At 54.3% G+C, this 60,948-nt stretch overlaps 5 protein-coding genes across 6 annotated transcripts; 1 reads left to right on the top strand and 4 right to left on the bottom strand.

Moving 5' to 3' along the window:
* Positions 1–13,734: 13,734 nt before the first annotated feature.
* RPS19BP1 (ribosomal protein S19 binding protein 1) lies at positions 13,735–17,361 on the top strand. Its single transcript, XM_069490134.1, has 4 exons — positions 13,735–13,786; positions 13,946–14,074; positions 16,496–16,593; positions 16,819–17,361. Exons 1-4 carry the CDS (start codon positions 13,735–13,737, stop codon positions 16,951–16,953), a joined length of 414 nt encoding a protein of 137 aa, XP_069346235.1. The 3' UTR covers positions 16,954–17,361.
* A 4,078-nt stretch (positions 17,362–21,439) lies between these two features.
* On the bottom strand, positions 21,440–23,607 carry ATF4 (activating transcription factor 4). The gene is made up of 3 exons (XM_069489678.1): positions 23,419–23,607; positions 22,464–22,787; positions 21,440–22,362 (listed from the first exon to the last, which is right to left on the bottom strand). The coding sequence occupies exons 2-3, from the start codon at positions 22,687–22,689 to the stop codon at positions 21,533–21,535; spliced, it is 1,056 nt and encodes a 351-aa protein (XP_069345779.1). The 5' UTR covers positions 22,690–22,787; positions 23,419–23,607; the 3' UTR covers positions 21,440–21,532.
* Positions 23,608–28,636: 5,029 nt separating this feature from the next.
* Positions 28,637–38,740, bottom strand: MIEF1 (mitochondrial elongation factor 1). 2 transcript variants are annotated; one of them, XM_069489752.1, is made up of 6 exons: positions 38,677–38,740; positions 32,956–33,106; positions 31,703–31,880; positions 31,233–31,495; positions 30,119–30,826; positions 28,637–29,112 (listed from the first exon to the last, which is right to left on the bottom strand). In XM_069489752.1, the coding sequence occupies exons 2-6, from the start codon at positions 33,097–33,099 to the stop codon at positions 29,083–29,085; spliced, it is 1,323 nt and encodes a 440-aa protein (XP_069345853.1). In that variant the 5' UTR covers positions 33,100–33,106; positions 38,677–38,740; the 3' UTR covers positions 28,637–29,082. The 2 variants fall into 2 exon arrangements, with proteins under 2 accessions (XP_069345853.1, XP_069345852.1); XM_069489751.1 differs by having other exon boundaries at positions 28,637–30,826.
* Positions 38,741–38,787: 47 nt separating this feature from the next.
* On the bottom strand, positions 38,788–40,729 carry MIURF (mitochondrial elongation factor 1 upstream open reading frame). Its single transcript, XM_069489753.1, has 2 exons — positions 40,595–40,729; positions 38,788–39,029 (listed from the first exon to the last, which is right to left on the bottom strand). The coding sequence occupies exon 2, from the start codon at positions 38,999–39,001 to the stop codon at positions 38,789–38,791; it is 213 nt and encodes a 70-aa protein (XP_069345854.1). The 5' UTR covers positions 39,002–39,029; positions 40,595–40,729; the 3' UTR covers position 38,788.
* An 18,140-nt stretch (positions 40,730–58,869) lies between these two features.
* MGAT3 (beta-1,4-mannosyl-glycoprotein 4-beta-N-acetylglucosaminyltransferase) lies at positions 58,870–60,471 on the bottom strand. The gene has a single exon (XM_069491197.1). The coding sequence runs from the start codon at positions 60,469–60,471 to the stop codon at positions 58,870–58,872; it is 1,602 nt and encodes a 533-aa protein (XP_069347298.1).
* Between the last annotated feature and the right edge of the window lie 477 nt (positions 60,472–60,948).

Genomic DNA, 60,948 nt, shown 5'->3' with positions numbered 1-60,948 from the left:
GCTCTCCCTGCCACTCCTGCCGCGTGGAGAGAGGATGATAGAGCAGGCGACTCTCCCGTCCATCCTTGGCTGGACAAAGGCCGGCAGTCGGGCCCCCAGGAAGCCACCTTCAATGTCACCATCAAGGAGAGGTGAGGAGGGCTGTGCAGGTGGGAGCGGGCTTTGGGCCCGAGGGGCCTGCAGGATTGGCCTGGTGGCCCGTTGCTGTCCCTGGAAGCCTGGGCCGCTGCCCCGCAGCCTTTGGAGCTCTGATGGCTCAGGAAAGCGTTAGAGGGAGAGGCGGGTGAGTGAGCATCTCCTCAGCCTCCCAGCGCCTGGAACTCCACCCTCAGGGCTCGGTGCTTTCTTGCGAGCTTTTGATCTTTGTTAAAACTGGAACCCCAGGAGAGGATTATTCAGTCCAGTTCCCCAGCTCTGAAACCGGCTCTGTGCCTACGCTCACTCTGGGCTTTGGAGAATAATGCCCAGCCCTGCCCGCTGCTTGGCTGTGGTCTTATCGGGAAGAAAAGGCCCTAATCAAATGTTTCCACCTAGAGAGTGCCTTGGCATCCCTCGAGCCCAGCTCAGGAGCCACCTCCTCCAGGGTCACTCAGGGTCCCTCATCCACACCCCCACCCTGCCTCTCTGCCCTGCCCCTGCTGGACCCGGAGCCCTATGAAGCAGGGCCCATCTGTATAGAGCAGCGCTGGGCCCAGTGGGTGCGGGAGGGTTTGCTGAATGAATGAGTGTTCCTCACTCACAGGGGTGACGGGGCAGCTCTGTCTTCAGCTCCTCCCTGAGCCCCTAGTGTGTGTCAGGCACAATTCTAGGCCCTGGAGGTAGAGCAGTGAGCAAAATGAGGTCCTTGCTTGCCCTCGGGGAGCTTATATTTTAGTGGGAGAGTCAGAAAATACGTGAAATAAATAAGTAAAATATCTAGTACGTCAGATGATGATCAGCCTATAGAGAAAAATAAAGCCGAGGAGATGGTTGGGAAGCGAGGACAGTGGGGCTTGTCATTTTAAGTGAGGTGGTCAGGGACATGATCTGACTCAAATCCCAGCAAGCTCGCCCTGGCTGCTGTATGGAACAGCCTGGGAGGGGCGGTGTCCCCCAGTGTCCACCCACACTAGGGCGGGAGGACTTGGAGGCTCCTCGGTGACCGAGGCAGAGGGCCCCGACAGCGGGCCCACCTACCCCCTGAGGGCCCATTCTCCATTGCAGGTAAGCGGAGCCCTTCTCTCATCCTCTCCTGTCCACCTCTCCTCTCTCACTCGTCCGCCAGCTCCGGCGCACGCTCACACACGCTCACACGCTCCCTTTCATGAAACCTTTCCAGGAATCCTGTCTCGAGGGCAGGCTCAGACCGGGAGTGATGTCAGAGGCCGTGGAGTGGGGGGGGGGGGAGGTGCACACCCTCAGCAGGGGTCTCGGGAGGCTTCCTGCAGAGAGTGGCTTTCAAGACGTGCCTTGAAGGTAGGAGTGGCTGTCCACAGAGAAGATGGGGGGGCACTTCTAGTGGGGGGGCCTGGCCTCCCGTTTATTTGAAAGCATAAATTATAAATAAACAGTTGGGGAAGCAGCATGAGCCACCCCCATTGAGGTACCCTGGGAGGCCTGAGGGTGTTCTAGTGATTAGCATGTCCTCACTCACATCCACCTGCGCCCCACACCCCTGAATTCCCTGACCCCCACCAGGCCCCAGCCTGGAGAGCTGAGCAGGGTCATTATCACACTCCTCTGGTGGATGCAGAGGCAGAGACCAGAGAGGCCAAGAAACTGGCCCAAGGTCACACAGCAGCACGTAGCAGAGCAGGGCCTGAAAGCCAAGCCTCTGTCCATTCCACTGTCCCCAGCCCGGCTAGGTCCAGACACCTGTGGAGTGGTCTGGGGGTCCCCCTGCACACTGACCCTCCAGAGAAAACTGAGGGGGGGAGGTCTCTGACGCTTAACTAAAGCATTCACTTCCCAGGCACAGAGCTGCCCTGCCCCCCAAATGGCAGAAGCAACACACAGAGACACTGACACACAATCCTCACACTCCCACGTGTGCACGCACCCAGACACACAAACTGACACATTCACACAGACCCACAAATGCCACAAACACCCTCACACAGACACCCAAACAGATACCATTTTTATTAAATACGCTCTCACACCAAGACACAAATTCACGCAGATGCGTTCACACTCCCTCTCAAGTACACACAGACACATGCATGTTATTATTATTAAGTTCACACTCACACAAACACAGGCGCAAATATACCCTTTCCCAAATGCTCTCAGAAGGGGGAAGATGTCAGGGACAGAGGGAAGGAAAGAGAGTAGGAAGAGCGGAAACCAGGGGAGAGAGACAGAGGGAATCCACTGATGGGGAGCGAGTTTGGAGCATCAAAGGAGAGAGATTTGGGGAGAAAGACGGGAGAGGAGAGGGAAAGAGGAGGAGAAACAGATAAGGCGATAGGAGGCAATAGGGGACTGGGAGAGATGAAGAGGAGGGAGAGAGCGGAGGGAGCCTGTGATTGGAGCCTAACTTTAGCTGCAGCAGCAGTGATGACTCACACTTCAGGGGGGGAGCGTTGAGCCGGCTCCAGGTTTCTGTTTATATTCCTCGATGAGCTAAATATACAGGCAAGGGGTTCTTCTGTTCTGGTCCAGCAGCTCCTGTGTGTTCTTCCTCCCGCCCTCGACTCCCCTCCCCCCCACGCTCAGGGCCCCTGCCGCCCCCACCGCTCCCAGCCACACAGGGCGCTGCGGGGGCCCTCCTGTGGCCGGCAGCACACGGCGCGTCCTTGCTCACCGCTCTCCCTCCGCGTCTGTGCCAGGACCTGACCACGGGCTTGCTTCAGGCCCAGAAATAACATGGCTCACACTGCCCCTTTCTGAAGCCAGGAGCTCGGGTGGGAGGGGGGATGCTTGCCCAAGGTCACCAGCATTCGAGTAGGTGATCCACACCATCGCCTGCGGTGGCTGGGGGGCCAAAACCTTCACCAGGAGCAGGGCCTGAGGGCCTGGGGCAGCGAGGCCAGGGCTGGAGAAGGGACAGTAGAGGAGAGCCTAGGCCTGCAGACCAAGGAAGGAGTGGAACGTGTGTGTGTGTGTGTGCACACATGTGCGTGCAAACATGTGGGGGGGGAGGTGGGGGTGGTGATTAGGGGTCTTGAAAAAAAAAGAAGAGAGAGGATTTCATTGGCAAATTATCCCCGGACCCACAGGGAGCTCCTCTGACAGCATCACACACCCGACCTCTGACCTAGCTCCCTGCACACGGACCTCTTCAGTCGGCATTCAAGGCCCTTTGCTGCCCAACCAGCGGGCCACCAGAGCCGACCCCTCGCCCACGCTGCGCTGTCGCTGTCCGTGGTGCTGAACCTCCGCGTCGCTTCTCCCCGCCTGGAAAGGAGGCAATTTCCGCCCTGACCTCTCCGGGGGACTCGGTAATCCAGGGAAGAGGCTGCAGCGGGAAGGAAGGGACAGGGACTGCGAGAAAGTCAGCCCCGTCCAGAGTTTTTCAGGGAGAGAGAGTGACTTCTTCTTTGACGTGGTGTTCAATAGCCACAGTGACCAAGGGAAACACCGCAAGCGAAGGTGGCTGAGAAATCAAGGCGCGGGGAGGCGTCTGTGTGCCCGGCCCTGCGAAGCCGCGGGTGTCCACACTCGGGCGGGTCCAGGCCCCAGGCCGGAACGTCTTCAGCCGGGTTGAAGCAAAGCACTCCTAGTTTTCTCATGTTTTTGTTCCTCATCTTGATGAAAAGGTTGTGAGTTTTCACACTGTCACAGAACAAACAGAGCCGTGACTTCTGTTTCCCAGGGTACCTGGTTGTTTCATGTACACCAGACAGCTCCGTCACATTTCTGACAGTTTGGAAATTTTTGTTTTCCTCTGGGAAAGTGGAGGAGCCCTATCCCCCCTTCCTCTGTCACACTCAGGGCCCAGGGGCCTCCTTCCCTGGCACACACCTGCCCCAACAATGGTCCAGTTACACCCTCCCACCCCCATGCTGTCTCGTGCCTCAGGCCTTTGCACATGCTGTTCCCCCCTCCCCCCCAGTGCCTTCCCTCCTCCCTCTTTCTCCCCTGTCTCCCGCGCTGGGCAGGGACCTGCTGCAGGAAATACCGTAACTCGTGTCAGTACCCCCAGCAGCTAGCTCAGAGCCTGCCACGCCCACTCACTTATTTTCCTTTCCTTCTACAGGAGAAAAATACTAGGCTAAATGGCCTGGCATTGGGGCTGGGGTGCAAATTGACTTCTCAAGCAAGAAGGGCATTGCAAGTCTTCTGGGGAAAGAGGTCTTCACGTCTTTAGATAGGAACTTTCTGCATAAAACGACCTCACAGTCAATTTAATAGAATCTTCCTTCCCCCTTTGTCTCATTTTGCAGATGAGAAAACCGAGGCCAGAGGAAGGGCCTTGTGCAAGATCGTCCCAGGCGACAGGGGGCACCTGAGACTGCGGCAAGGGTCCTCTGGGTGGGAGGAGGAGAGGTGGGCCCGCTCTCTCTCCTAGACCCCTGGGCTCCTGCCAGGCCACATGCACCCCTCAGAGGAGAATCGTGAGCCCCGGCAGGAGGATGGCCCCACCTCGCCTCTCCTCCACCCCACCTGCCACAGGCCTGCAGCCTTCAAATAATGAACAATTCCTGATTTAATTACATCTTTAATTCATTGGGTCTCTGAGGAGCAGTGAGCTGGAGTCTGAGGGAAGGCTCACAGTTCCCGAGGGGCGGGGAGGGTTTCCTTTCCTGTCTCAGAGAGGGGAGCAGGAGAGGCTAAAGGGTCCGCTCTTCCCTGGGCCGTGTGGACCGCCTGCCTTCCCACGAGAAACCCCTCTGCAGACCGGGACTTTGGGCCGGAGGCGGCCATGGGGGCAGCCGGGGACCGAGGGGAAGCCCCCGGGTGGTGTGTGAAAGGCTCGGCGCTCGCACACGCAGCCGGGAAGGGGTCGTGGAGCGCCACAGCCACTGTGATCATTTCTTAAGGGTCTTCTCCTGGCAGGCCCTTTATCCAACTTAACTTGAAACCTCACAGTGTCACCATCTACACATGCAAAGCCCGAGACTCAAAGGAGAGGTTTGCCCAAGGCCACGGGCAGGTAAGAGGCATGACCAGGACCCCAGAGCACGCTTCTCGGCCCCCAAGCTCCACTTCCACAGGGGCCTGTCACACCCAGCGCATGGCACCTCTAACGTGGAGTCCCAGGGGACATCTGATCCAGGAATGGAGACACTCCGGGGATGAGCATCAACAGGCCCATGAACCTCCTGGAAGTGCCTGGAAAATTTTGCTCATATGTGCAAATTGCACCAAATTAATAATAGTAATAATAATAATAGCAAACACATGGTATTTGTTGTGTTGCAGGCACCGTGCTAGCACTGTCAGGTATTAACTCACTTCATCATCACAGCAGCCCTAGGAGTAGGACAGCTGTTACCAACCCATTGTACAGATGAGGAGCCTGAAGACCAGGGGGTGAGTGACCTGGGTAAACGTCCCACCCCCAGGATGGGCGGGCTTCTCAGAATGCTGCCAGGTGAGGCTTGTAATCCTGCATCTGAGATCAGGACCCCGGCTGGGACAGCGGGGGCATCCCCCCGCAGGCGCACGGGAAATGGCCCGGGGTAACTCACACCACGTCTGACTCCCAGATCTCGGCCCCTCCCCTGCACCGCGCAGGTGTGCGCCTCAATCTTCGCGTCTGCCACGTGGGTCTGACGCAGTGCCGCAGATCACGTGTGAGGACGAGACCTTAACTGAGGCAGCACTTTGCAGGTGGATGGGCACTTACAAAAACAGGGTGGGTCCATTCATACAGCACTTAGAATGTGCTCATTTAATCCCCACCGCAACCTCCAGGGTAGGTATAACTGTTAAGCACAATTTATAGATGAGGAAACTAAGGCACAGAAATTTAAATCATTTGTGCCAGGTCACACAGTGCATGGATGGTGGAGTCAGCAACCAGGCCTGGAAGGCCACAGGAGGAGGTCGTCTGGCAGAGAACAAGGGAGGCCCGAGGCAGAGGAGGGGGCGATTCTGGAACCAGGCTTGGGACGGGGACACAGCTGAGCCCTCGGCACCCCGAGACTGATGGGTCCTGTCGGCCTGTCTGTGCCGAAGCTGTGGAGCCCCAGGCACAAATGATTTGCATGGGGAGGGTGGGGTGTTGCCAACCCAGGGGAAGGTAGATAAGACAGCACAGACCCCAAAGGCCACATGGGCCACCAGCTGGGCAGGCAAAAGCTGCCAACCACTGCCTGCCCCCAGCTGGGCCTCCCAGAAACTCCTGCCCCAAGGAGGCATCTGAAGGGGTGTCCCTGGGGGCCGAGGGCAGGGGCTGTCCAGGAGCGGGGCGCTGGCCCCGGCTGGGGGTGGAGAGAAGGGGAGAGTCTGAAGGTTGGATCAACAGGCCCGGCTGAGTCCCCACATGTCGGGTTGGGGAGGAGGGGAGGATGGCACCCCGATTCCTGGCTGGGGTGAGACAGGAGAAGAGGGTCAGGTTTCAGGGAGGAGAATAAGCTCCCTTCGGGACAAGGTGAGGCTGAGAGGTCCGTGGGACACTCAGGAGGATGCAGCCAGGAGGCCATGGAGATGTGACTCTGGGGGCCCAGGGAGAGGTCTGAGCTTGCACGGACACCAAGGCCCTGAGCCCTGCTCGTGTCCACTTCTCAGGAGGCGAGTTGAGCAAAGCTGCTCAGGACCCTCTGGGGACATCTCCTGCCAGTGTCCACCATGCCAGGGCCCCAGCAAGGGTTGGCCACCCCAGGACTCCCTCCTGGGCTTTGGCCTCCCCTCTGGGCAATTCCAGGGACGTGACCTCACTGAGCACAGAACTTGGCAGACACTGTGGGCACCAGGAGCTGACCTCATCCCACCTTCGGGGAGAACATCCCAAGTCTCAGGGCCATCCTGCCAGGGAACAGGCTGCCCACAAAGGGGTGACCTCCCCACAACCACAGCCACACCACTGATGACTCTCCCGCCCCCCACCCAGCCTTCCCTCCACCTGCGCCTCCGTCTGCTGGCACTGCCTGTACGCAGCCCCTCGCCTGGCGCACGCTTCATCCCCAGCGCTCCATGCAGCCCCTGGCACACAGTAGGCGCCGCATCTACCAGGCCCTACTAGGGGCTCTGCGGCTCCAGCAGGAGGACAAGACAGATGGGAGCGCTGCGGAGCTCATGTGCCCACTGGGGCAGACAATGAGCAAGGCTGAGCGGGGTGGTAATTGCAAGAACCACAGACCCACAGCCTGGGAAGGGGCCTGGGGACTGGGGGAGGGGAAGGGGGTGTCAAAGGCACTTTAGACAGCTGTCACCTGGGGAGTGATCCCTGCTGCAGGCCGGGCTAGAGGCTCTGCATCACCTGACCCTTGGGACAACGCTTTGAGTTGCGTGTTATTATTCTTGTCATTGTGCAGATGAGGAAACTGAGGCACAGGCAGGTAAGTTTCTGGCCCCTGCTCACAGACAGGTTCTGAACCAGGCCATATGGCTGCAGAGTCCTTGCTGGAAGACACCATGCTAATGGGATGGGGCGTGGGGTGTCTTAGAAAATGCCCAAGCTGAACCCCTCCAGAAGCCCCCATGTGCTCCTGGGCAGGCGACTTCTCAGTTGCTCAGGGCCCTGCCTCAGGGGGCTCACACTTGGTTTCATGCTCTGCTCTTGCCACCTCTGGGAAATGTTTAATAATTTTTGAACAAGGGGCCCTGCATTTTTAGTGTGCAGTGGGCTCTGCAGATTATGTAGCCAGTCCCGCCCTCGGGGCAACAGCGCTTTGCCTGGTGTCCAGGCGTCCAGCTGATTTCCCTCTCTACCTCCCCTCCCCTCCAGCCCTGTCCCCACTATCCTTATCACACCAGGTCAGGAGTCCCTGCCAGCCCTGTCTCCCCCAGACCCCTTAGCAGCAGGGACACATAGTTCTTCTCTGCGTCTCCAAAGCCCAGCACAGATGGGCACAAAGCAGAGACTCAGGGAGTACAGGCCACCTCGGATCAGATGGGGTGAGATGGGACAAACGGGCCCCTAGCGGGGGCCCTTGGTGGAGCTGGTTGGTCCGATCTGCACCTCTCCTTTCTCTTTTGAGATTCTCTGCTTCCCCTCTGGCCTCATCCCGAGTCCTGGTCCAGGCCTCCTCGCGCAGATGCACTCTCAGGACACACCCAGCCTGGAGCCCTGGGGTCCGCGGACGTCTCCACCACCCACCCAGCCCTTGTCCCCTGCACCCTTAGCTCCACCTGTGTGGGGTGAACAGACTCACAACTTTCTGCACCTTCTCTGGCTGGCAGAGGGCACGGGGTGGCTGCCCTCCTGGCCACATGACAGCCCCAGCCCCTGACTCTTGTTCCTCTCTAAGTCCCCCCTCTAAGCCACCTCAGGACCCTCAGGTTTCCTCCTCTATGATTAAGGAAGCCCCCGGAGGCCTGGCCGAGGGCTCAGGACACCCATGAGGCCTCAAGCTCCAGTTCCTGGCCAGGGAGTGCAGGGCCAAGACACGAGCTTCTTAGCCTTTTGCGTTCCTGAAGGCTGAGCCTCTGGCAGGACTCCGGAACAGTGACAAAGCCCTTCCTCCTTGTTCTGCCTCTGCACAGGCAACACAGGTCATCCCGGAGCCCCCACCTGCCTCCCTGAGGGGCTCCAGTGGGACTGTCGGGGGGAACCAGGAGGTGTTGAGTCCGTATATGTAAAGCTATGCTGCTACAACAGATAGGCCCTAAAATCTCAGTGCTTTATGCAATAATGGTTTATTGTATATATGTGTCACAGTCCAGCTGGGACGGGCAGCTCCCTGCCACCTACAGCACATGGCTCCAAGGCCATGGTAGCAAGGAAAATGAGCTGGCTGTTACAAGGGATGCTTTTAGGGACCAGAGCAGGCCTAGGATGGCGCCGTTCCCTCCACCAGTATTCCATTAGCCAGAACTCAATCCGAGCCCCTCCTCATTGCAGAGGAAGCCGGGTGGAGGTAGAGGAGCAGCGTCCTGCCGTGACTGGTGAGGGAGCGAGATGCACACTCACTCTCAGAAACTGAGACCCCATCTTGTCCAATAACAAGCTCCTCGGAGACCAGCCCCTTCAGCCCTCCCCTTGTTCCCGACGGAATGCATGCTCACCGGCTCAGCACCAAGAGCCAGAATCAATCATCAGACGCATTTGCAGCCCTCATTCCCCCTCCACACCCCTCCTCCCCTCCCAGCACTTCGTATAAGATCACAATCATGGAGGCTTAGGGGCTGAAAGGTTTGCACAGAGCAGCCATGCTCACTTCCTCTCTGTGTCGTAATTGCTAATTTATAATTTATACTGTCAGCTATCTCTAAAGGGGATTGCTCTAAAACTAAAAGATTGGAAACCATTTAGGGATTAAGGGTGCACTAGATGTACTAGAAAATCGAAACGAACATTTATTATAGTGGAATAATATAGTAATTTTAATACAATCATATATAAATTACACTTATGACAGCTGAATAATAAATTTCAATCTGAGCTTCCTAGCTGCAGAGGCAAAAAGGGAAACAACTACTTCCTCCATTCTTTCCCACACAAAGACCACCCTCATTTTTTAGATATCCATATACCCCTTACAAGGAAAGAACAGCATAAAGTTAAATGGCTACAGGGTTAGTACGAGGGAAGCTTCAGCCTAAAGAATTGAGCCTACACAGGCCTTGAAGGCCACTCCTACATCATCTTTTGGCTCCTTGTTCACAGATGGAGCAGAGGCTAGAACTCCAAGGCAGAAGACAGTCTTGATCCCATACAGGGAGAGGTCAAGGCTGTGGCTTCAGTGAGTACCCCAGAACTGCATCTGGAAGGCAGACTCCCTTTCCCGATGGCTCCTACATTAATTCAATGAATCCCCAGGACGACCCTGCAAGGGAGGCCTTGCTGTCTCCAATCTGCAGGTGGGGAAACTGAGGCCAAGAAGGGGAAATGGTTTGTGCAAGGTTGCCCAGCTCCCTTTCCCTGAAGATCCAACCTCAGGGCAGGAGCTCCCCAAGCTGTGGGTGAGATGCTCAGAGCTCTGAGTCAGGGAGGAGATGGGCTTCCAGGCAGGCCCCAGCTTGGTCCGGAAGGATCAGAAGATGGAGACTAGCTTTCCGCCCCCTCCAGTTGCCATGACAACAAGGCTTCCATTCTGGGGCGTTTGTTGGATATTTGCATTTTAATGGAGATGTAATTAGAATGAAAGGGCTGAGGCTGGACGGGACAGAACTCTCCCCATTCCCACTTCTGGGAGCCAGAACCCCCCACTACAGAGCCCACTGAGGCCCCAGAACCAACCCACTCCCGGCTCCCTCCCCACCAAAGTCCTACAGTGACACCTGCTCCACCACAACACTCCAACCCCACCTGCATGATAGTGTCTGTCCCCACTGCCCAGATGGAAATACTGAGGCCCAGAGCAGAGAGGAGACTTATTCAGGATCTCATGATGAGAGGCCGGGCATGGGCTCACGCCTGTAGTCTCAGCTACTGGGGAGGCTGAGGCAGGAAGATTGCTTGAGCCCAGGGGTTTGTTTGAGGTTGCTGTGAGCTATGAAGATGCCATTCACTCCAGCCCAGGAAACAGAGGAGACCCTATTGCAAAAAATAAATAAATAAATAAATAAATCTCACGATGAGGGCAAGTCCCCAGAGCCTGGGCTCCCTCCACTCTGCCTAAGGACCTGCCACCTGCCACCATCCCTACTGGTGAATTCATCAGGTACAAGTTGGCTTGGGAGCAGGGTGTCTGCTTACCGGGTGTCCCGCCAAGATCTCCCCCAAGTCTTCCAAGCTCCCTCCTTCCTCTCCCTGTAACTTCTCAACATCTCTGTGGCCCTGAGGGCCTGGCAGGACTGGGGACCTCCCCCATCTTACCCCAGAGAGGGGAAGGGATGTGCCCAAGGTCACACAGGAACTCAGTGGCAGAGCTGTGTCTTTGGCTGCTCAGGGTTGAGGCATTAAAAAGATCCCACCTTTGACCCCCACCCAAGGTCACTGTCTGACCCCAGATCTCCATGGAGAATTTCTAGCAACTTCTACTTGTGTCTTTATTATGGAGAGAAGGAGGACACAGAGAGAAGGATGAGGAGATGAGGAGCCACGGAGACGGAAAGAAAGACGGAGAGAGAAAAGCAAAAGCAAATGACCACTCCAGGTACCCCCAACACACGATTCAGAAAGACCACTCACACCCTCGCACGCGCTCACACCTGCTCACACTTCCTCATGCTCACACTCACTCACACACACACACTCACACTCTTGCTCAGGCCCCGGAGACCTGGGCTCTAGCGTGGACTCTGCCCTCAAATCGTGGCGCGATCTTGCAGAAGGCCCCTCCCTCCCAGCTGGTGGGGAGGCTGGGAGCAGACAGGGCTGGTGTGGGAGGCGGTGGTTCCTCTAAGTGGCCAAAGGCTGCAGCTGAGGGGCCAGGGGCAGGAGGGACCCATGCAGAAGCTGAGGCTCAGAGCAGCCCACGGTCATGCAACCAGGACAGGAAGCAGCCTGTGAGACCTCCTCACTCGCTCTCTCCCCAGGGACACAGGAGGAAGCTGCCCTCTTGGAGCCTGACCTGTCAGGGCCCCAGAACAAGACTGGCAGATCCTAGGTGTCCAAATGTGGGCTGTGGAGTGACCCACTTGGGCCCAACAGCGGCCGCCCCCCTGCTGACCTGTTCTCGCCCAGAGCAGGAGTGCATAGAATGCCAGCACGGTGGACGTGTCTGCAGCACTGTCTGCAGTCAGTGGGCGCCAACCCACCCAGGCCCTGTTCTAGGTGCTCTGTAAGTATTAATGACTGGCTCCTCGCGTGTGTCCTGCAAGGGGGCTACTGTACTACCAAGCCCCATTTAACAGATAGGGAAACTGAGGCATGCTGTTAAGGGATTGCCTAGGTTACACAACTCCCTGCAGCCTCCCCAACAGTGAGTGTCCAGTTGCCATTTGCACACTTTCGGGAGGAGTCCTCATCTCCTCCTGGGCAGCCCAGCCTGATGGCTCTGCCTCAGTTTCCCCGCCCACTCGTCCAGGCCAGGCCAGGGAGGACTGTCTGGCCGTGGGCATGGAAGGCCATGGGGCAGAGACAGCAGAGAGCCAGGGCCACGCGGTGCTGGCTGCCAGGAGCCAGTCGAGACAGAGGGGCGTCCGGACCCCACGCTCCCAACTCGCACCTCAAGCAGGGCAGCGACAGACGGGGCCGCGGAGCTGCTGCTCACGAGAAAGCTGTCCTGCGGCGCCACCTAGTGGCCTCCGGGTCGGCAGATTCCGTGATGGATGGCCCGGTCTACTGTGCCTCTGAGCGCCCGGCTCGGCAGGGGATGCTGCAGGGATCCACCCGCGACGCAGAGAATTCCTCCACGCCGGGGACCCAGTGCTGCCCAGCCTAGAGCGGGAGAACGACAGGGCTTCATCCTTTGCCTTCCCGAGGGCAGCCTAGCTGCACATCCCAACATCTCGTGAGCCTCTCCACCTGGCTGCCCACTGGCGTCCCGAACTCAGCCTTCATCCATTCAATTCGTGCGTTCACGGGGCGCTTACTGTAGGCCAAGCACTGTTCCAGGCGCTAGCGATGTAACAGTGAACAAAACAAAGACCCCTGCCCTTGAGGAGCTTACCGTGTGGTGTGAGTGGGGAAACAGACAATAAACAATAAACGTAATAAGTCAGGAAACAATCCTGCTATTTCGGAAGCAGGGAAGAGGCGCGTGTCTGACCAGTCACTGGGCTCCAGGGCCCCCCACTGCCCTTAGCACAAAATCATGGAGTCGGAAGCCCTTGAGACCATCCCGCCCAGCATGGCATCCCTCACCTCTCCTCCGGGGACCAATCCTGTGTCGCAGGGGAGAGGCCCTCACTACGGCGCCCTCCTGCCTGGAACATTCCCACCTCCCCATACTGGTCAGCTCCTCCTCATCCTCCTGACCCCTGACTGGACAGTCCCCGCTGGGCACCACAGCACTGCTGTCCTGGGCGGCTGGTGCAGGAACGCCCCCGCAAATGCTGGGGCAGGCTGCCTTGACGCCCACCTCTGGCACCACCTGTGTGACCTGGTCAGGTTCCTTACCCTCTCAGTGCCTCTGTGTCCTCATCTGTAAAATGGGGAAAACGGTTCCTACCCATATTAGTAACTAAAACTGAGAAAAACTTTAAAATATTCATTAATTTACTTATAATAGCAATAACAAACTCATTGCTTGGTATCATAAATATTTTATTAAAAACAACTGTATTCTTCAAAAATACATTGTTTTGCATTTTTGCAAATGTCTTTTATGTCTGGCTGAACGGGAAGACAGCTGGATTCTCACGCCGCACTCGATTTGTGCGATACGTTGCTCTGGTTGAAGTATATTTAAAAGACCCAGCCTCACATTTTCCTCTTTCGTACAAATCGAAAATACCAACACTCCTCCGGGTTCCGGCCTCGAGCACCGCGGAGAGGCGAGACCCGAGAGGATGGACCCACCACACAGCTGGTTGTGGACGGCTTCCGGGAGAAGGCGGGCCTGATTCGCAAGGCACTGGTTGCGTTGGGATTGGACAACTAATGTGTCCTTCTACGCCTTGGCCCCGCCTCCAGTCTTCGCCCCTCCTCCCGCTCCACAGTAGTCACCCGCCTCACCACGCATGCGTGCTAAGGAAGCTGGGCACTTCCGCCCGCTCACTCCGGAACCCTCGGTTCCTGCTCAGGTTTCCGCCGAGACGAAGAGAATGGCTCAAGCGGAAGTAGCGTGAGGTTCGTGGGCGGTGCGGCACACAGCCATGTCTGCGGCCTTGCTGCGGCGGGGCCTGGAGCTGCTAGCGGAGTCCGAGGGTAAGGAGGGCTGGTAGGGGAAGTCCAGTGCGGGCAGGAGGGTGGCGGTGGCTGCGGGCGGGATCGCCAGGGTGGGGAACGATCCAGGTAGGTCTTAACCCCAGTGGGATGGAAAGCGCGCCCTCTGACTCAGGTCCAGTCCTTTCTCTTCTCCAACAGCCCCCCGGGCCGCGCCAGGCCAGGCCAAGCCGAGCAGGGCTCCGGTGAAGCGGACCCAGAAGGCGAAGGCGACACGGGCCCAGAAACTGCGCAACTCGGCCAAGGGAAAAGTGCCCAAGTCGGCTCTAGGTGAGTTCGGGAAGGAGGTGGAAGTCCTGCCTCTGGAGCTGGGGGCTGCGCCTGAATGGGGTGGTGCGTGGGGCAGGGCTTGAAACGTTCGCCAGGTATTGCTAGAATACGGGGTCCTGGACGTACAAGGTAAACGAAACACATTGCCTCGGCCTCGTGGGCTGCAGCCCTAGTGGGGAGAGAAGCATCAAAGAATCTCAAACCCAGCGTATAATTGCGAAGTACATTGAAGCCTATGAAGCAAAAGACTAGGGTACTCTGATGGAGCTTTAGAATAAAAGGCCAAGTCAGCCTTCTCTGAGGAAACAACATTTAAGCTGAGAGGTGAAGGAAGTGTTAGAGTTAGCCAGGTGAAAAGTAGAAGAATATTCTAGGAATAACAGCATGTGCAGAGGTCCTGAGTCAGAAAGGAGCTCGTTGCCTTTGAGAATTTGAAAGAAAGAAGGCTGGGTAAAGGTGACATGCAGTGAACACGGGTCAGAGATGGAGCACTTAACAAAGAGTTTAATACCTGGATGCCCGGTGTTAATTTAATCCTTACAGCAGCCCCGTGAGGTCGGTTCTACTATCACCCCCAATCTCCAGGTGCAGAAACAGACACCTGCCCTGGTGGTACAGGTAGAAACCAGGCAGGATGTCTCCAGAGTCCTGCTGTTACCTACTCCATACAAGTGGGAGGTGCTGTGGCCTGGGCAGTGGCGACGGCAGGAGAGGTAACAGGTGGAGGATGCAAGAAGGAGGGGCATCGACAGGCTGTGGCGGGGAATTGGCTGTGAAGATGGAGCTCAATCTCGAGTCTCTTGGGGAATGTGTTGTCACTTAGCGAGGCAGCATAAAGATGGTGCGCAGGTGTGGGCAGGATGGTGATATTTGGACATGTGTCAGGACTTGGTGAGCTCCTTGTGTGTTTTAGTTTTTGCAGAGAGGAACAGGGTTTTGCTCTGTTGCCGAGGCTAGAGTGCAGCGGCATCATCATAGCCACTGCAGTCTCAAATTCCTGTACTCAAACCATCCTCCTGCCTCAGCCTCCCCGGTAGCTGGGACCACACCCAGCTCATTTTTTAATTTTTTGTAGAGATGGGGTCTCGCTATGTTTCCCAAGCTGGTCTGGAACTCCTGGCCTCAAGTGAGCCTCCCACCTTGGCCTCCGCAAAGCACTGAGATTATAGGCATGAGCCACCACACCTGGCCCTATTGTGTCTTTGAATTCCCAGGGCCTGATGTCTAAAAGGTGTTCAGGTATTTGTTAAAAGAATTACGAATTCCAAGGGGGAAATACAGCATCAGCAAAAGCTTGGAGGCAGGAAAGTGGGACAGACACTTTTGAGTCCTAGTGATACTTGGAGTGAAGCAGGAGCATAGGATGCCAGAGGTCACTCCCATCTGTCCTAGCTCTTGTCTTGCCACCCTATCGCTGGTGTTCACTTCACTGCCTCCCCTGTTGGACTGGGAGCTCCTCAAGGCACAGACCTCCCTCGGGCTTGCCTGTGGCCATGGTTATATAGCACAGGTTTTGGCACATGACGCATACACCAGAGCAATGGCAGGGCTCAGCTGCCAGTCTAGAGCATATCTCTGTGGCTGCCACCTTGGTCTAAGCTACATTGTCTCTAGCCTGGATGACTGCAGAAGCCTAACTGGTCTCCCACTTTCCACACACCGTCTCCCCCAGTAGTCTTGTTCTCAACAGCAGCCGAAGTGATCCTATAAAATTATAAGTCAGACCTTGTCTCTCTGCCTAGACCCTTCTGTGGCTCCTGTTGTACCCAGTAAAAGCCAGAGTCTTACGATGCCTGAAGAGGCCCTACGTGATCCGCCCCCTGCCCCGCTCCTCACTCCAGCCATTTTCTGTTCTTCACACACGTTTGTCACATTTCTGCTTCAGGGCCATTGTGCTGGCTGTTCACTCTACCTGGACAGTCACACTTCCCTCAGATATCCACAACTCTCTCCTTCCAGTCTTTGCTCAGATGTCATTTCAGTGAGACCTTCTTAGACCCTCCTTTTTAAGATTGCAGCCCTCCACCTGGCATTCCCTTTCCTGTTTTCTATTCTGTTTTTCTCCATAAAAATATATCACCCTCCAGAATACCATTGACCTTGTTTCCCATCGCCTTCCCACCCTCATGTGAGCTCCAGGAGGGCAGGGATTTTTGCCTGTTCTGTTTCCTGCTGTGTGCCCAGTGCCTGACAGGCAGTGGTGCTCGGGACAGACTTGTTGACTGAGTGCCTAAGTCACGTGGGCGACTGGGAGCCAGGGGGGCTTTGAGCAGGATCTGTGTGGGGAGTGAGTGCATTTGACGGAGAAGAGCCCGGGCTTTTGCAGTAATCCAGGGAAGAGACAGCGGGGCCGGGGGCTTGGGGACCCAGAAGTCTTCCAGGGAGTGAGTCTGAAATGACGATCCTGCCTGCCACCCGCAGCTGAGTACCAGAAGCGAGAGTGTCGAGACCACCTCAGAGAAAACCTGAAGTTTATGACCAGTGGGAGAAATACAGTGGCTGAGTCCGTGACAAGGCAGGTGTGTTGCGGGGCGGGGCGGGGGCTGGCCTAGGGAAGGCAACTAGGACCCATCAGGGTCTCAGTGCTGAGCTCAGGGTGGGAGTCCGGCCGACCCCGGAAGGGCAGAGTAGGAGTGGCGGGAGGCTGGCCCAGCCCTGCCCAGTGCCCTACTCCCCGGGACCTCGCGGGCCTGTTTGCTCTCCCGTCAGTGGAAATCATGTGCCTGCTCTCCTGTACCTCCCAGATTCTGCGCCAGAACCGGGGTCGCAAGGCCTGTGACCGGCCTGTGGCCAAGACTAAGAAGAAGAAGAAGGCCGAGGGCACCGTGTTCACCGAGGAAGACTTCCAGAAGTTCCAGCAGGAATACTTCGGCAGCTAGGCTCCCTGGAGGGCACAGTGCAAGGGCCCAGCCGCCTCTGCCCTGGCTGCGTGCCCGGCCCCGCGTGCCATGCGCCACACGGCCGGCAGAGGGCGGTGCGGGGCCGGCCTGGCTCGAGGAGGCCCCGGAGCCGGAGCGGGTGGAGGCTGGAGCGGATCTGGCGAGGGGCACGTCCTGGGGAGGATTTCCGCTCAGACCCGAGCGGACTTGTGCAGGCTTTTGGGGGAGCCATCTGCACCTGCCAGAAAGGAACATTTCTGACTGTTTTGTTTGCTTTTGCCCAGGTAGGGCCTCGGGGCTGTTTGCTGTGGAGCAAAGCCAGTCCCTGGGCCCTTGGGGGCCACACCTCCAGAAGCAGGAAGAAGGCTTCTGGGTGGCTTCCGGGTCCTAATAAATGTGGACCCAGGAGCTGTGTGTGTGCTGCTGCTCTGGCGTACTGTGTGTCTCCATCTCCTCTTGCCCCAAGGGCCACCCTCCCTGCCCCCATCTCCCAGCCTGAGTCTCAGAGCTCCCGGCAGAAGTCCTCCAGCCCCCGCAGGTGGCCATCCACACAGCTGTCCACCCAGCTCCGCTGACGTACCCCAAAGGTGCCTTCCTTCCCTGTGGGTGGCAGCCACAGCTGAGAAGGTGTCCCTTGAAGGAAAATTGGCACTGAGGGCTTTGTCCCAGGGAAGCAGACCCCAAGGTCTGGCGACAGTGGGGGTGGTACTGCTTCAGCCCTCCCCTGGGAGCATGGGGCTTGCGGCTGGCAGAGGCCCAGTGGTGGGGGGGGGCTCCTGCCCTGCCCCACCCCCGCGCTTACGCTCTCCTGAGCAGCCAGGTGAAGCCAAAGGCCTGTCACGTGGGGGGGTGTTCACATTCGGGTGTGTGCCAAGCCGAAAGGTAGTGGTGAGGGCTGTGGCTGCACCGCCGTGGGAGGGCAGGCTAGACCCTTCCCAGCAGGCACAGTGTGGGGAACAGAGGAGGTGAAGGACAGGCACGTGTGAGTGACTGCGTGAGTGAATGAACGGTGCAGACCAGAGTCGGTCTTCGGTGGGGAAGAGATGACGGTAGAAGCCCGGGTGGTCTGCCCCTGGTCTCTAACCATGTTCCATCTGGAGTGGGGGCAGGAGGGGCCGCAGAGCTCCTTGAGGCAGTGTTGGAGTCGGGCCCGTCCCCGTGGCCTCCATTAGCATAGGGAGCAGAGTGTTCTGTGACCCCAAACTGTAGGGACCAGGACCTTCCTCAGACGGGCTGTTGAAGCTTTCCATGCTCCTCTTCTGCTGGGCTTTAATGACCCGCTGGGGAGAGACAGACTCGGATATATCCTCGGAGACTCGTTCCCTTCATCTTCTAAGCAGCTTAGCAAGAAGCCGACTCAGCCACGGGCCCCACGCCTGCTTTCTAACAAGGACACACCTGCTGCTACTAATCACCTCCGCATTCCTGCTACTCCCTGCCCAGGAGTTTTCCGGTAAATCTCACATTTGTGTCAAGTAACACTAGTGGGTGTGTGTCCGTGGCCCCTGTGTGTGACCAATTAGTGTTCACTCCTGGGGTTCTGGGCCAGTAGGTCGGGCTCAGGGACCTATTTTAATGATCACCCTGGGCAACTTCGGTCCGTGTAGCTAGAAGGCAGTGGGAACCCGGGAGGCTGGCGCAGGAGGGGTGGGGTGTCACTGTGGGTGGGGGAGGTGCTGACCGTGAGCACCAGGACCTCATGACCAACGGGGCCCAAATAAGAGGACGCCGAGTTGTCATGTTCAAGCCAGAGCTAAAAGAACACAGCAGGAAGAAGCCTTCCCCACTTAAGACATGGGCGGGCATGAACAGCGCCTTGAAGCCTGTGTGTCTCAGGTGGTTTGGGGTGGGGGGAGGGACAGATTTGGGCCCAGCTGAGCAGAGTTTGAGGAACCTACACTGAGACCAAGAGGAAGGGCCCAGCCAAGGCTTCTTGTGTCTTCCACAGTGGAATGGTCTGCTTGAGCCTGGCCCCGGCCCAATCCCTACCCCTTTTTGTGACTGAAGGCGTTGGCCAAGGGGGCCGGGCAGGAGTGGGGCAGGACTGCCACCTGGGATCCCGCTGGGGCCCAGCTGTAGGCTCCACTGCCAGGACGCCAGCCCTGCCAGAGCTTAGTTCTAGTTCCGGCAGGAGGTGGGCAGGTCCCCATTAGATGACTTTGCAGCAGGTAAAGCCCTCTGAGACAGGCTGTGGACGTGTGGCACTCAGGGCGTGTGCCCTGTTCTTTCCTGCTTGGCTGTCTTTCCTGGGGTGCTCTCCCTGTTCTCTCTACATCCACAGCTTTCCCCACCGTCAAAGCCCAGCCAAGAGGCCCTGCTTCTTCCACTGAGGTGTCCGAGCCTTGGATAGTCCTGCCCCACTGCCCAGCCCCTGGTCACCCTAGGCCAGGCTGGCCAGGTCGTGGCAGGGAACACAAGTTGTTACATGCAGGGTGGTGACTAGACATTGGTCTCCTCCCCACACCCTCTTCCTGTATCCCTAACTCCATGCTGGGCCCTCAAGAGCAGACATCCTGCGCTGCTGAGTACAGCCTGTCTGTCCAGGCCACTGTCATTGCCTGCATCAGCTGTCCCTCGGGCAGCATCCACCCCTAGGCCAGACATCCCATGGGAGGGCCTGAGCCTGAGCTGCGTCAGGAAAAAGCCCCTGCTCACAGCCTCCGGGGAGGATTCTGAGCTAATAGCCGGAAGCACTTAGAGCCTCAGAGCTCTGAGGACTATTAGCTGCAGTTGCTGCTATTTGTCAGGCGCAGTTGCGGTCCTGGAGATACGGGAACAAACCACACAGTGTCTGCTGTCATAGAGCGCCACTGCCGTTGGAGAATGGAAGATAGAAAATAAACCTGCGCACAAATAAGCTCAACTGGAGAAGTTATGAGGGCAAAGCAGTCTGGGACATTAGCTTAGAAGGTCATCTTAGAAGGCCTCTCTGGGGTGACGTTAGACTGCACAGAAGGCAGGCAGCCAAGAGGAAACTCAGGCCGAGGGAACAGCAATCACGAAGCTCCTGGGCGGGAACAAGCTTGGCAGAGGTGCTGGCCGTTGCAGCACAGTGAGTGGGGGAAAGGGCGGAGGCTGAGTGCAGTGTGACCTGAGCCTTCTGCGTCTGGGAGGCCTCAGCTGCAGGGGCCTGGGAAGGGCACAGCCTGCCATCCTGGCTCCATCAGGAGCCACTGGCCTGCACTGCCCCTCTCTTATGCCTCAGTTTCCTGTCTGCAAACCAGGGGTGAACTGTCTCCAAGGGGGCCCCACACTGCTACTGGGTGACTCTGGTGCTCTTGGCCACACCCTAGCACCTAGATAGTAGAGGCCCTGTGGCTTTTGTGGATTTCTAGAATCTTGGCAGCAAAGACCTCAAAGATCACCAAGTCCAAGGCCCAGGGGCAATGTTCTCCCGGGTTTATTCATTCCTTCACCAGTTGGCTCTCAGGTCTCAAGCTCTGCCGGGCACTGGGAACGCAGGTCTGTGACCCCGACATGCAGGCCCTTACAGGCCACTTGTTTCCAGGCTCAGAGACAAAATAGAGAAGAGCCCTGGGTTCACATCCAGCTCCATCCCCCACGTGCCCACTTCCTGACCTGTTTCGAGAGGGCCATTATGGCCCCGGCCGCACAGGCTTGTGGGGACTGGGAGAAATGCACATGCAGAGGTTATTGCAGCGCCCGGGCTGCACTCACCACCACTCTCCTCCCAGCCACACTCCTGTGTCCACGCCACCTTTCCCAGAGGACACATGGGAGAGGGGACCTGCCCAAGCTGGGCTGATTCTTGCACTCAACCATTCATCTACAACCCAAAAGGAATCGTCTGCCCCATCTTACAAACAGGAAGTCACCCAGCAAAGAGGAAGTGTGCCATTGCAATGAAGTTGCACACCTCCTAGGTCCTGCTCCATCCAAATATCTCCCAGATGTCAGGCCTTCCAGCTGGTCTAACTGGCCGACATGTTACTTTGGCCTTCACACCAGCCCCCCCCCACTGGGCAACCTTCAGTTCAGGCCCAGCTCTGGCCAGAGCCTGTACAGGCTGTCATCCTACTCCAGAGGGGCAAACCAACACCTGGCAAGTCTCAAAAGGAGCCATTTTTCCTCCTAGGATTCTACACAGCCATAAAGGCTTGTTAAGTAAAACCTAATCTCGTGTGCCAAGCTCAAGGACTCACCCAGTGGCTTACAGGACAGATGTTGGCACAAAGCCATCTTGAGGGAACAGGTGGGGCCCAGGCTATTCCTCCCACCCAGCCACTCTTAGGCCCTCAGGCTCTCCAGCCTCCTCCCTACCCGAACCAGCTCTCAACTCCAGGCCCAACTGCCCCTCTCCTCAAATCCTAGGGAAGCCATCATGATCCACATCCCCAAGGGAGGCTGAACAAAAACCCATTCTGGGCTCGGAATTTTCAGTGCTGAAATGCCCCCTCACACGGCTGTCCAGCCGGAGGAGAGTTCTCAGGTTCTTTACCAGAAGCAAGACACTACACACCAGATGTGAAGTACGTCCACTACAAAATAATTTATTACAACACACAGCTTCAGCACGGGAGACTCCTATGTACAAGCGCAACACTCCTGACTACCCTAACTAGGGGACCCTTTTTTTCCCCCTTGCCTTGCGGACCTCTTCAATCAAATCTTTCAGGTATTGGATCTCCTTGGCCAGGGCATCCGCCTTCTCTTTCAGAGACTCATTCTTCTTCTCCAGCTCTTTGCACTCGCCAGCAAGGGCTTCCTGCTCTGCCCTCTTCTTCTGGCGATACCTAGTGGCCGCAGTCTTGTTTTGCTCCATTTTTTTCAGCTTCTTATCCAGCTTCTCACCCTTTGCTTTGGCTACTACCATCTTCTCTCCAGGACGGTTGTACGGTTTGGGGCGGGCAGAGCCACAGAGGACACCTGGAGATGGCAGGCTGTTTGGAGAGCCACTGGCAGTAGAGGGGCTATGCTGGGGAGAGCCCAGATAGGACTCAGGGCTCATACAGACACCACTGTCATTATCTGAGGGGGTGTCTTCCTCCTTTACACACTGAGGAATCAGGGTAACGTAAGCACTGGAGTCTGACTTCCTATCTCCTTCAGAGATATCCACTTCACTGCCCAGCTCTAAACTAAAGGAATGATCTGGAGTGGAGGACAGGACCCCTGGGAAAAGGGGAAGAGGTTGTAGGAAGGTGAAAGGGGCAACCTGGTCAGCTTTTGTTAAACTTTCTGGGAGATGGCCAATTGGGTTCACTGTCTGGGGGGGCTCCTTATTAGTCTGCTGGACTAGGGGGGCAAAGAGATCACCCGTGTCATCCAACGTGGCCAAAAGCTCATCTGGCATGGTTTCCAGGTCATCTAAATTCAACAGGGCATCAAAGTCAAACTCCTTCAGATCCATTTTCTCCAACATCCAATCTGTCCCCGAGAAGGCATCCTCTGCAAAAGATTTCACAGTGATGGAACCAAGTGAGTCAGATACACAAAGCAACCAACTCCTAATCCCAGACCCATACTGACAGACGTGGTGGCCCACTCACCCTTGCCATTGTTGGAGGCACTGACCAACCCATCCACAGCCAGCCATCCGGAGGAGCCCGCCTTAGCCTTGTCGCTGGAGAACCCATGAGGTTTGAAGTGCTTGGCCACCTCCAGGTAATCATCTAAGAGATCTAGACTTTCTTCAGCCCCCAAACCCGACTGGTCGAAGGGGGACATCAAGTCCCCCCCCAACACCTCGCTGCTCAGGAAGCTCATCTCGGTCATGTTGCAGGGCTTTGCTGGATCTGGATTCCAGGAATGTGCTTAATTCGAAGGTGTCTTTATCGGTTACAGCAACGCTGCTGCTGGATGCTGTGAGAAGCCTGAGGAGGAATCAGAACCCAAGTCCCATTAGAGGTTAGCTGGTTTAAGAATTTCATCTTTTTACCCACGAGGCAGGACGACCAAATCGAACTACACCTAGTTGCAGAGAACCGGAGGCACGTGGCCCCAGGGTCATTGTTATCAACTTTCCGTGCTTCCGGCTCAGGTTACACAAAATGGACGCCCACGGAGACCCGGCCATCCCTTAACCAGCGACCAAAAGAAAGGCGCTCCGTCCCCGTGCCCAAATACGGCCAGGCCGCCGCGCCCCGCCCACCGCCCGCCGTGACTCACGCCCCCGCTGCCGCAGCCACCGCCCCGTCGCCGCCATCTTGACTCCTGCCACGTTTCGGGGGCGACAGCTGGGACCCCCGGCGGGGCCGGGGCCCGGGCCCAAGGGGGTGACGAGCCCCCGGGGAAGCAGCCCCCAGCGCCAGCTACGTTCTACCGGCCCGGGAGCGCCCGCGTCTCGTGGACACCAGGAAAGAGGTGCCGCGTCCCGGGCGCTCGTAAAACCGCTTCCCCCTCGGCGACATCGCCCGGCCCCAAGCCGCGCCCAACCAAGCCGAAACCCCCTCCCCCCCGCCGGCCCACCGCTCACGGCCAGGGCGGCCCGGCCCCGGTACTCACGCCATGGCTTAAGCCGCTGGGGGTTGCCGCTGCAGAGCCTGGTGCTGCTGCCGCCGCTGCAAAGGCCAACGCTGCCGCAGGCACTGCTGCCTCTAATACGCCATGGTGGCCCCGGACCCTGCGGGAGGGGAGGAGGGAAGACGCGCGCTGCGAAGAGAACTACATCTACAAGCGGGCGGAACAGAAATGGCCGCGCAGCGTCGTCCGCGGGACCTTTATAGACTCCTCCTCCATTGGGACGCACCACAGAAAGCATCCTTCCGCCGCGGCCACGTGACCCTCGCGTCCTGCCCTCACGTTTTCCTCTCTGACACCCCCACCGTTTATGTGCCGGGCGACCAGTAACCTCCTGTCGGGGCATAGCTGTGATGAGAAAAGGAGTTTGTTTTCAAGGCCTCAAGGAAGGAAAATGGTGCACTACTTTTCAAGACTGCAAAGATCAAAGGGTCACGCTCTTCCCTCCGCCGCCCGGGAGCGCGGAAGGATCTTCCGGACACGCCCCGCTTCCGGCGCGAGCTTACAGCGCGGGGGGAGAGAAGGCGTGTCCCAAGGAAGGTTTTCATTGTGAAGACCGAGGCCGCCAGGTTATCGCGCGAGGTGCTGGCGGGGAGCGCGCTTCGAGCTTATTGGTCCAAGCACAGTGAGTCATATCTACTTTGAGCTCCTGTTGGTTCAGTGCCCTCGGCGGGCGGGCCACTCGGGAGAGAGCCCGGGGTCTGCGCGGGAAGGGGCGGGGCCGCCAGGAGTTTCCCGCCGCTTGTTGGAGGTGCCAGGGCTGCCGTGGCTTCCTTAGTCCTGTCCGCTGGCTGCGCGGCCGCGACCGCGCCGACTCCTGTCCACGGGCAACTCTAGCCCAGCGCGCCCCAAATAGTGTTGTCAGGGCCGAGCCTCTGCGGTCCCTTACTGTCGTCCTCAGTGAAACTTCGTACTGGCGACCAGAACTTCCAGGTCCCAGTTCCTCCGCCCCTCCCTCGTGTGCCCTCCCTTCAGTACCGGTTATGTTGACTTCCGACCTGGGAAGGCCTTCGGAAGTCATCTGGTCCAAACCGTCGTTTTTTAGTGCGGACACTCCGCCAGCAGCTGGCTTGGTCCCCCGGAAACACCATAAATAGCGAACACAGAATTGCCCCCCACCCCCGGGGGACCGCAGATGGAAGGGGAGAGTGGGAGGGCACCGAATCCCTGCCCACCTACCAGTAAAGGCCAGCTCTGTCTGCATCCTTTTCTGAACTCCGTATAGTCGAAAGTTAAAGATGCACAGTCCTATTGCCCAATCTGTATTTTTATAATACGCATTCTGCTAAAATACAAGCTTGCTGTTCTATTCAAACGCAGTCTATCATAAGGGAACTTCCTTTGGTTTACGTAGGTTCAGTTCCCGAAAAGAACAAGATTTTATTCAACTAGCATCCCTCTAGGGTAGTTTGGATTAACTCCCAATTCTGTAACTCCAGGTCTAACCAACATCCCAGCAAGTCATCCTAATGGCCCTGTGAGGTGACTTCGATGCTTGAGAACCCGCGTCCACTTGCTGGAGGTGGGCATGCCTGGAAGCGGTAGTCCTGGTCAGGGCCAGCTCTTCAACATCGCAGGAGTTCGAGAACTCCATCATCGCACTCTCCTCCAATGTCAGACCCCGTAACGGTAGAAACCTTGGTGTTTCCACCTCCATTTGAGTGGGCCATACCAGTATCATTTCTAAGGGCTGTGGTATCAGTCAAAAAACTGGGAAAGCACTGCTCTAGGTAACTGTAAACCTTTAGTTGACTTGATGCAATCTAGCCCAACAATCTTACGATGGTAACCCAGGCCCAATGGGATGAGGTGTTTTGCTCAGTCAGGTAGCTCCTAGTGGAGGCAGTATAGGGTAGGAATTAGAAGACAGATTTTGGGAGAAAACCCAAAAGAATCCTGGCTTTATTAACTGGGACACTTTGGCTAAGTGACCTAACCTCTCTGAGCCTCAGTTTCCTCATCTGTAAAATGAGGCTAATGATGAGTATCCTTGACCTAAGAATGAAGTGAGATCATATATGCAAAGCACTTAGCACAGTGCCAGAAAAATGTGCCCAGTAAATGGTTGCCATTGTTACTATTATGAGAACTCAGGTTTTCTGACCCTGACCTCCTAATCCCCCTGCCCTTATCTCCATTACATCATCCTGTTTCCTCAGAGCACTCTTCACTATTTACTGAGATGAAACCAACAACTATAAAATAACTGGTTACCAAGAAGAGGAAGCCTGGAAAAAAAAAATGAATAAAATAAAATAACTGGTATACACAAGGCATACTGGATGCCAGAATAAAAGTCTTGTTTTTCTTTCCCCTTGAGAAATCATGAGTGTTGAGATATACACAAGTTGTCTAGACTTTCAGAACAAAGGCAGTGAGAATCCCTGAGCCATTATCCATGGCAGTGGAGTAACTAAGGACCCATGGGTCATGTCCTCCTTTTGTTCTGTCAAGAGACTTGTCCATGTGCCTGGCAGATGACCATGCAAATGGTTGAGAATTAAAGAAAGCAACACTGCCCTAGTTCTGACACTGAAGAGGTCATGGAAAAATGACTCCAGTGGCAACTTGTCCCATCCATTCTTTTATGGAGACCTAGGTCAAACACTTCAAAGGTTTCCCTAGCTGAAAGGGAGACCCAGTACCACTCCTGTAGGAAAATGTTTCATACCACACACAAAGTCAAAGCTGTTGGAAAGGAAATTTTTATTTTCTTCCCATGCTGTGGAAGGACATCGTGTTCCCCAGTTTTACTTCCTCCCTTTAGGAGAAAAAGAATAGCAGTTATCTGGGTCTCAGGGCTAAGCTGCTCTTTTATGGACCTAGCCAAGACAGAACAGAAAGACTGGTGACTGATTCCAAATCTACCAGCTAACACATCAACCACCACTCAAGGGCAGCCAAGTGACTAGAAGGCAAGTTGTGGACTTGGCCACAGGGACCAAGAATTTAAAGACTACGAGGTGATCAAAGTGAAGGTGAACGACACCCAGGATGCAGTTGACCACAGAACCCCCATCTCTGGTATTTTGGCCACTTATAGAAAGCAGAATCTAAAAGGGCTGCACCTTCTGGCCTGGTACAGGGGTCAGCTCTAATCCTAAGTGTCTCTTATCATTCTCCTTGGCCCAGGCAAAAGGGCAGAGTTCTAACAAATCCTCCCAGAGCAGAACTTCTCAGCCAAGTCACAGCACGAAGGAAGTGCCAAGGCAGAGAGCTTGGGACACATGCAGGGACCCCTATGTACAGAACCCCATCAGGGCCTCTCCAGGATCCTGAGCTGATTCTTCACCAAAACCATTTAGCTCTCAACTTGAGTGGAACACACGGGAGCAAAGTCGGCTAATGTGGCGTGTGGACAGGTGGGCTACCAGGGGCTGAGACCCAGGAGACATCTCAATACAGCTTTTCCAAACATGAGCTTCAACATTTTGTTAATTTTTTTTTCTTGTCACAACCAAGCATTTAAAGTGAAATACTGTTGTCCTGAACTCATTTTATAGACAGGGGCAAGAGGAAGGAACCAAAATAAATTCTGGAATTTATTAGGCTTAAGATGCGTAAGTGTAGGCCGGGAGCGGTGGCTCATGCCTGTAATCCTAGCACTCTGGGAGGCCAAGGCGGGTGGATAGCTTGAGGTCAGGAGTTCAAGACCAGCCTGAGCAAGAGCGAGACCCCGTCGCTACTAAAAATAGAAAGAAATTATCTGGCCAACTAAAAATATATACATAAAAAAAAAAAAAAAACTGCCTGGGCATGGTGGCACATGCCTGTAGTCCCAGCCACTCGGGAGGCTGAGGCAGTAGGATTGCTTGAGCCCAGGAGTTTGAGGTTGCTGTAAGCTAGGCTGACGCCACGGCACTCACTCTAGCCTAGGCAACAGAGCGAGACTCTGTCTCAAAAAAAAAAAAAAAAAAAGTATTTTTTATGCATTAAGCTAAGTATGTGGTTTGCTAACCTGATGGGGAAGACAATCTCCAGACAGGAGCAGATGCTATTACTCCAGGCAAAAGTGGGCGTGTTACTGAATAGGAGGCAGAATGGTGGAGAAAGCCACTGCATCTTTCCCCAAAGATTAAAAAAATGGGTGTGTATGTGTGCAGAATATTGCCCCCTTCCACTCAAGAATCTCAAAGCACCTGGCTACTGGCTGCCTTCCAGATTTTATAAGAAAATGGCAGCAAAAAGAATGGCTTGCTCAGTCCTGGTCAGCAAACCCCCTCAGAACCAGGGCTGAGAATTCCCACGGCTTCTCGTTCTCAGGACTTCTAAGAGGTTCTTGCTTATAAAATGGCAAAGTTACGGTTTTAGTTTTATGAAACATAGTTAAAAAGTCAGAGATGCTCTTAGGAAGATGCTCTTTAAGAGAGGAGATGAACTCATTTCCCTTCCTAAAATCAAATACACTTGGCTTAAATAACTTAGGACTCTCTAAGGGGTCTTTAAAATCTTTTCTTTTTTGAGCTTTCCTTCTAACATTTTATTAGTATGTGGAATTTAGTCAGAGATGCCAGCTTGGGAAAATTGTTTTATAATACTCATGGCAGGGAAACCAAATCCCTTATCTCAATGAATAATATATCCTTTTGCAACATTCTATGAATCCTCTCCTCTCCCTTCCCTCTAACGGACACCAGGTGGGTACATCGGAACCCTCAATGTTGGGCTGCACCCCATGCCCTGGATACAATTCATCAGGGTAGTAACTCAGGTATATATTAATGGGTTTTTGAATTTCCATTTGATTCTGATGAACAGCCAAGCTAGAGGATCTCTCTCAAGGTTCTCAGCTTTATCTTTTTCCTTCCCTCTCAACACCTTTATACAAATGAAACAACCACATTAAGGAATCCTTGCGTATGTGTGTGTGTGAGAAGAGGCAGAAAAATCTCTAAATGTAGTCAGGGTTAACCCACGTTCTCAGCCTAATCTATGACCAAAGGGGGGCAGGAATCTCTATCCTAAATTCAGAGGGCTGCTGAGGTGGCAATGCTATTTAAGGAGTCATTTCCTGACACTGTCATTGGGAAGGAATGAGGCAGCTGCAGAGAGCTTCACCAAAATCCCACTGATGGAGAGGTAGTAAGAATAGAAACATAAGATGACTTGATGTGAGGAGAACAAAATACTGGATGGGCAGATGAGAAACAGAATTATCATCAGCCTCTTGCCACAAACAGAAAAAAAACACAAAACAAGAAGACACACTGACACGGTGTATTAAACAATTCCTCCCCACCTTCAGGGTATGTTTACACTGCAATAATGCAATTTTAGCAGCAGGAAACAAGAAGGAACATAGGAAGTATCCACCTCCCTCTCATTATGTTTTATCCACGTGCTCTCTCTTCCTAGGTAGCACCGATCTCCCCAGGTGCTGGGTGAGAGGACAAGGGGAAGAGTCTGTGCATGTCCACTTGCCCTCTGGCCTCTGGCAGTGCCTGAAGACCTCAGGAAGCATCCCTCCCTCGTTCCTATGGCAGACACTGGCGGAGGAAGGGCTGGCCACTGGGCCTGTTCTTGCTCTAGTACAACATCCTAGAAAAGCAGGGCCTGTCAAGGGAGAAAACATGGTCACCAAGCCCCAACTAGTGACTAGATTCTCCAGTTGACATTAAGCCTCCTAGTGACCTCCTTCAAACTCTACTGCTAAGCCTGTGTTCCTTCCAAGGCCTTGTCCTAATTGGCAATAAAGCAAGGAAAGAGATGAACACCAGCATTGCTGGTGAGGTGCTGCCCGTGCAGCCCCGTCCCTTCCTTGTCTGTCCAACCCCTGCAGCTACAGATGAGGTGTGGACACTGGGCACACAAACCTGCCACCGGCCCCTTAACCAGCTCTGGTTCCCCTACTGTGCACTGTCGCTGATGGGCACTAGGAAACACAAGCTTCAGATAACTTTGCATCCAGTTTATCCTGTGAGTCAGTAAGTGTTCCCGTGAGAGACGTTCTCAGCACTTATAAGAGTTGGTCAGGAGATGGGGGAATGGACTTCTTTTCCAGGAACCAGGGTCAAAGGCCAGCTCTTCCACCAGCCTGATCCCTAGAAACCCTAAATACTGTCTCAACACTCACTCTGCAGAGTTCAGCTAAGCAACATGCAGTCATAGCTCTTCAGAGACATTCAACTAAAAGGCAACATCTTAATTAGGCAGATATGTTCCAAGGACAAAAGCAAAACAGAAGGCATGAACCAGAGAGAAAAAGACAGAAAAGACACTGAATGGGAACAGGCAGAAGGGCAGGGCAGACCAGACAAAAGCAGGAAACCTGGGCCAAAACACAAAACACCAGTGGTCTCACCAGCTCAGGCCAGCACTCCACCTTCTCAATTCATTGCAGAAAAATTAGCCTGGAGCAAGGGGGGCGAGTAGGGAGCACAGTGTTTGGTAACAAAAATACAAAGTGTTGGGTGAGAAAATAGGAGACTAAGAGATGTCATTCTAATCAGCACGAAGTGACCAGGGTGATGACCAGCAAGATAGGAGGCACCTAGGGACCCTGTGAGGCACCAACTATGAAGCCAAGAATGTCTAACGGAGAATTCAGGGCCTGACCACCCGACACCTGCTTTGGCCTTCACCTGCCCTACATCTGCAGCAGAACCTCCGGCTCAGACAATGAGCAATAGAGAGTGTAGCCCAATTCATCTATTTCTTCAGGGGTAAGCTCTGCAAATAAGTTCACCTTGGGGTTTAGGGCACTGGGCAGGACTCCGGCCTCTAAGTAGCTGATGAGTCCCCTCAGGGCCTGCAGGAAACGGTCGGCCAGCATATCTGGAGACCAGTCAGCCTCCTCCTGGGCCAAGTGGAGGATGACATTGGTGAGCTGGCTGGCAGTGAGGTGGCCCAGAGCCGGACGAGACTTGCATATGGCCTTGAGGATCTTGAGGCATAGAGATCGGCAGCCTGAGTCGGCCTGGTCCAAAGCCCGCAGACGTGCCGTCTCGGCAGGACGCAGGCTCAGCCGCCACAGGTTGTCATACTGGGCTAGCCGGTGTGGTCTGGCCACCAAGACTGTGTCATCAAGGGTCACCGATGGCAAGAAGTCAATGACGAGATGCTTGTCACGCTCATACTGCACCTCTAGTGTCAGGGCCTCTGGGGATGGTGCTGGTCGGATCACATAGTCCAAGAGGGACCCGATGGCTGGCCAATTGATGGAGCCAGCCACTACCTTCTCAAATGTGTCTGCCACTGTCTTTGGGGAGAGGTAGCCCCCTACTACACATCGGTCCCAGTAACTGCTACCACGAGGAAAGTACTCCGGATTTTCACGACGAACCAGGAAGAAGCCAGGGATGTTCATGATGGTGTCCTCACCAGGGATGCAAGACCACAGGTTCTGCTCCAGCACAAGGGGCACAATCAGTTGAATGTGGTCAGCCGTCACCACCTGTTGGAGCAGAATTAAGAAGATTTTGAGGGGTTTACTCCGCTCAAGAGAAGTGCTTCCCAAACACAGGTCCTACCATCTTGCACTCCCCCAACAAGAACGGAAATTAAGAATTCTTTCATGGCACCGTATCAATCTACACAGAGTGAGAAAACTAGAGAGAGATGGGGATAAGAATATAACAGCTTCTTAAAAGTTGTTAAGTATGACTAAAAAATGAGAAAGGATTGAAGATGATACAGGAACAAAGAATAACAAGTATGGATCTCTAAATGCTACACACTTTGGAAACCAAGACCTTAGTCATTCTGGCAAGCCTGGGGCACCAATCTTCTGTCTCAATGACACTAGCGAGAAGCATGTGGTCAGTCCCCAACCTCTCCCTTCATAGGAACCACCGTGTTACCTGCAGGTCGTCATAGAGGCTGCCACTCAAGTACATGTCCCGAAGTGGCATGTCAGGCAACTTGGCCCGCAGGAAGCTCCGCAGCTCGGCACATATGTCCACAGCAGCTTGCTTGGCCCGAGCCTGCTCTCCAGCAGGGATGGCTGCCCGGTTCCGGTAGTAAGTAAGAAGTTTCTCCTGCAGGGACATGCGGAGTCGTGACTTCTTCAAGTCTACCTGGCCCTTCCTGGCCAATGGCTTGGGCCGGGGAGGGCAGAATGTATCTGCCAAGGCAAGAGAGAGAGGCACGTGAGCTCTTCCCATGCTTGCTCAGTCCACAGCTGCCTCAGCCCCCAAAGGAGAAGGGCTTGGCACAAAGGGCAAGTGCTGGCACAGTGCTGGCATGCATGTGCTCAAGAAATGTTTGCTGAATGCAGGAGTACTGAAAGTCCAGAGGAAGTCCCAGGAGGGTAAACAACAGCCGTTCTTACCTGTGTCAAAGGCCGAGGAGTCTGTGGGCAGGGTCTGAAGGGACCGGCTTAGGCCTGTTTTCATGTCCTTGTTCAGCAGTCGTGGGGAGCCCATCCAGTTTGGTTCTTCCCAGCTCCTCTTCCCTGAATGGCTCAGGCGGGTGGGGCTGGTCGGGGCACTGATTGCCCGGTCGTACATCTGTATAGCAGAGAGGACGCCGGACATATACCTGCCTGCCTTGCTCTACTTCCTTCCAATTCCCCTCCCCACACCCCAAAGCTTTGCCCTAGTAAGTTCAACTACTATTTTGTAATAATTTTGTTTTTATTCTAGATTATTGAATTTTTTGTTCCACGCAGAAAACCTCAGGAAATATAAGAAATAGATTAATCCATGATGTCACAACCCAGAGAGAACTGTTAATATTTGGTATAGTTTTCTAAAAATATATATTTATATAATTTGGATCACATTTTACACACACTTTTAAAACCTGATTTTTTCACTTACCTTCATTCTGATCACTCCCTCCCATCCCTACGAATGCATCAACATTTTCTAACTATACTATATTGTACCTATGAATATACCACAATATTGAACATGGATTCATTTATTTAACAAATAGTTACTGAGTGGCTACTACGTGCCGGGCATTGGTCTCGGTGCAAACCAAAGAGAACCAAATACCTGCCCTTGTGGCGTTTTCAGTCTGCTAGGGCTGTGGTCCCCAACCCCCGGGCTGCAGGCCAGTACTGGTCCATGGCCTGTTAGGAGACGCCTCGCATCACCGCCTGAGCTCGGCACCACCACCCCCCGCCACCCCCAACCCCAGTCAGTGGAAAAATTGTCTTCCATGGAAACGGTCCCCAAAAGGTTGGGGACTGCTATACTAGGGAGATACAGACATGATAAACAAGATAAATATCTAAAGTACACAGACAGAGATAAATGTGAAGAAAAAGTAGGAAAGGGAAATAGGAAGTATATGTGTGGTTGAGTGTTGCCATTTTAAACAAGGTAGTCAAGAAAAGATATTTTGGTTATTTGCAATTTTTTACTTGGTGGGATGAATTTATTTGTATCTCCAGTGATTTCTTTAGGGCAGAGTCCTAGAAGTAGATTTACTAAATCAACTTAAGGTCTCACCTAATAATGCCAAATTGCAAAGTTACACTTCCATTAGCACTATCAATGTCTTGTTCCAGGTGAGCTCCACTTTGCAGAGACTGCCTGACTACATCCCATCCCTGGCCCTGGCTGATCCACTTACCCGCTTAACCGCCAGCGTGGCGATGCCCAACATGGCCGCTCCACCCACCCCCAGCACCAGCCGGGCATTGGAAAGCACAAAGTCAATGGCTGTGCCAATGCCATTGTCATCCTTCTTGCCCTTGCGCTCACCAGCGCCTGCCATTGCTCACCTGAGAATGAAGACAGAACACAGCCATTATGACTTTGGGACCTCAAGAACTATCCCTCCCCCTTCCTCCCCTAGCAGGCCAATCCCCAACAGGTACAGGACACTCTGTGAGTTCCAGCAACCCAAATCCTCTTGCAGTGTGGTGCAGATCTGAATACTGCTCTAAACATTGCTAGTGTCGTCTACATCCGGTGTCCTCTACACCAGGAATCACGTAAGGAAAAACAAAGCGTCCCAGAATGGGAGGATATTGAGAGACAGGCTCACTGAGAGTATGTTCCAGTATAAATAACATTCTTTCTAATACCCTATCACAACTGGGGATTGTAGTTTCACATCTCATGCCCCTACCTCTATCTCCCCACCTCCCTCAAAAAAAAACAAATTATTCCTGACTGTACTTATTCTAGCAATTAAGTTAACTAAGAGTCACTGCCAAGGCCAAAAATATTTTTTCCCCAATTAGAGTTCACACCTCGGGGGACACTTTCCTTTTCTCCACCATGTACAGTCAATAGAAGCTTCAGCTTTAGGGACATAATGAGAGACTAGTTGGCCAAATGAAGTATGTTCCTACTTGAAATGCACAGAGCACGCAAGGCCAAGAAGAGTTAAACTTTGTATTTGCAGGCAGGGTCAGGCAAGAACATTAGCCATCCTCCCTCCAGGGGCCACTGAGACAGAGATGGGACATAATCAAACTCAGCTGTGGTAGAGAACCCAATCAGGAAAAAGGCAGGACACTACACATTTCTCTGCACATAAGTCTCCTGTTTTATCTTTTAAAAAGTAAAGAACCTTACTGCTGTATTTATAATAGGGAGAACCACTGGATGCAAGCGCTCGCTAAATGATCCATGACTGTTGCAGCAGGACTAGAACGGCACCTCCTCCCTCCAAGCAGAAGCCAGCAGGGGCCTCCACGGGCCATTTAGTCCTTGCCCCTTCCGATGACTGGTAAGAACAAAGTGGTGGTGTAGCATAATAGAAGAGAGCATGGGTTTGAGTTGGAATTCCTGAGATTAGCTACTTGCCTTATACCCTGACTTATTAGCTGGGTGACATCAAATGAGTTACTTAAGACCTCAGCTATAAAAAGAGGATAATGATCTATGCATGGCCCAAATCATAGGGTTATAGTGACGAAAAATGTCTAAAATACTGTGTATGAACACTTTATAAACTGTAAATATGCTGTACAAATATGGGCTATCACTAAATCTTTTAAGATTTCCATCCACAGGACAAAAGGTCAGCTTCCAGAAGGCAGGCAGCAATCTGGAATATCCTCTGAGTGACATTCCACCTGTTGATTTCTCACTCTGTTGCCCAGACTAGAGTGCCGTGGCATCATCATAGATCACTGCAACCTCAAAATCCTGGGCTCAAGTGATCCTCCTGCCTCAGCCTCCTGAGTAGCTGGGACTACAGGCACATGTCACCATGCCTGGCTAATTTATTTTTTGTAGAGACAGGGTCTTGCTCTGTTGCCCAGGCTGATCTCACAACTCCTGGCCTCAAACGATCCTCTTGCTTTGGCTTCCCAAAGTTCTAGGATTACAGGCATGAGCCGCTGCACCCAGCCACATTCCACCTTTTGAGACTAAGCTAAAGTGGTCTCATACTGATGCTATCCTGGGCTTGAGATCAAAACTATTAAGTTGAGCAGGCTTGTTAAAGGCTTTTCCTATGCTGGTGCGATATGCACCATGCCCCCCACCCCAGTGCAAGGACCAGGTGATATCATAGACCTGATGGCCTGGAAGAGGAGAGATCATCCACAAGCTCAACAAGACACTCAGTCCTTATTCTAAGTGTTAATTCAACTTGTTCCAGTTGAAACTGCTTCTCCATGGTATGTCCTCCACTCGTGTTCTGCTACGTTACTAGCTTGCGGCCTACTAGGAGGCAAGAACTGCACTTGGCAAGAGGGAGGGACCTGGCTCCTCAGGAGAATTGAGAGAGAACACTGTTTTCTGGAGGGCACAGAATTTCAGATCTGCAAGATGAAAAAACTTCTGGGATCTGTTACCCAACAATGTGGATGTACTTACTACTACTGAACTGTATACTTAACACATTGACTGCCACACTAGAAAAAAAATGTTTTCCTTGGGGTTAGTATTGTATTATGAAAATAGAACAAAAACTTCAAAAACAAAGCAATCCTTTCTAATTTAGTGAAAAATTTGTTATTTTTTTATTGTTTTCTGTGTGTGAGTTATATGCAACTTGAAAAATAGTTCACGCAGCTCTCAAGGTGAAGAGATGTGTGTTACATATGCTTCACGAGGCCCCGGACACAAAACTAATGAGTTAAATACAACTCGCATGGCAGTTAATGTATTAAAAATGGTTAAGATGGGCCGGACATAGTGTCTCACGCCTGTAATCCCACCACTCTGGGAGGCTGAGGCGGGAGGATTGCTGAAGGTCCAAAGTTCAAGACCAGCCTGAGCAAGAGTGAGACCCCATCTCTACTAAAAATAGAAAAAATTAGCCGGGCATCCTGGCAAGTGCCTATAGTCCCAGCTACTCTGGAGGCTGAGACAGGAGGATCGCTTGAGCTCAGGAGTTTGAGGTTGCTGTAAGCTAGGCTGACACCACAGCACTCTAGCCTGGGCAACAGAGCAAGACAGTCTCAAAAAAAAAAAAAAAAAAAAAAAAAAAACGTTAAAATGGCTAAAACAAAAAAACAGAGGCCAGGTGCAGCAGCTCATGCCTATAATCCTAGCACTGTGGAGCCGAGGCAGGAGGACTCCTTGAGACCAGGAGTTCAAGGCCAGCCTGAGCAACACAGGGAGAACTCTTCTCTACAAAAAATACAAAAATCAGCCAGGCATGGTGGTGCATACCTATAATCCCAGCTACCCACGAGGCTGAGACAGGAAGATGGCCTGAGCCCAGGAATTTGAGGCTGCAGTGAGCTATGATGACACCACTACACTCTAGCCAGGGCAACAGAGCAAGACCCTATCTCATAACTAGCTAGCTAACTAACTAAATAAGATTTTAAAAAATAAAAAAAATCAGCCAGGCATGGTGGCACACACCTGTAGTCCTAGCTACTTGGGAGGCTGAGGTGGGAGGATCCTTTGAGCCCAGAAGTTCAAGGCTACAATGAGCTAGGATTGTGCTACTGCACTCTAACGTGGGAGACAGTAGGATCCTGTCTCTAAAATAAATAAGACAAAGAAGGAACTACAGATCTGGAAGGCAGGACTGGGAAAGGAGAATGTGAGCTCTGCCAACATTTCAGGGAAGTTATTTAACCTGTCTCCTGAGATACAAAAATGGGAATAGAAATACCCATTACCTCAATATAGTAAGGATGATGAATAATGTAGGCCTTGTAGCTTCCTGGGATGACAGCACAAAATTATGAAAATTTTAACTTATCTTACTTAAAAAAGTCATAGGCTTTTTCATAAACATGTCTTGCTTGAGTACATATGAGAATAGCTAAAATATATTGAGTTTGTACTATGTGCTGGGCATTTTACACATATTAATTCCCTTAATCCTCAACAATCCCATGAGGTAATACTATTATCTTCAATTTACAGATGAAGAAACCAAGGCAGAAGTTAAGTAACTGGGTCCAAGGTCACTGTGCCGTAAGTTGTGTGGCCAGGATTTGAACCCGTAACTCATGCTGCTGGGGAGAACTAATCTATCGGGGTCCCAAGTAGCCTGCAACCCCACCTTGTTCACATCTCCTCTCTATTAACTGCTAGACCATAAGCTTCTTGGGGACATTTTGGCTCATTCATTGCTATATCCCCAAGGTGTGCAGTGTTTTATGCATAGTAAATATCTGTTGCATGAATGATATTTATTATTAACCCTACAGCATTTTGTTGGGTTTTTTTTAGGGGTGGTGATGGCAACATGTAGCCCAACTCACAGTCAAACAAAGAATAGGGATCAAAGATTTCAAGTAGCTCATTAACTCCCTTCTGGATCTATCCACACCCCCACCCCCACCCCCACCCCGTGCAGGCTCCATGGGCATCACCCCACCTCTGGCGCTGTACTGCCAAGGGCAGGTCTGCCAACCGTAAGTGGCTGAGAAGAACCAAAAGCCATTACATAAGGCTCCTCCTCCTGCTTTCCCTGTCCCAGGTCAAAACAGCACCTTCCACTCAGCTGGCAGGCCTTACACTGTGGTGTTGGCCTTTCTCCTCCTGCCTCAGCCAACTAGGCACCAAGTCCTGCTGTTGTACACACCGTATTTGTGTGTGGCTAACCCCACCACCTCAGTCCCTCAATCTCACCTGGCCAGATCTGCTGCCTCTAGCATCTCTCACCAGCGTATTCTCCACAGTGCCACCGGCATGCTCATCCAAGGCACAAAAGTAGCTATGTCCTTCCCTGCTTACAAAGCTGTGATGTTCTGCCCATAATCAGATACTACAATCTCCTTAAGTGGGATTCAGTGTCCTTCCAGACCTGGCCCAGCCTCAACTCCAGCCATTTGCCCTACAGGGGTGCCAGTCTAGCCACACCAGACTCAAGTTCCAGACTACAAAATGGAGTTTCTGCTTCCAGGCATTCACTTATTCTTGTTCCCCCTTGCCTGGCAAGCTTCTACTTCTCATTTGAGGCAGAACTCAAATGTCTTCTTTTCCATAGCCACCTGTGATCCCCTCCCATGACCCTACCCAAGGCAGAGTTAAGTCTTTGTCACCGTCTCCACAGCTATTTACACAATTCCCTAGTATAGAGCTGCTCGTGCTGAAATTAATTCCTGTTGATCTCCTCATTAGCTGAGTTCTTCGATGAACCATAACATTCATTCCTATCCCAGAGCTGACCAGAACGCCAAGGCTATGTAATGTCCTCTGGGAAGGTCGCTGAATTAAATATAATCATCATGTTACAGTGGGACTTTCTGATGACACTGGCATTGAGAGTAAACAGAGCCAACATACCACTCACCAAGTACCATTCCAAGTGCTGGGTGTGTACTGTCGTATTTAATTCTCATACTAACCTGAAGAGGTATTTCCCTCTTACAGATGAGGAAATGGAGGCCTGGAAGGTTCAGTGACTTGCCTCAAATCCCACAGCTATTATTAGCAGTGCCAGGATTTGAACCCAAGCACTTTAACTCTTAAGTCTGTATACTAGACTTGCTTTATAGACTGTTGTAACAGAATATAGCTATGTTTTAGCGAATGTAATCTGACCCACTCAAGAATAAGTTGGCTTGGAACTGAACTCTAATGGTTTTAATCAATGTGTTCTCTAACATTTTCACATGTAAAGTGTCCTATAATATAAAATAGTGACAGCAATTCTGTTCTGGTGGAGCTTGAAACTCAAGGCCTATTTTTTCTCAGTAAGAGAACTCACTTCTGTTAATATATCTGTATTTCCTCCATTGATTTCCTTTTTTAGAGAGAAGCCTCTCAAGTAGCTGGGACTACAGATGCTGCCACCACGCCAGCTCTCCATCGATTTCTAATGACTAAAGGAAGGACTCTGATTACCGAAAAGGAAGGTTCTGCCTTTCCTGGTCCCCTGCATCAGAAACAATGAAACCTATAGAAACAAGGGTCTACGTACCTGAGGCTTCTTAATGCATCTGTAAGGTGGGGATGGAAAAGAGGAGTGTCGGCAGAAGGCACCTCTGTCCTCCTTCCCTTGGAATTAAGGTAGGAGGGAAAATGAGAAGATCCTAAATAATCCCCCCTAGTTTGCTGTGGAGGAAGACCAGGCCCTTCTCCAGCTGCCTCTCCCGGGCCTCAGGATCCTCTAGCTTCTGATTTTTCCGGAACTCACGGCGGATGGAGGAAAGGTAGAAGTCTCGATCAGTGTAGCGAAGCTCTCGGCCCTGGCGTAACAGAGCCCGGTAGAGACTCAGCACCGCCTCTCGGCTCCAGGGGGCCATGGGGGACTTGCAGGCACTAGGCGTCACGCTATAAACAGACAGGGAGACACAGAAGCCTAGTATCAGAATTAATGACAGAAGGGCCTGCAGACTATGTAGGTCAGGGGTTCTTAATCCAAGTTTCAGAGACTCCCCCCAGGTCACACTAGGACTTAGTGGCAGGGCCAGAACTAGACCCCAGCCTTCAGACACCCCCTGCTGGGAAAGTACAGGTGATGATTCACCAGGGCTCATAAGATCATCAAAGCATCAGCTTGCTCATTTATAAAATGGAGATAACGATGACATTATGGTAACAGTACCTACCACACAGGGCGATTTTGAGAATCGTGTGTATAAAGCATCTATAGTAGAACTCTGCCACAAGGGGTGGTTTAGAGTGGTTGAAGAGAAGGACTCAGCTATACTTGAATCCTGGCACCACCATTTAGGAGCTGCATTACCTTGGGTAAGTTTCCTAACCTCTCTGTGCTTGTCTCAGTTCCTCTTCTGTAAAGTGAGAATAAATATCTTACTGCCACTGTCTTCCTTCCGGAACAATAAACGCTTATACAAGCACAGTGCGTTATCATTTATAAAATGCTTTGTTATCCATTATCACATTTGAACTAAGAACCTACGAAGTGGCCAGGGTTCATAATCATAGTGAACATTCGTTGAGGGCTTACTATGTGCCACATAATCTCATTCTATCAACAACCCCAGTGTCATCATTATTCTCACTTTAAGTGGAGAAAATGGAATCTCCCAGGGAGAAGTAACTTGTCCACAGGTGAACAACTGTAAAGGGGAGGGCTGGACTCCCAACCCCAACTCTGCCTGTCTCTACAATGACCGTTACCATTTGCTGGGGCCTTACCATGTGTACAGCACCCTGGGTGCTCCATGAACTTTCCCAGCACACTGTCTGGCACATAGCAGGGGCTCAAAAATATGTTGAATGATAGAATTTTCACAACGTCCCTATGCCGCAGAAGAGATCACCCTCATTTCAGAAATAAAGAAATGATACCGAATGGGGGAGGTATGTGACTAGAAAAAAAGATCTGGACTTTGGGCCCAAAGTCAGCTAGCCATGACCCTCTGGCCTTACTAACTTCCAGCGCGAGCTTGAGCAAGGTCCCATCCCTGTCCCTTTTTCCTTAACTGTTGAAGCGATCCCCTCGACCCTACGCGCCTCCCATAGTGGAAGAGATGTAGAAAATGCACGAGAGAAGTGCTTGATAAGATAGAAGGCAACTGTCACAGCGAGGGCTGTTACTACAAGGTCGCTTGGTGAGTGGGCGGCTGAGCCCTCACCAGTCCATACTTTCTGCCCCGCGAGGGGGCCGGGCCGAGCCGGGGTGCAGAGACCCAGAGGCTAGGGTAGGCCGCCTTGGGGACCTGGGAGGGCTCCAGAGGCTGGCGCGGGGCGAAAACGCCGACGGGCCTCCCAGGGGAATGCCCAGACTGGGCTGGGGCGAGACCCTGGGGGACAGGCCGGTAGCCTGGGCCACAGCCGGACGGGGGGCGCCGGCAGCAGCCCTGACAGGAAGCGCGGCAGCCCTCGACCGCCTGGGGCCGTCGCCGGTCCTCACTCCTTCCCTCACTCACCCGCGGGCGCGCGCGCTATCACTCCTCTGGACTCGGTTCTCGCCCGGCACCTCTCTCGGGGTCACCCATCAACATGGCCCCTTCACTTCCGGGACACGACCTTGCGCACAGAGCGGCGGAGGGGCTGAAGGGAGCTCGAGGGCGGGCGGAGGCGAAAGGACTTCCGGTCTTCTCCTCCGCGCTCTCTCTCGGGCCCCGCCCCCTCGCTCAGGGCTCCGCCCCACAACGCCGAGCCCCGCCTCCGTGTGTGATGTCAGCTAGGGCCAGGCCTGCCCCCGGAGACCCGCGGTGCTGTGGTCGCTCTGTAGGCGCCGCTGTGATCCGAGGGGGCAGAGGGTGAGAAAGCAGGAGGTGGCCTCGCCTTCCGACGAGGCTGCGCCGCCGGGCAGGCCTCCCAACTGCTGCCAGGCTTGTGGCCGGTTAGGGGGCCTGGCCAGCCCTTGCACTTTGTGCTGATCTCGGGCTGATCTGGGGTCCCAGGGTACCCGAGGGAATTCCGACACCACTGTTCAGAGCTCTTCCAAATCCAGTTTCTCAGATCGCCTTCTTTTCATCCTTCCCTGCTGTTCCCGCTCTCCAGGACCCTTGGCTCCTGGCAAACTCCTGCCCTTCCTTCAAGGTCTACCTCAAATGGATGCCCCCCTCGCCCCCGCCCAAGTCTTTTCCTGCCGCTCCTCGCCTCTCCTCTGACACACTTAGACGGACACACTGAGACGCCGTCCTTGGGCCCCGCAGAAATGTCTGCACGTCATTAACCCGTTCAACAACAAAACGTATTTCTTGGCGCCTGTTATTTGCCAGGCACTGTTCTTAGATTTATCTGTGTGCTTCTCTGTCTCTCACTAGATTTGAGGACAGAGACCATGTCTCTGTGGAATCCGTAAGCCACTCCCTCCAAGGGCCTCCCAGAGCTTGGCTCAGACCAGCCTAGGGCTGGGGCTTTGCAGTCTGGCCACCAGTTCCAGCCCTACCACTTGGGAGCAGCTGCCCTCTGGCAGTTTTGTAACCTCTCCCAGCCTCTGGGCTGTAGTGAGGATTAAAAGGTGGTATCTAGGCTGGCTCGGTGGCTCAAGCCCGTAATCCTAGCACTCTGGGAGGGTCACTTGAGGTCAGGAGTTGGAGACCAGCCTGAGCAAGAGCAAGAACCTTCTCTACCAAAAACAGAAAAATTAGCCTAAGCAAGAGAGAGACCCCGTCTCTACCAAAAAATAGAAAAAAATTAGCCGGGCTAGTCCCAGCTACTCGGAAGGCTGAAGCAGAAGGATTGTTTGAGCCCAGGAATTTGAGGTTGCAGTGAGCTGTGATGATGCCACTGCACTCTAACTAGGGTGACAGAGTGAGATCCTGTCTCAAAAAAAAAACAAACAAAGGTGGTATCTAACAGGAAGGGGTTGGGCAGTGGCCTGCCCATTCTTTTATTAATGCCACAGCTCCAGGTGGGTGCCTGTAATGTGCTAGGCACAGTGCTACAGGGAACACAGTGTTTGTCTTCTGGGGGCTGATAAGAGGTGATAGGGGCCAGGAGGACTAACTCCTTCCGGAGAGGATGGCAGTGTTGCAGGAGGGAGGGGTTACATTCTTTACTTGGATTGTTGCAGAAAGGCCTGTCTGATAAGGGGACAAGGATAGGGCAAGAACATTCCAGGGGAGTGTCCCAGGTCCACCCTCAGGTGGGCCCTTAAACCTGGCATGTTCTAGGAGCAGCAGGGAAGGGGCCGGTGCTTCTGGAGGTGAGGCCCTATCAGGGCCAGGGAAGGGGAGGGGAGACTGTGTGTGCAAGGGAGCCATGGCAGGTTTGGAGCAAAGGAGGAGTGGGACCTGACTCCGTTTTAACAGGATCAGTCTGGCTTGAGAATCACTGAAGGGAGCAAGGGTGAAGCAGGGAGAGCAATCAAGAGGCTGTCACAAAACCCCTGGGAAGAAAGGAGGGGGGCTCAGACCAGGGAGGTAACAGTGGAGGGGGAGATGTAGTCAGATCTGGGGTGCATTTGGAGGTAGAGCGGCTGGATTTGCAGATGTGGGGTTTGAGAAGGAAGGGTCAATGATGGCTGCTGGTTTCTGTCTCCGGCTCCCACCTGTTTGGGAGCATGTTCCAGGTTTCCCAGATCACTAGACAAAGGCTGGTTTCCAGGACGTGGGGAGTCCCAGCAGCGCTGGGGAGACTGAACTGCTGGGGCATCTGGGGAAGGCTTAGGACTTAGAAGCAATAGTGGCTGTGGACTCCAGGGCTGGCTTGGGAACAAGGACGAAGCTCAGCAAATATCTCCCTGCTGCCACTCACACTGAGGCAGCACCAACACCTGGAGTCACCTTCATTAAGCACCTGCTGCCAGACATTGGACTTGGTACTTTATAAATGTATTCTGTCTAATCCCAGCATCCCTGTTTGGTAGGCATCATTATCCCAATTTTATAGATGGAAAAACCAAGACAGAGATTTTGTAATCTCTCTGAGACACTGACGAGGCATCGGAGGAGTTCACAGTGGAACCCAAGTCCGCCTTACTCTGAAATGTGTGTTCTTGCCACTCTTTCAGACTGCCCTACTTTGCTTTTTTAAAGAAACGATTTGGTGACCCAAATACATCTAATTGGTGACATATCTAGCTGGCAGACCAGGTGACCTTTTCATATCTCTCCTGACCTTCCTATTCTATACAATATTATTTTTAGGAGGTAGGAACAGAGAGAGATCCTTTGGAGGGGTCTGCCCTTCAGATCAGCCCCCCCAGAATGCCTCTTGCTCTTGGGGGTCTTCTCTACTTCCAGACTGACAAGGCTCCTCCCTGCCCCCAGTGCTCCTGTGGCAATGGAGGGTGCATAGTGAGATGTCATCTGGCATCCAAAGGTATCCAAGGGGACTTTGTAGACCAGAGGCCCACAGCAGGGGGCACTCGCCCAAATCTCAGGGCTCCACCAGGTTTTGCAGGACAAGAGGCATTCTGGGCTGTCTTGGATTAATGCTGCAGGGTTGCCATAACCCCCTGCTGTCACATCTGGATGATGGCAACAGCCTCTTGTGAGGCTGGAGGGTGAGAGGGGAGCACGTGTTCACCTAGAACAGTGACCCACACATAGTAGGCATTTAATTGTTGAAAGGATGAATGAACATTTTCCAGAAAGACAGAGTTATGGTTTCACCTGTGTCAGGGTGGCCAAGTCTGACTAATTTGGGAGGGGCCTACGGGTTGGCGGTGAGCGTGGTGCAAGGGAATTAAGCCGTGGTTTCCTGGTCTGTGAGTTGGAGACGAGGACCACAGGACTACCCTGGAGGGCTGCCGAAGGTTAGACAAGAGAGGAGGGCGTGTAGGCATGGCAGCGGCAGTGAGGGTGCCTGGCTTTATTATCAAATGTTGCCGATCTCGCTTATGCAGGGTCGGTGGGAATATAGGCCCCCACGCAGACTTTGGAAGCCCAGACCCGGGGCAGGACCTTGGGGGAGTCTCAGGCTGCCAAGGATCTGGGCCCCAGGGGGCTGAGGCGGGATGCTGGGACAAAAACCAACAAAACATTTTTGCCAACTGACCCATGGCCACCAACACTGTTGTTGCCAATGTGTTAACCAAATAATCACTCATTCAGCAGTTCCTGAGCACCTAGTAGGAACCGGACTAGAGGCAGGAATGTAGAAATAAGGTGTGCACTTCCTGTCCCCATACACGAGCAGGTGCTGTGGACGTGCAGAAGAGCCTGGCAGCGCAGAAGCTGGGGGTGGGCACCGACTGAGCAGAGCACAGGGTGGGAAGACGGGGTGGGACATCAGCTCGGACAGGGAGCAGCCTGGGTCTTGGATACCTGCCTGGCCTGAGGCTGCCCTGAGGGGAGGGGACAGCCAGCAAGGCCTGCTGCAGGCTGTCCCATCTGCACCACTGGTCTGCAATCAGCCTTGGATTTAAACTCAGCCTGACAACTAGGCGACTTCAGCAAGGTTCTCAATGTCCCTAGGCCTTGATTTCCATGCCCATATGCAGGTAATTAGACCTTGAGATTGGCTCATGCTAACTAAGGTGGAGGCAGGTCACATGGGCTGTTTGCAGTGAGAATCCTCAGTGTCCCTGGGGTCTTAGGGAGTTTCCCCGGGCTGGTGCGGGGGGCAAGAGAGATCCAGGCAGAAGACAGGATTAGGGCCCAGTGGAGAACTCAAGGACTGCAGCCCAGAGAATTCAGGAAAGAGAGGCACATGGGGACACTGAAGAGGAAGGCAGGGGCCGAGCGGCCGGTCCCCGCAGGCCACCACCAGGAATCTGGCCCTGCTCCTGACAGCAGTGGGAAGTCCAGGCCACGATCAGACTCACATCGGGGAAGGGTCAGCCTGGCTGCTTTGTGGGGACCCGACTGGTGGGCCAAGACCTGCTGGGGATCAGTCCCCAGGCCACTGAGGTGCTCACTTGAGACTTTCATCAGCCAGGAGCCAGAGTTAACACTTAGGAAGCTCTTCCTGTGTGCCAGTGCTTATGCGCACCAACCCCCCGTCCTCAGCACAGGTCTGTAGGAGAAGAACTGGCATTGCGAGCGGGAAGATGCCATGTCAAGACGCACACGGAGGCACAGAGGGTGAATGCCATTCGATGCTGGAGGCGGAAATGAGAGTGATGCATCTGGAACTAAGGAACTCCAAGGATTGCTGGTGACCCCCTGAAGCTAGGAAGAAGCAAAGAAAGGCTGGAGCCTTCAGAGAGAGCATGGCCCTGCTGATGCCTTGATCTTGGATTTCTAACCTCCAGAACTGCAAGAGACTAAATTTCTGTTGTTTTAAGCCAAAAAATAAAAACTGTCATTGCCCCAGTGATGTCCAAGGAAATGGGATCCTAAAGAGCCCTCAGTGGCAGGACTAGGGTCTGAACTCAGGTCTGGAGCTCTGAACCATCCACGGGACAAATGAAGTCACGCAGGACCAGGGTGGAAAAAGAGGACAAGGCTTGGGGTGTGGCCTGGGGATACCACAATCTAAGGGGGCGGGGAGCAAAGGACACTGGGCAGGAACCCGTCAGACAACTGGGTTTCTCCTGGTGTCTTGGAGGCCTGGGAGGGGAGGAGGGAGCGGCCACAAAGGAAGGAGGGCGTGGTCACAAGGCCAGTGCCCCAACGGATACCATCTGTCCTTCCTGGTGTAGGAGCCGGTCCAGCGGGGGGTGGGGGCCGAAGCCCGGGGGCTGAGGAGTAGATGGGAAGTAAAAGGGAGCGGGGATTTTGCAGGATGAAAGGAGCTACAGGGAACAAAAGCCAATTGTAAGTGTTGAGTCTGGGTTGGTTGGTTCAGGGACTGGCTGGTACTTATTCTAGCCTTGATGGGGGAGGGACAAGGGGCCAGAAGAGGGAGAGAAGTTGAAAAAGCCAGAGAGAAGGAGCCGTGAGTGGGGTGTCACAGAGGAGCGTGAGAGAGCAGGCCAGGTGCTCCTTACCTGCACGGGGGCAGCTGAAGGGCAGCCCAGGCCTCCCGACAATGGGGCAGAGAAGTCTTGTCTCACCAGTCTCATTCCCTTGACTTTGCCCAACTCGGTCCAGCCCGCCCCTGCCTCCCCACCCCCTCCCAGGGGACCACCCAGGCTGATGGGGGAATGGAGGAGTTGGCTGTAACCAGATCAGCAAAGCTCTGGGCTGTGAGCCAGCCAGGAATCTGGAAATCACTGTCAAACAGAGCCGCCTGGCTCCTAATGGTGTTTGCTGTCATCGGGTGTCACCAGAATAGAACCTGATATCCCTGGACAGGACAGAGGGTCCCCTGTTCACCTGTGAAATCTCTGCTGCCCACATTGTGCCAGGCAGTGTTGAAAAGGGCAAAGGAATGTAAGCTTGTTCACCGAACACCCCCCTTTGCGGGGGGAGTGCCTGCCTTTGAGTGGGCTATTCCAGTCCGAGGGGACGAGACAAGGTAGCATGAGAGGGTAGCAGGGACCCCACGCAGCAAGAGTCAGGGGCCGCTGCTGGTGGAGGCGCAGGGTCTAAGCCCAGCCCCCAGCTCCTCCCTCTCCCACCTGTGCCACGTCTGTGAGTCTCGGGACTCAGGAGAAGGTTCGGAAGACAGTACCGTGCTCAGCCTGGAACAATTGCTCAATGGATGGTAGTTGGATTTCCTTTACATACTTTATCCAGCTGACTTCCCACTACAGTCCTCTGAGCGCTGAGTATCAATGTACCCATTTTACAGACCAGGTGGCGCCACCCAGGCTGATTATAGCCTCTGTCTCCTCGAGGGGCAAACTGGAGGCCTGCATGCAGGACTGGACCAAGAAGTGCTCTGCTTACTCCACACAGAGCTTTGTAAGACCCAGAAAATGATCAAAGGCGGCTTTCCAGGTTCATGTAGATAATCACAAGATCTGGCAGCCCTGGGCCCCCTGGCAGCCCTGGGCCCCCCACCTTGCTGAGGAGCAGCCTCCACCGTGGACAGAGTGTGAGCTCCCAGCTCACCCCGCCACCTGTCACGCCCTGTGGTCTCCTCCGTGGGTGCTCGCTTGTTTATATCACCCACTGAGCGGCTGTGGCCTGCTGAGTCTGCCAGGGCCTCGCCAGGGTTTCCTTCCACGCTGGCAGGAAAAGGGATCGGACAGCAGCCCGACTGCCCGCCTGCCTTTCGGCGAGTACGCGCTCTGACTCGGCTTCCCAGCTCCAGACACAAAGCAATGAATCTTAAAATAAGGACTGGCCGAATTTTTCCTTCAAAAAGAGTCTATTCCTTTGGTGTACTCACCTGGAATTCACTCTGATATAAGGAGTGCGGTAGGGATTATAATTAGTCTTTTCTCTAAATGGCTGTCAGACATTTATGAAATATTAGAATATCATGACTGCTTAGACTTTGCTGATTCCTGAGTCGGGGTGGCCTCTCCCAAGCACAGCTCCGGTAGGGCTACTTTGAGTTCGTGGATCAGAGCTCCACTCAGGCTGCTCAGGTGGGGTTTGTCCCAAGGAGCTCTCTAGCAGCCGCTTCTGCTTGCACCTGCTCCATCCCCCGTCTCCAGACAGCTTCCTCTGCTTCCTCCCATTGGCCCTGCTCCCCTCTTCAAACCACCATGCCCTGGGCAGTGCTACCTGCACTGCAGGTGCAGTGGCTGCCTTGGGTCAGCTGTCTACTCCAGTCCAAGGGGATGAGACAAGGTAGCACGAAAGGGTAGCAGGGACTCCCTGGAAGGTCTATCAGGAGCTTTGACTTGGCACTGTAGTGATGGGGAGCTATAGACTATTTTAAAGTTGGGGGAGGTGATAGAATCAGATCTAGAACGCAGAGGCAGGGCCGCTGGACATGGTGGTTCATGTTACACACTGCACAAGAGTACCACATCCAGGGAGCACCTTTCACATCAGAGACCTTGTAGAAGTGTACGTTTCTTGTGACATTTCTTTGGCAGTAGGCAGTGTATCGGTCTAACAAAATCAGTATATTATGGCAATTTTTCAGTAGATGGAAGTAAAATGTTTGGAGGAAGGGATGCCTTTCCAGATTGCACAGAGGCCCATCGGGGCTGCTATTGGCCCTGTGTGGAGAATGGGTTGGTCAAGCCTGAGGGAGGGAGAAGGGAAAGCATGGGATGATTGCTGCGTCCCCAGCTCAGGGCCCTGGGAGGATGCAGCAGCAGGGACTGAGGTGAAATATATTCCAGAGGAAGAACAGAATCTTGGAAAGACCCTGAGTGTGATTTAGGTGTGACGCGTTGTGATGTTTGTACATGCTCTTGGTCCTGTGACTCCCAGAACTTGACTTCCTAGTGCCCTCGCGCTTAGCTGCTGGCAGAACAGCCTTTCCTTCCTGGGGTGGCTCAGCGATCCCACCAGCCTGCTGAAGGCTGGAAAACAGCGAGACGCCTCTCCAAACCCATCCGGCTCCACGACGGAAAAAACCACACTCATGGTCATCTCATTCAGATCATCGGAGGAAGAAAGTCTGCCTGGTCAGAGGAGTGGGGAGCAGCCTGAGGCCCCTCTTATCTGACCAGCGAGGCAAAACCTGCAACCATCCCTGCACTGTGAGCAGTGACGTCTAAGGGTGTTGACAACGCTACCTGGCAAAGCCTCCCACTGACACATGCTTTGGTGGCCTCTGTCCTCAGGGAGGCAGATGGGGACAAGTGAATCCCAACAAAAGGGGATGACTGCCCGGGATCTGCAAGGGTGCAGGGGTCCTTGGGGCTGACTGGGGACAAGCCAGTGGGGCAGATATCGACAGGTACTCCTGATAATAATGGGAGTTAGGAGCCTGGGAGACAGGTCACCAACCCCAACCCTAACCCTTAACCCTAACCCCTAACCCCAACCCCAACGCCAACCCCAACCCCAAGGTCATCAAGGAAGGGTGAGCTATGATGGGTACGTCACATCAGTACATTCAGTGCGGATTTAGTAACTGTTGTCGGGCCCTGGCCAGGGTGGAGGAAGACATGCCCACTCCCGTTGTGGAGGGAAGACAAGTGTTCCAGAGCTGCCCTCCATTAGTGATCATGCTCAAGGCTCAGCCACCTCCTGTGCAGGCTCTGGGACCTTCGTTTCGTCATCTGAAAAGGGAGAGAAGAGGACATGCCCTTTCCTTCTGCATGCCTCCAGCACTTTAGTGTTCCCCTAGCCCTGCCTGTTTCATTTTGTGTTATTTCCTAGGTTTGGTTTTCTTTCATATTTATAGAGTTCTACGGTTCTAATTTTTTTTTTTTCTTTTTGAGACAGGGTTTCTCTGTCGCCCAGGCTGGAGTGCAGTGGCTGGATCATAGCTCATTGCAACCTTGAACTCCTGGGCTCAAGCGATCCTCCTGCCTCAGCTTCCCAAGTAGCTGGGACTACAGGTGCAGCCACGCCCAGCTAATTTTTCTATTTTTTGTAGAGATGGGGTCTCACTCTGTTGCTCAGGTTGGTCTCAAATGCCTGGCCTCAAGCGCTCCTCCTGCCTTGGCCTTCCAAAGCACTGGGATTACAGGTGTGAGCCACTGTGCCCGGCTACGTGATTCTAAGTTTTATATGTTTGCTTTTCCATTGTGTGCTATGAAGAAAGGCAGGAGAAGCAAGCCCGCCCGCCGAAAGGCGCGGGTTGCTGACCGCCTCGCGCCCCCACTAGGAGGCAGTGCAGCACAAGGGGAGGGGTTCGGAGCCATGGTCCTGAATCCCGGTGAGGAGCCGTGCGCCTTTGAGCAGCTCATGGCGTTGATCTCCCTAAATCCTGGTTCCTCACCTCCAATCTCACAGGAGGGGGAATGGAAGGGCCCCTTGCAGATATCACCCAGCTCCCCAGGAGAAAAGCTGACACTGCAGTGACACTAGCAGCTGCCTCACGGGATTACATGAGGATATGTGTGCAAAGTGCCGGCTGCGGACACGCTAGGCGCTCGGCAGCTGTCTGCTCCCCACTCCGGTGATTTTGCACCCCGGGGACTATTTAGCAGTGTCTGGAGACATTTCTGGGTGTCACACTTCGGGGGCGTGGGTGCTACTGGCAGCATCTAGTGGCTAGAGGCCAGGGATGCTGTTAAACACCCTAAGTGCATAGGGCAGACCCACAACAAAGAGTGACCTGGCCCACGGTGTCAGTAGTGCCCAGGTCGGCGAACTCCTTCCGCTCTCAAGTGATCTTGATCTCCTACCGGGAAGAAAATGCATCTTGCTCGTTTCTATGTCTTCCTCAGGGCCTGCCACATGGCAACAGTCAGAAATTGAGCGCAGGATGGAGTTGAAAGGCCAGTGGCCACAAAGGGGGTGACACGGGATGGTTGCTGGGACTGGGGGGTATCAGAACCAGAGGGACAAATTGCCACAGAGTGAGTGTCGTGTGTCTAACTACTCGTACACTGGTGTGGGGACTTCCTGATAGTGGAAGCGATTTGCAGAAACAAAAATCCTTCCTAAGCATCCCGTTGGGGTTGCTTTAAGTGCTAGAGATGAAGCTGGCCCTTTAGGAGATTCATAGGACCGAGCGCCCTCTTCTGAGCCCCTGCCCGGGGAGTGGTCACGATAAACTGGAACCGCTGAGTTAGCAAATTCTCTGCCTCTGCAAACCTCAGGACGGTGATGTCTTCTTCCTCCCACCCCCAACCTGGGCCCTAGGCCTTGGCCACTGTTTGTAGAACCAAATGGCTGTTAACAGGAAAAAACTCAAACTCTGTAAAATAATTGAAAGAGGTTTTTTCTGAACCGAATATGAATGACCACTGGTCCGGGGACATATCTCAAGAGGTCCTGAGGTGCCCAAGATGCCAGAGGTCGTTGGCTGCAGTTTGGTTTTACACATTTTAGGGAGACAGGTATTGCAGGCAAAATCATGAATCAGTACATGGAAGATATACATTTGTTTGGCCCGAAAAGGTGGGACATCTCAAAGTAGGGGCTTACGTACTGTAGGTGGGTTCAGAGATAGTTTGATTTGTAATTGGTTAAAGAAATAAAGCTTTGTCTAAAGACCTGGAGTCAGTAGAAAGGCAAATTTGAGTTAAGATAAGGGGGTCTGCTAATCAGGATGGGCTGGAGGTTTCATTACAGCACGGAGGCTGCTCCTGTGTGATACTCTACAGCAGAGGCAAGTCTGGGCCAGGTTGGGCCATAAACTGGCGGGGTGGGGGGCACCCAGTCCTGTGGGCAAGGCCTGGCAGAGGAGGAAGCGTGGGCCATAGAACACCTAGTGTCTTCAGGCGGGCAGGTAGGTTGTACGTTACAGAAGCCCAGCCTGGAGGCTGGCGGATTGGGGCATTCGGGAGCAGAGTAGCAGGGAAGTCTGGGCGCTAGGCAGCATGGGAGACAGCCCTGGGTTCAAATCCCAGCACCTCCACTCATTAGCCGTGTTCATATTTTTGGTCATCCATCCCACAAATAGCTATCAGATGAAATCAGGTGTGTTCAGGGTGGTATGACCATAGACAACAAATAGCTGTCAAGCGGTGCCAGGAGCTGTTTTGCTCCCAAGTGGGAGACAGATACGAAAGTGGGCAGTTAGACGACGTGCGGGAAGGGCAATACTGGAGACACTGGAGGCCTACTGGGATCCCAGAGGATCAGCACCCAAGCGCTGTGGGGAGGATGGGGGCGTGTCCAGCAGGGCTCCTGCCTCCTGGGGAACCTGCCACCTGAGCGGAGCCTTAGAGAGAGTGAGAGATAGGTGCAAAATGTTCCAGGCCGAGGGAACACAGCGCAAACGAATTCACCGAGGAAAGTTTACATTAGATAAATTAGAATGCTTTGGGTTGTAAACAGCGGAAAACCCAACCCAAAGTGTCTTTAACCAAAAGGAACTTATGGGGTCATAAATTTTTAAGGGAAGCTGAGTTCCATTTTGGCCCTATGGTATCTGAGGTGACCTTGACACCTTGGGGGGGCTCGTCCATCAGGCAGCCAGATCCCCAGGCTGGGTGCTCAGGAGGGAGGACTCCCAGGAGGGGTGGAGCCAGCCCCACCTTCGTGAGCGCTGGGAACTGCAGGCCGAGTGGTGGGCCCAGGACCAAGCCCTGGCAAGCCTTATCAAAGGGGCGCAGGGGGAGAAAGGAACCCAGGAAGACAACCAGGAAGGAATGTCTTAGAGCGAGGAGGAAGAGGACAGCCATGAGAAAAACAAGTCACAGAGGCTGAGGGAGGAAGTCTCAAGAAAGGCTGCAGGACCTGCATGTCACATGCACCAGCGGGTGAGGATGGGCCACCATGGCTGTTGCTCACACTCATGGAGCTGTCACCACACTCCAGGCTCTGAGCCTCCTTGCCAGCACCTCTGGTCGGCCCTGTGAAGATGCCCATGTTCCAGATGAGGACCCAGGAAAGGGAGGTGACTAAGGGCTGATGGCTGATGAAAGGCCTATTGGAGACAGCTGAAGTTGTGGCAAGAGTGAGATCTGGGACCCAGAGTTCTTTTGGGGAACCACCCTCCCTCCTCCTCAGCCAGTATAGATTGGACTTTGATTGATCTAAGCTAATCAGCAGACTCCGTCCAAACTCTCCAGTCTCAGTGGTCCCTTCCGGGATACTAACATGACCTAATTCAAATCAGTGACATCTAGGCCCAGGGCATTTAGGGAGAGGAGCTTTATTTCTTCTGTGCTGACTATGAAGCTGAGATGGTGTGATGCCTGGAGCTGCAGCAGCCATCTTGCATGCATGAGGGGTAACCCTATCTGAAAATAGGGACAACACATTGGAAAGTAGAGCTGAACTCAGCCACAGAGAGCTGGATGACAGTGTGACAATGAGTTCTGTCTCAAGCTGTACCTGAAGCCATTTTTACCCCTGAACTTTACCATCAGCAAACCAATAAATTCCTTGTCTGCCTTACTAGTTTGCTTGGCTTTTCTGTCATTAACTGAAAGCAAACTGTGTCAGTTATCTACAGCCACAATTAAGCTGTGTAAGGAACCGCCCTATAGCTCATATTGGCTTAAAGAATTGAGATCATGAGGCTGGATCAATGTTTAGACTGGGCTTGACTGGGCAGTTCTGGTCTTGGCTGGGATGAGTGGGCCACACACTGAGGTCACAGTGACAAAGATTTATGCCACTATTGATGTCTTGTCTAGAAGCTCTCAGCCATCTAAGAGAGGTGTTTGGAAAGTGGTTTGCGATACTGATGCAGGGTTGGGCTTTTTCTGCCAATGCTGCAGAAGGACAGAAGTGCAAGAAATTAGGGGTCCATCTGAAGGAAGCCAGGTTTTTGCAGCTTGTCCCTCAATTTGGGTTTGTGTGAGGTTTCCTTGGGATTAGATTCAGGTGGTGCATTTTTGGCAGCAGACCTCACAGGTGATGTGGGGCCCTTTTCAGAGCCTCATGGCAGTGGGTTCATGAGGTTGGAGGGATCATGCTTGGGGTGGTGTCCCTCCTATCTGATGGCAGTCACTAACTGGCTGACAGGCTCATTCCTTTGTCATCTACGCAGCAATCCAGGTCAGACCCGAGCGGGCGAGTGTGTCCAGGCAGCAGCTGCCCACCTGCTGTGGGCAGAAGAACCGGCCAGCTGGGTCCAGCCCAAACTGTACAAGTGCGAGTAAATAAATTGTTTTAATCCACCAAGGTTCAGGGTGGTTTGTTTTGCAGCAATAAATAACAGAGTAAACCAAAACAAGTTGTTAACTTAAAGGAATTAGTTTCCAGCTATAACCGAGTCTCTGGGAATTTACTAGAGCAAGAGAGTGGCCAAGGATTCTGGCCAGAGGGCTGGCCCTGGGCAGGGCCTTTCACTTCCTTGAGCTTTCACTAGAGATCTGCTCCATGATTTTGGGGTGCATCGGAGGGGGCTTCTGTTGAACTGGGGGTGATGGGCCATCAGGTTTTCAGGGTTTTGCCTGCCCACAGCTCAAGCCCCATCTGGAAAGCAAGCTGGGCGTTTAATGGTAGATGTCAACATCGTTATCACCCCTGCCCTCATCTCTCCCATGCGGATGGGGCTTTACAGGCTGCAAAGTAGTTCCCTTTATTTCATTTTATCTTCTAGGTGCAGTAAAGCTGTCTATGGGCCCTATTTATAGACAAGTCGACAGTCTGGAAGAGCATATGCACCCCCTCCAAGGTCAGGAGCCTGTCAGTGCCCCCACACGCACCTGGCCGGCCAGCCAGGGGAGACAGTTGTAAACTGACGCTCGCAGACAGCACAATGCGTCTCCTGGGCCGTGATAACTTTGCACCAGCCTCCCCTGGTGCTTACCTGTGCTCCCCATGGACTGTGGTCCTCCTGAAAGCAGAAACAGTCCTGTCTCCGTGCTCCCCGAGCAGTTCAGGAGCTTGGACGATCTTTGAACATTAGCACTGCCTTTGCCACCATCCTCTCTGCCTCCCTCCCTTCCTCTGCTCCGTCCCCATCCTTTTCCTCCCCCAGTGGCCAATGACAGAGGGAGTGCAGTTTGGCAGCTTCTGTTGTTAAGCAAACTGACTCTGCCATTCACTGCCTTAGTTCAGGTGTCAAAACCTCACTTTCCACACCTGTACGGTGGGAATAATGGGGGAGGGAAACCTTTTGGCCAAGAGTTTGCACAAAATGGGCACTTAATTAATAAGTAAAATTTGCAAATATTTATGATGATGGCCGTGCACCCTAGGACATGATTTAAAGGTTGTAAACTTGATCTTTACCATTAATGGGTCACTATCGCCCTCTTCTGGCCAGGGGTGGTGTCTACAACTCCTCCACTGCCTCCATGCTGGGGAACTGAGCCCCACCCCATCACGCCAAGCACCTGCACCAAGTGTCCTCCTGGGCCTTGGAAGTGTGGCCAGGAGTCCAAGCCGTCCTGGCCCTCGGGTGTCAGATTATGCATGCTTGGCACCTTGTGGGTGCTCAGGAGACATTAGCCCTGCTCTGGCCACCAACACTGCTTTCACTCCCCGGTCATCTCTGGGCCTCAGCCTCCCCGCCTGACATGGATATTGCACAGCCACCCACAGGGGACCAAGGCAGAGCTCAGAGTGTCTGTTCCCGCCATTTCGGAGAGTCTCACCTGGGGGACCCCAGGACAATGCCAGCACCCACCCGGTCCAGAGGAAGTCCCCAGGAAGCCCCCACATTCCAAGCCTCCAAGCGCTGTCACAGCACAAGTCAAAGATCAGCTCCCTGGGAAGGGGACAAGTGCTCTTGCAGGGGAGGTTGCCATCCTGACCCGCCGCCAGAGGGCTGGTACTGGGAACCCAGGTCCGGAATCTAAGGGACTGTGTGACCTTGGTGGAGGCATTTAAAGCCCCTGACTGACATAGGGAAAAAAACCACTGAGGCGGGGACACTTGTTTTGATGCCCCAGAGCAGAATTGTGGGAGAATTGTCTTCTCCCTGCCTTGGCACCAAAGCCTGCATCCACATCCCAAAAGGGGTCCCCGCCCACTACAGCAGGGTGGGTGCCGCCAGGCCCAGGATCTAGGCTCGCTTCTGCTTCCTTCTGCCGGACCTCTGCCCAGCATCTTCCACTCCCGAGCTCTTTCCACCTGTGCCTGGGGGTAACTGCATCCCTAAGCAAAGGTGCCCCCTACATCTGCCCCTGTCCCCACCAGCCATGCAGTCCTCGGCCTCACATCTCACTGGTTCAGACTCGACAACAGCAGGGCATCTTCAGCAAGACCAGGGCCTGCTGCTCCCAGCCCTCCCTGCCCCACAGCACCCACAAACTGGCCACACACGCATACCCTTTGGACTTTGTAGCTGTTTTTATTATTAATATTATCTTCTCCTTTTAAGCATCCCTTTAAGGGTGAAATGAAATCCAACCATTTACAGAGAAAATGATTTCAGAATGTACATATTGATTTTCCCTTACAAAAAAAATAATACTATTATTATTGGTGTCCTTAAATTATACATTTCCCAGTGCCCTGCCTTCTGCTTGGGCAAGTCCCATTGGTCTCCCCACCCCTCTCCCCTCGGGCCCCATAGCTCTCTCGCGCTGCCCCTGGGAACCGACATGACCCATGAGTGGACAGGGCCAGCCGAGCTCCCTGGATGCTTGGCACGGACAAGCCTACTTGGGACTAGAGGTCATGGGGCTAGTGGTTTCCAGGGAGAGGGATCTGGCTACACCAACAGGACAGCAGTGTGCCAGCGTTCACATTTAGTTTGGTTTCTCTTCACATTGGGGGAGTGGCCCTGGGCCCCCCCAAATTCCCAGTGTATGCTGTGATGGTATGTGAAGCTCTTCAGCCCCACATCCTGGTCCCCCAGCCCCTGACAGCTGTCCTCCCCACCCACCGCCAGATCTGCACCCGCGCTGCTGTGAACAGGCCCCTGCCCCACTGGATCTGGGAAGACGGGGCCTGGCGGGGCCGAGCTTCTCCCCTTTTCCTCCACCTGCCCCTGAGCACCGGAGGCCAAGGACCCCTGCAAGCCTGAGGAGGTGCCAGGAGGTGGGGTGCAGAAGCCGTCAAGGAGGGAGGCCCTGGGCTGGGGCTCAGGCATGATTCAGAGGCCCCCAGAGACTGCCTGTCCACAGGGCACAGAGAGGCTGCTCGGGAGGGTGGTCCGGCCTGGACTGACCCAGAGCCATAGAGATGCCCTGACTTCTCGAGCCACCTCTCAGCCCCAAGGGGAACCAGAGAGGAAGGCTGCTGTGACTTCAAAGGAGGGGTTCACTCGAGGGATCCCTTAGACAGGAGTAAGAGTGGAGCCACACAGCCCCTCAGCGTGCCGCATGCCTGCCCACCTGAGGCTGCTCCAAGGCCGGCTCCCCACACCACGCCTGCGCCAGGCACTCCCCCCAGGTGGAGCGGTGGCAAAGGACAGCCTCCTGTCCAACCCATCAGGAACCCCCAATAAGACATCCAGAAAAAGCCTCACTGGAGGTGTGGGGCGGGGACCGAGAGGGGCTGGGGAGGTAGTGGGCTCTCAGCTGCACGGCCCTCAGGTCGGGAGGGTTCCCATTCCTCAGACTGAAAGACAGACAGACAGACCCTGCATCTCCTTTAGCCTTGCCTTCTGGGCTCCCCAAGGGCTTAATGCCTCAGTCATTTTGGGGAGCTGCAGGAGGTGTGGCCACAGGCCCCAGGTCCTGGGGAAGAGGACACCTGGGCCTGGGCTCTCACGTCCCCACACAAACTTATAGTTACAGGGACACGTCGATACAGACACGTACAAATACACACCAAGCATGCACCCATGCCCATAAATATACACACACACCCACAGACATGTACCATTCCACAGGCAGACCCCGCACATTGCGTCACTGGGTAACGCGTGAGCGGGCGGGGGGAGAGGGAGTTCCCTTCCCACACAGCTGCAGCTCCCACTGCACCCCGGCCCTGGGCTGGCACAGTGACAGGAGCAGGAGCAGGTGTTCCAGCTCCGAGGAGAGCAGGATCCAACGACTGAAGCAGTCATTCCTCCCCCTCCCCTCCCCTCCCCCTCCCCCCAGAGATGCTACTTGTCTCCTGGATGCATTCTCTTCTCCCCTGTTAATAAGAGGACTCCCAGGTTGAGGCAGGCACATGGCAGCCCAGCTGGACTACACTTCCCAGTCTCCCTTGCAGCTGCTTGTGGCCATGTGACTGAGGCCTGGCCAATGAGATGCTATCAGAGTGACAGTGACATTTCTGGTTCATGTCCTTAACAGGAAAGGGGGGCGCCTCCCTTGCCTATCTCTGCTTCCCCCGGGGTTGGATGCACACAGGATGGTGGGAGGTGGAGGGGCCACTCTGTCCAGAATTGGAAGATGTGTACAAAGGAAAGCAGGGCTGCCCTACTAGCTCTGGACCATCTTCCTCCAGACAATTTAATTAGAAACAAGCTTCTGTCTTGTGTAAACCACTGTATTTCAGGGTCTCTTAATTACAGCAGCTTAGACCCTACTCCAACAAATACACCCCCACCCAAGGCAAACTATGAGGAATGGGATGACATACAACTGGCCTTAATGTCCCTTCTTGGGCCCTGGACAGCCTTGAGGGCTCTTTCGGGCCCCTAGCCAAGGAGGGGCACAAGAGTGATCCCACCTGGGAGGGTGGAGAGCTGGGGCCGTGGGTGCCAGCCGGAAGGGGTGACGGGGAGGAAGGGGTGGATCGATGCAGGGGCCTCTGTCAGTTTCCTCCTTTCTCCCTCCCCCAGGTGCCACCTACGCCTGCACTCCTGGCCTTGTAAGGACTGAATGGGAATCCCACAAGACGGCAATATAAAAAGTAAGAAGGAATGTCAAGGCCAGTTTTGGAACCCAAAGGAAGACTCTCCAGGGTTCCCCAGGCCCTGTGCTATGTCAGTTCCTAAGGGCCAGGAGCACAGAGACAGACTCAGGCACCAGCCTCCCAGCGCAGCACTGTCATGTCCTCTGGGGCAGGGTGTGCCCCAAAGCTCTCCTCTCCCTCCGGCCCAGCACCTCTGATAACACCGCACAGCATCCACCAGCACTTCCTCTCAGTTGGATGTCATTTGTCATCCCTCCTTCCTAGGTGTCCCCTCTTGCTCCTGGACCCAAATGTATCTATTTACAGAGCCCCTGGCCCTCCTGGCATGCCCTTTTCCCCCTGCAGGTCCAGAGCCCCAGGACACCAATGGAGGGCTCCTCCCCAGCCAGGCCACGCCCCCACGGGCGCTCTGGAGAGTTCCTGCAGGATCCCTTCCCCCACCCTTCTGCCCCGTGCCCGCGGTGCACTCCCCAGCAGCACCTTCCGGCCACAGCACTCTTGGCGGGCAAAAGGGCTGAGCGGGTGTCTCAGCCTGCCCCACTGCGCGTTTGGCGCTCAAAGGCCTGACCCCCGATTCACAAGGGCTTGAGCAGGGGACGCCCCATCCGCCCACCCACCCACTCCTGGTCCTCTCAAGAACCACCAAGCCAAGCCGGCAGAAGGAGACAGGGAGATACTTCCAGGGGTGGCCACCACCCCGCACCCTGCGGCGGGCCCTGTAAGGTCATGCAGCCTTAGCCTTCAACCTCGTCCGACTTGCCGCGGGCAGGTGGCCTTCCCTCCGGAAGCCTGTTGCGCCGCCCGCCTTGCGCCGTGCTCCTGGGCTGCTGGTAGGGGTTGTCCAGCAGGTAGCGGAACTGGTCGTAGTTCTTGAGCAGGTACTTCGGGGCGTACATGTGCTCGCTGGGGTCGGCCGGCGGGTACTCCTGCCGCGTGCCGTCAAACCAGCCGCCCGTGCGGATCAAGCTCCGGATGTAATTGAGGTCCCGCTTGTCCTCGTAGTCGCCCCAGCGGGGGAAGTCGCCGTTCTGGGCGGACACGAGCTTGAAGTAGATGCCCTCGGGCGTGAAGCACCAGGAGCAGTGCCAGCCGGCGAAGTGCAGGGGGCTGCCGAGCGACCACTGCACCAGGATGTGGCCCGTGCGGTTCTCGTACTGGCGGAAGTTGGGCATGGTGTAGTACTGGCGGCGGCGCAGGCGGATGCCGTCCAGCCCGTACACGGCGCGCAGCATGTCCACCGTGCAGCCCGACACCACCTCCAGCGTGCCCGGCTGCTTCCAGAAGAAGCCGTAGAGCGACTTGCGCATGTGGAAGGCGAAGGGCTCGGTCCAGCCGTCGTAGAGCTTGAGGAAGAGGACGCCGTCGCGCGCCGGGATCTCGTCGGCGTCGTCGATGATGAAGACGTCGTCGGGCCGCAGGTTGCGCAGCCGCGAGACGCCGTCCTGGGTGAGGAAGGTGCGCAGGTAGTCGTCGGCGATCCAGCCGTCCTGCCGGCCGCCGGGCGGGAAGTGGTCCAGGAAGACGTAGAGCACCTTGTGGCGGATGTACTCGAAGGTGCCGTTGGTCAGCATCTCGCGGAACTTGAGCGGCCGCGGCTCCCCGTAGGCCGTGAAGTTGGACTCGCACACCACGAAGGCGTCCACCACGTCGCCCAGCTCGTGGAAGCGCACGTCCAGCAGGTCGAACTCGTGGTTGATGTTGATGGCGTTGATGACGCGGCGCGGCACCTCGCGGGGCACCAGGCGCTCCTTGGTGGGCAGGTTGGAGTACTGCACCACGGTGGGCACGCCGCAGCTGGGCCCGTGCCAGCCCGGCAGGCACACGCACTCCACCCACTTGCGCCGCGGGCCCCGGCCCCCCGCGCGCTCGCGGGCGCTCAGCAGGGACCGGGGCGGGCGCCTGGCCGAGGAGCCGTTGGCCCCTTCGGGCTTCTCCTCTGGCCGCCCCGGCGGCGGCTTCTCCAGCATCTTGGTGCCCGGTTTGAAGCAGACGCCGCCGGCTTTGGTGCGCACGAAATACTCGGTGGTGTCCTCGGGCAGCACGAAGTCCACCCTGTGGAGCTCCTCAGTGGCCTTGCTTGGTGACAGCGGCTGCAGCAGGGGTGAGTGGGAGTAGAGGGGGGTCCGCAGCAGGTCGGGGCCTCCCGGCTCGGGGCTGGCCTGGGGCGTGACGGGGGCATTGTTCCAGAAGAAGCTGGACACGAGGTTAGGGCTGAGGGAGGCCAGTTCTCGGGGGAAGGTGACATAGGACAGGGTCTTAAAGAAGTGCAGGAAGGAGATGAGGCACAGGCCGGCCATACAGAACATGAGAAAGAGCTTGTAGCGTCTCATCTTCATCCTGCGGGAAAGAGGGACAGAGCAGACAGGTTAGGGCCACCTGACACTCTTCTAGGAAGGGGACCTGAGGAGGCCTCTGCTATCACCATGTTTGAGAATGTCCTGGCCAGAGCTTGGTGCCCCTGCATGAGTCACCTCCTGCCTCCAAGGCCCCTGGAAGCCCCAGCATCAAGGGAACTCCTCTTGCTCCCACAGCCCTTCCCCTCAGAGACCACCAGGCCACCACAGTTCGCCTCTGCAGCCTGCCCCAGCCTGACCGTACCAGCCGCATGGCTAGCTGCGCTCCAGGAGCAAACGCATCCTGGGAAAAGCTCAGCCCCACGGGCGGGCCCTGCCCGGGGCTCACAGGCCCCAACGGAGGGCAGGTGGCAGGCTGCCCACGTGAGGCCGTCCCCGTAGGCTGCTGTGCCAGTCTCTCCTTCCTTTCACCCTCCCTCCTTTCCCAGCTATCTTTTTTGTGGACATATTGACAAACCT

Source organism: Eulemur rufifrons, chromosome 16 (assembly GCF_041146395.1).
Source record: "Eulemur rufifrons isolate Redbay chromosome 16, OSU_ERuf_1, whole genome shotgun sequence".
Lineage (NCBI taxonomy): Eukaryota > Metazoa > Chordata > Mammalia > Primates > Lemuridae > Eulemur > Eulemur rufifrons.
The sequence above is the reverse complement of the archived record's forward strand: the minus strand, read 5'-3'. Positions and strand labels throughout refer to the sequence as shown.

Coding starts and splice junctions, on each gene's coding strand:
- RPS19BP1 (XM_069490134.1), top strand. CDS start 13,735: ATGTCTGCGGCCTTGCTGCGGCGGGGCCTGGAGCTGCTAGCGGAGTCC. Junction 13,787..13,945: donor GCTGCTAGCGGAGTCCGAGG/GTAAGGAGGGCT, acceptor CTTCTCCAACAG/CCCCCCGGGCCGCGCCAGGC. Junction 14,075..16,495: donor AGTGCCCAAGTCGGCTCTAG/GTGAGTTCGGGA, acceptor TGCCACCCGCAG/CTGAGTACCAGAAGCGAGAG.
- ATF4 (XM_069489678.1), bottom strand. CDS start 22,689: ATGACCGAGATGAGCTTCCTGAGCAGCGAGGTGTTGGGGGGGGACTTG. Junction 22,363..22,463: donor TGCCTCCAACAATGGCAAGG/GTGAGTGGGCCA, acceptor AATCTTTTGCAG/AGGATGCCTTCTCGGGGACA.
- MIEF1 (XM_069489751.1), bottom strand. CDS start 33,099: ATGGCAGGCGCTGGTGAGCGCAAGGGCAAGAAGGATGACAATGGCATT. Junction 31,496..31,702: donor CTCCTCGGCCTTTGACACAG/GTAAGAACGGCT, acceptor TTGCCTTGGCAG/ATACATTCTGCCCTCCCCGG. Junction 30,827..31,232: donor GCCTCTATGACGACCTGCAG/GTAACACGGTGG, acceptor CTGCTCCAACAG/GTGGTGACGGCTGACCACAT.
- MIURF (XM_069489753.1), bottom strand. CDS start 39,001: ATGGCCCCCTGGAGCCGAGAGGCGGTGCTGAGTCTCTACCGGGCTCTG.
- MGAT3 (XM_069491197.1), bottom strand. CDS start 60,471: ATGAAGATGAGACGCTACAAGCTCTTTCTCATGTTCTGTATGGCCGGC.